Source organism: Varroa destructor, unplaced genomic scaffold, assembly GCF_002443255.2.
Source record: "Varroa destructor unplaced genomic scaffold, Vdes_3.0 BEIS01000531.1, whole genome shotgun sequence".
In the NCBI taxonomy this organism is placed as follows: Eukaryota; Metazoa; Arthropoda; class Arachnida; order Mesostigmata; family Varroidae; genus Varroa; species Varroa destructor.
In genome coordinates this window covers 1-63,118 of record NW_019211984.1, presented here as the reverse complement: position 1 = coordinate 63,118, position 63,118 = coordinate 1, and the positions used below count along the sequence as shown (strand labels likewise).

The 63,118-nt window shown below is 39.0% G+C and overlaps 2 long non-coding RNA genes across 2 annotated transcripts; one reads left to right on the top strand and one right to left on the bottom strand.

Moving 5' to 3' along the window:
* Positions 1–5,486: 5,486 nt before the first annotated feature.
* LOC147754125 (uncharacterized) lies at positions 5,487–62,513 on the bottom strand. Its single transcript, XR_015318166.1, has 3 exons — positions 62,211–62,513; positions 7,437–7,739; positions 5,487–6,530 (listed from the first exon to the last, which is right to left on the bottom strand). It is a non-coding gene; the product is annotated as an uncharacterized LOC147754125 (long non-coding RNA).
* LOC147754126 (uncharacterized) lies at positions 5,550–22,908 on the top strand. The gene is made up of 2 exons (XR_015318167.1): positions 5,550–5,687; positions 22,347–22,908. It is a non-coding gene; the product is annotated as an uncharacterized LOC147754126 (long non-coding RNA).
* Positions 62,514–63,118: the final 605 nt, after the last annotated feature.

Here is a 63,118-nt window from a genome sequence, read left to right as displayed (position 1 = left end):
TATAAATAAAATCAGTTTTTTTCTTTTCTTTTAAACAACAGAGCGTACCGTACAAACAATTGTGCTGTAGGCTCTATTATTCATGATGCCCAAGTAAATATTTAATGGGAGAAAATTGTTAGCAATTTTCACTACATATAACCATCCATGAAAAGTTAGTTTGAACGTACCGTAAGCGCCGTATAATTATGCCATTCGAATTTATGATCACGTTCTCCGCTCAAGCGAACATGACCCATTAATTGGGGACGGCAGCGCTTTCCAACCCTCAAGAGCGCCATGTTTATTTTTGCTTGTATACTGCTGTAAAATAAAGTTGCTTAAAATAAGTGGGGTGCGTTGGAACAGCTAGCTAAATTCTTATCTCATCTTATTTTACCTTTGACCGTTGAACTGCTTCCGCCAGAAACAGTTGTCCTTTAGGTTAACTTATGGCATTTCCCGTTTCTTCTTTTGATAAAATATGTGCATATTTATAGGCCATTATTCTGCTATATTGCGTATAGTTATAGCGTTGTTGTACTGAGTAGCATATATTTAAACGACTAGGAATGGCTATAACTTAGCGCGATGGGGCTAGTGAGTGGCGGTGAACCGTGATTCCACATGCGTGGTATTGGTTCTGCTCAACACATCTCGAATTATTTCTACTACCTGTACACGCCACCGGGACCGAGCGCACAATTCAAATCTTCAGCGATTGTCTTTTGAATTAGGACATAAATATAGGTCCTTCCAGGCATAAGCGTCTACTCATAAAGCGAACCTAGTCTAGAACAAGCAATCAAAATATTTATAGCCGTGTTTGAAATTACTTGGAAAATATTGCAATATTCTCATTATAGCATTAACTGTAAAGCTCGAGCAAGGAATCTACAATTTTTTCGTATATAGCTTTCGTATTGTACGGGGATCATTTCGGTGTATTTTGAAGACAGACAAACAGACAGCGACGTACTTCGGCGCAGGTAGCTCATTTTTGACAATTCTCTAAACATTTGAAAAAAAACGTCTACGTACAACCAAAAGCCTTTCAGGGCAAATTCTCGAACATACTACCGATAGTTATATTCCATAGTTCGAACGTAATAGAAAAAAAAATGAAGATACTGTTCGCACGGCACGCAATACGAGGAATATGTCTTCAAACGACAAGTGAATTGCGGACATATCTCCATACATGGTCGCTAGAAATTTCTTCTAGATGATATCATCCGTATGCGTGACTGCCGCTTTATGTGTAACCCTTCGTGGTAGCTCATGACAAATTGAAACGCCATTAGCGAAATGTGAAACGCTAGTTGCACAAGCAGTACTCGAGGTTCTCTAGTCACAGCTATTCATCGCTTGATGAAGCATAATGAGGTAGCTTTAAGGCCAATTTGAATCCCAAAATGTCTATTTTGAATTCCGTCTGCCGATCATGCACACGTGTTAAATCACGCATCAAATATATGAACACAATTCGCATTTAATTTTGTCTGCTACCCTAAGAATTTCATCGCTTGTCCTATGTCGCTTTCGGAAGCGTCAAGGGTTTGTTAACAGATGGTTGTTTCACTTAAGGTACTGAGTCATTTGAAAAATAGCTCGTCCATTATTTTGTCGAACTCATACTCATGAGTAAATTATTTAGTATCTCGCTATACTTAAACTTGCAAATGGCGGGGGTTGCAATAATAGCACGAGCATGTCGTTGCGTATCGCTCCGTTGAGAAGAGTGGAGAACCTTTCCTTTGTTAGCAATCTATTAAACGCTATTAAACAGAGCAAATTATTTTTCCATTTATGCTTCTGTGATCGGCAGACTCTCACAGGGAGAGGGGCGATCTGATGAGATGTATTTGACGTTGCTTTTGTCAAATCTTATTAGACCAAAAATTTTATGTCTGTTTCAGGCTTGTTCTGCTCTTCTCTCCGCAGCTCAAAAGCAGAGCCCAATATCTCCCTCATTCGCCGCGGTTTCTGTCTAGTTCGAAATCCAGCGATTTCTGACTCTGACATGGTCACGTCACCAATATCCAGCTGGGTGACGTATACAAGTTCACATGAGGAGACAGTACGAAATTCTGTGAATTTGTCGTTTTATCCGTCGGCTTGTCGGCCGAAGTGAAGGACCTTGAAGCTTATGCAAGGAACCAGAGGTCGGAGCTCTAGTTTAGTCTTCGTGTTGGTCGAAGTGTGCCGGTTACGTAGTCGCTAAATAATAGGTCCTTAAATCTAGCCTTGACTACGATAAGACCAGTGCACATATGAACAAAAGTACGTGAAAGGGTAAAGCTAGTTAGACAGGATTCCTGAAGGCATGTCCTACACGAATTGAGTTTATAACATGTTTATCGTCTTAAAGATGGATTTTTATGTCTTTTTCTAAAAACTACATTTGAAGAGTACTGCAGCGCCCTGATTCGTGCAGTTATTCTTGTATTTCGTAGCTGTGTTGTACCTATCAAAATTATAATAAATAACATGTTTTGTATGTAACCGCATGACAGTACAATAGTATCAAATAGACAAGCAAAGTACTTGAAGGCCTGATAAAATTTCCCCACTTATTGCATGCTTACAATTGAATCTTGAAAGGCTCCTTAGACACAAACACCTACACACGATAAAAGAACGCATTCGAAAGGTTTATTAGAACCCCACACGAAGTTTGTTTGAAGAGGATATCTACGATATGCTTAAGTAATATGGGTTTAGGAAATAAGTTTTCGTCGTCTTGTTAATTTCTTCCTGTTCCTAATTTTTCGTCGTCAAGCATTATAAACCGCTAGCGAGCTCAATATAATAATAGTGGTAATGATAATAACAATAATTTTTTTTCTATATTTTGAATTTGGTTTGGTTCCAACTATTAGTATTTTTAGGGGGCACTTTTCAAAACCGCCTCTCGGCAGAGGTGTAAAAAGCTGCGAAAAAAACCCAGCTATTCCGCATTAAAAAGAACCTTTATTATTGCTGTAACACAATTATATAGTCCAGCCTTTATGTTTCCTAATGGCTTTTACTCAATAAACACCAATATCTTACACTTCTATATCGAAAACACTTTTTGCTAGCTATTGATGTAAAGCGAACCTTAAACTCAAAACCCTAGTAAAGAGCCTTCATGAAGACAATAACCGATTTCAGAACGCTCGATAGCAAGTTTCGAAGCGTTTGTCAAAATGAAATGTCGATATTAATCTAAAACGAAGTGAGACTGTGAAGACGAGAACACCGAAACGGCGATTGTGAAAACCAGATGTTGAAGACTACACGAGAACATCCTGAAATCTGCGTTGTTTCTTCATTAGTTAAACTAAAATTTTATGAGTCTTACACACTAGCTTACTCTAAGGCCTAAAATAGGCAATTTTTTATTGCTCTAAAAAACTGTATGAGCTACCTCGTTTCACGATATATTAAAAGATCTATAAACAATTTTTGAAAATAGAAAATAGAATTTCTGGACATTATGTTTGGCTCATTATGACAATACCAAAAAGTATGCTATTTCTTTCGTGTTGTATAATCTTAAATGAAATGCAATGGGATACCGTAAAAGTGCAGGTCTGCTGGGGTTGGTTAATCTGGAAAGGCGTAGCGCAAATTCGATCTTCCTTTTGCTTCCGGTGCCTGTCCGAGTAGTTTCGAAATAATTTCCTTGGGTTTTTTTTTTTTATTGGACTTTCTTCTACGTGTCTATGGAAAAGCTATCGATCGAAAGTCGGGATAATGTAAATTATATTTTAGTAAGTTTAACTTAAAAGAAGATTTTCTGACAAAATAGCAGGCGAATATTTGTATGGAGCTTTATTTTAGGACGTATTTCTAGGCACCAATCGAAAGCCCTTATCTAGCTAGATCGAAACTCTACATACATTCCTATACCCAAAATGCCATTTAAAAATCAAAAACTTGATATGGTGTTCTATGTAGAACGTACGTTTTTTTCTTACCGATCAATAAATCTCGATGAACTGAGTAAAAATGTAAAACCCATATCCCTATATATGAAATGGACAACCAGCCTGAAAATGGCGAAAGACTGAATGCAACATCTGCTTTCCCTATGTGGCAGTGAAGTGGAGATCAGTTAAGAGGAAACTTTCAACGATGTTTTAAGCGAATTTCTAATACCTGTCACCTGGAAAATTCAAACGGTTGATATAATAAACATTGCTAAAGTATTTTTCGGAGAGATTTTTTGAGAAGAACATCAGTATATCGAAAGCATTTGTTCTACATAAAGCACCACTTCCTTGACGCCAGACGATAGGCCTTGACGAGCCGAAAAAGCTACCGTAAAAATGCGCTATATTTTTTGTAGTTAGAATGAATGTTTCGGCGTGAAAGGGGCGAAATGTTCAATTGGTCATTTCAGTTTTTCTATGCAACAATAGGATAAAAACGAAATGCTACATTGTTTTAAACGGTCTTTTGAGCAATTTTCTAACGAATGTCTATTAAAAAAAAGTTAACCTACGTCTAATGTGAACTAGACGCGTTCGCATAGGAACAGATGAAACAAATAGTTGCCAGAGTTAGGTGAGCAGGGCAACAGAAATGGAATACCCGTTAATGCATGCTGTCCTTTAAGCAAGGCCGGATGATATAGCAGTGACTAGCAAACTAGTTAAACTAACGCTGGATAGGCGCGAGACGAAAACCGAAGGTTCATCGAGTGATCCATAAAATTAGTATGATGATCGTGTAACTAAAATTTTTCATACCTTTAGATACTTTAGCATTTCGCAAATTTTATTACTATAAATTGTTTCAAACGGTCAACACCGGAAGCTTTACGTACCTATACTATATCGGCTAAGAAACTTCTTTTCCCTTATGCGTTCAGTTTACGCGAGCGTCTTTGTCCCTTTCGTTTAGTAGTTGGCCATGTCACACGCGCTGACGAAGGTGCGGTCACCTACATGATAGTGTCCATCTATTTTTGTTACCTATTCTAGAAAGGACTATGGAAACGATTAGAAATACTACGAAATGCACCTAGTGGGCCTCTTTCATTAAGTGGTTAGACAGACAATATGGCTTCTCATTTACGGGCAGATATAGCTTTTTGTCACAGCGAACTCAAGCGTTATAGCGTATAGCCGGGCGTCTTAGAGTACTTACGCCTGCCAGTTGTAAAACTGAATAAGCTGTTATTACACAAAAAAAAACATTTAAATAAATATATGCCTTTGAATTTATTCCTTTAAATACTACAGCTAGACGTCGACTGAACGTGATCAGATCGTGATCAACTAGGAGGCAAAGATACACTTTAGTTCTAAAAAAAAAAAAAAGCTCTATCCGAAAATGAAGACGTTGGTAAAACACATTGCAGACTAGTGAAAACACTGGTAGAAAAAACCCTCAGGGAAACAACAAATAACAGTTCATTAGTGCTCTCCCCATTGTAGCACGGAAATGGTACCGCTGAGGAACGTATAAAAGATGAGTATATGTTATGACTTCCAACAAAAGAACGGTACGTGGTGTAACTAAGAGGTAATTTGCGCATCTTTTACTGTCATAAAAATATGCCTCGAGCATACCAACATCACAGACGGATCTTTAAGTTGTGGCTGATTCTTAGCCTCTACTTTTTGTGTGCTGAACCACCTCGGATCTACTACAGTGGTCATCCAAAAAAGGTCCCATGGCATAACTGGACTTGTTAAATCCCCCGTCGAAACCTGGTAAAAGTTGATTTATGTTCCATAGTGTAGTTACTTCTCATCGTTCGTTTATCTCAGTTTTTCTCTAACCAACTTATGAAATGTTATGGAAACAGAATACCATAATAACCGTTTGTCGACATCAAGATTTGAATTAGCGAGGGCTGCATGTTCATAGTCACTGATGTAACGTACGTCTATGCTGCTCACCGTAGAATGATCAGGCAAGGGAGTGCAGAGTATATTCGAAATGAGGTGATGCCCACGCTTGCAATGCTTGTTATTATTATGAAGTTTTTTTAGAACGAAATAGGTCAACGTTAGCAGATACTTCACATTCCTAAAGAGCTTCATGGATGCATGGCGTGGGAATCGACAGCACAATGGTTAGTCTAGACCTGAATTGAGGAAAACAGAATCGAGCGATGGTTTCAACTGCTCTAGTCTTCAGGTTGATGTCCGTGTGATTTCGATTGCTTCTATCCCTTAAAGAGGGCTTCTATCCCTCAAATAGGCTATCGATAGCGAAGTTATGCATACCTCAGATACTGCAGATCACAAATGCACAGCGGCCAGGAAACTTTTGGAGCGCTGGTTTTAATATATAAGCAATAAAGGGAGAAGTATACGTAGCATATATCAAATACCGTCGAGCCATTTAAATTTAAACTTGAACGTTTAGAGATTGTACAAGCAAATTATATTTAAGACTGAATTGTTTAGTTTTTGGACGACCATAAATCGTATCGAAAGGCCGGGCCTCGAAGAGAAGCTAACGCAGTGGAGTTGTAAAAGCAGTGCAACCTCGGACAGCATAGACGTCCCCGGGTAGTTAGCTCTTTTAGCTCTATTCTATGCACTGCCCTGCAATGAAAAGCAACAGACCAGACTGCTTTAGTGGAGGTATCCGTTTTCTTCTATCATAGAATAAGCCATCTCATGCCGTGCCTAGTGGAGGATAACGTCATTTCCTACCTTTGGCCGGCTGATTCGGAAACCATATACATACTAGTGAAGAAGCTGGTTAATGACTTTAACGCCCCCCTCTAACAGCCAAACTCACACCGCGTCACGGATCTTCAACAACGCGGGCGAATAGCTACGTAGCTAAGTTTACTTCGATACCGACTTAGAGAGCTCAGTTATTACCAGGGGGTGGGGTAATGTTTCATTATCTACTGTTAGAGGGCGCAAGCATTCGTGCTTACATACTGGTGACGATAGATTTCATGTTGTGTTAATTGTTAAGCGCCAACTTTCCTCGCGACGCCACTCATCTGACAATATATATAGCCGCTCCAGATCGTGATGGCTATCATTTTGCATTTCTAGTATGTCCCTCAAATTATAAGTCTTATACATTCAACAGGACTCGTATAACCCATATGAAGAACAGTGCTTAAAATGATCTTCACACTCACTCTGATACTGACATATTATGACTTTGACTAGTAACAACAAAAGTAAATATAATCTATCGGATACTATCAGCCTGTCAAGCTGAGTGAAAAGAATATAAAGATATACAAGGAAAATATAAAAATTAGTACTGCCCCATGAGCATGCTCAAGGGAAGGTGTAAATTTAGTAGGCACTGCAGTTGGACACTGGTAAATACTCTACGATATTGTGGTAGATGCCTAAAGCGCAGCTCGGTGTTTGAAGCTAAAGAACCTTTATTACGTATTAACCTTTTTATCAAATCCAGTAAACTATTTCATATTTTATATCGTGAGAGTGAAAATTTGTATCTTAATTCGTGCATCTCACCCTTATGTAGATTTCATCAGGTGATTCCTTCACCCCTCGTACATTTTCGGCGATGACTCAGTAAACTATACCGGTACGGCTGAAGTGAGTAACCAATTTCCGTTCCCATTTCTCGCAGCTCTCCAAAACATGTATGTTGTATATCTTAAACATGCTCTTGATCCACATCCTTAATTTCCGCTGCGTTCTTTGCCTTGCCTTTTTCCTTCAGTCGGAGATCCTGCCTTAGTTATCTAATTTTGTGGCAGCTATAAGGTCTGTAAGAAGCTGTGTTCTTAATGTTGTAGACTTGATATACATTTTCTGAAAATATCCATAGGTTTTATCTTTAGTTTTCTTTTTTTTCTCAACTCCACATTCACTCCACTTTCAGAATAGCCACGATAACTTTCTATTGACAAGAGTAAAAGCCAAAAAATTCTCCTAACGCCCATATCTACTACTTTCTTTGTAGTAAGAACCTTTGATTTACCTATACTGATTCAGCTTTAATCCCACTTTTGGTCAATTCGGGTTTTCAAAAGCTACTCCACCGGAGCTCCACACTCCTTTTGGGTAGTGTTTAATGATATTAAAACGCACGTTCTTAAGCAATGTAGCAGTTAGAATCTCCTGTGATTTTGCCAAAGCCTTTTGACTGCCTACATTATGGAATTATTCTCATACGGCCATTGTCCTGCTTTCAATTCTATGATGATTTCGTAGATACTTTATGAATTATCTAAAAGTTAGATTTGCCTCAGTTACCATTTCGAGAATTCTATTTTTCCTGTGAAGCTTCTCAAAACCATCGGCCAAGATAATGCACCGAGTCCCATTTTGTACTTGCGTTCCAAAGCTTCCGTCGAAGACACCCATACGTGATAAAATCTGAGAAATCTCTATTATCTCCACACTGGCCAATTATCAGGATTCCCTTATGCTTAATGTGTACTACTTTCTAAAGTTCTGATTTGTAGTGCCAAAAGAGTAGTGCTTCTTTTTAAGCACTACCGACCTGATTTTCATGGCTGGATATCTTTCGTCATAGCTAATCATTTGTTGCGGTTGACCGATTATGCTTTTAAGTAGGCCTTCATTTTCAGTTTCTTTTGACAACCCTAAGTTAATTGACTTCTTTTTTGATGATCCCTAGGCTGTCTTACCTCAACTCTCTTAGACTTTTTCCTAGGTTCCTAGAACGGCATATACCTAGGAACTAGGTATATGTCTCTATATAGGTCGTACTTCTTATTTTAACCCGCATGGTGGTTTACGGCTAGCCATAGCTCAGCATTAAGCACCTCTGACTCCTGTGAACGATGGCCTAAATGATGCCCTACGAGCCATTTCAAATACATCTGGGGCCCCTTTCCTGTTTCTTTTCAGCCCCCAAGACATCAATCGGCCAATTGTATACCTTCTCGATTGATGCCATTAACCTTCAAGCCCCGTCTTAAATAGCTTCGAAAAAGCTCAAACTATGTACGCTTAATGGATTGGAGCTCTTTCCCTAACTAATTGAAAAACCTTGTAAACCAAAGTATTTAAATCTTAGCTGTCCTATATGCTACTGATTTTTAGCTGTTGACCCTTACAGAATAGCATACAGTATTCTTTCTACATATTTACTATAAAGAGCCTAGTCCTTCATAAACTCAATTATAATGACCTTCGGATCGCTGAGATCACTTTTTTTTATATGAAATACAATAGAGTTCACGATAAAAATTTTCAATTAGTTGATAAGCTACTCTTTACTTCATTTGGACATTGTGTAAGGAATTTAAATTTGGGCATTTTCTTAATATATAAGCCTTTGCGACTATTGTTTTTGATATGATTATGTAGCCCCAATATGTAAATTGTTGCGTCAGCTACAAATTCTTTGTTGCTAGGCGATAGTTTTACGTCCCTCGACTCCATATTATATACGATACGATTTTCCTTTTATCGTTTCTGAAATCTTAAACTTGATTACCTAGGTGTTTTTGGTGTTTACCGGCATTTTACTCTCTTGATTGTAGATGGGGTGCGAAACAAGTTCATTTATGTTTGCTGCTGCTATAGAAACATTTTCTTCGTACATGAATACCTCAATTTTAAGACCCTCTAGACCTCACGGAATGCTCCTCAAAAAATATAATAAGCAAGTCTCGTATTATTTTTCATTAGCCTTATGTTGTTTTTCTATAGGTTGCGCTACTTGCTAAACAGCTTTTGTATACAGGGCAAAAGTCACTCCAAGTGCGATTTACTCCGCCTTATATAGAGATTTGGACCGTAGTTACGTAGGAATTATTGCGTACTACTATCTTGATATTCAGCTGCGGTACCGAAGTATGTTTTGAGTTGGCGGACCTTTCCTGTATATAATCTTAAAGTCGTACTTTTGTAAGATCGAGAGCCCAGTGGGATAATTTTGGGCAAAAGTTGGCCTTCCCTTTCAGGTAATTGAGTGAGATGTCGGTAAGAACCTTGAAGTGTTGCTTACATAAGTACGGTCGGAATTTCTCGATGGGCTATGTCACCACCGAGCACGCGGCCTTTATTTCGTAGCACTTAACCTCGAACGACAGCTAGCATAAGCAATAACTTGCTTGCGCCCACTTTGTGCCTGAGCCTTTAGAAGTCAGTGTCCCTACCTTGGTCCGCTGACGTCCGTTTGCAATTTAGTTTCCAGATCCTGACAAAAGCGAGTTCCAGAGCCGAAAAAAGCCGAAAAAAAAGCCGATAGATTCTGTAGAGGTCGGTGTTCCAAACGAAGTTCTTAGCTTTAATCACGGCATGCAGCGGATTTGCGATCGGCGTAAAGGATCCTACGCCCCGCCAGTAGTAGGAGGTTACGTCCAAGGAACCTTTTAACTTCCAGAACAGGACTTCTGCCATCTGACCTTTCTCTGTATTTAAAAAATCTAATGGCTATGATCTTGTGGCCTAGATACGCCATCTCCTTAGCATTTTTTTGTTTTTAGCCGCAAGCCGGCGGAGTCGATTGCCCCGTATTTTTTACACGTGGGACATGTGGGTGTCAAAGCCAATTGAGTGGACTATGATGCCATCGAGCGCCTAAGAATTTTATCGATTAGTTCTAAAACGTCGCGGGCGCGTTGGTGAGACTAAATGGCATCCGCTTGAACTGGTTAAGCCCGCGGCATGCAGAGTGCTGTTTCCTTTTTGTTGCCTGAGTGCTTTCTTATCTATTAGTGTCTGCTGCTCAGGTTTGGTGCTGAAGTAGCAAGTACTGGCATGGATATCGATAGCGTTGTCGATGCGGGACGTCTCCCCACATCGTCTGTGGTAGTCCACGCAGAAATATATCATACCGTCTGTTTTCTTCATCAGCACTATTGGAGATGATCACAGACTGGATGATGCCGTTGCGCAGCATATTTTGAACCTCGATATCTATAACCGGCCTCTTCCCGGGTGCAATTTCTCGCGGTTAGGAATCAATAGCCAGTCCGGATCGTGTACTGAACAAGATCGGTATGAGTGAGTTTCTCTCACATCCTGAAGAGATGGCCATATCGTATTGGCCCATGAATAGCCTTAATAGACGATGGCGATGCTTTGCTGTCAACCTTGCACCTAGCGTCAGAGAAACACTGTCTTCAAGAGAACAATAGAGATCCCGTTCTTTGGTGTCACCTCTGTAAATCTTGTCAGGCTCACTATATCTACCCAGAGCAGTGTAATCTCTGAGTCTTATGGGTAATTTTTTAAGTTCATGAGCAATACCTGTTACTGGCCTTACACATCCGTGCTAATAAGACTACATATACACTTTGGAAAACGGCTGAAAACCTCGCCCACCTGCAGTATAAAGTAGTTTTTACTGCAACACATGTTGCTAGTGGTATAATGAATCCATCAATAATGGCTGTGCAATAGTGATTACAAGGCGGGTAATTGTTTTTCTTCATAAACTGAAACCGCGTCGTAAAAAATGGCTTGCCTAGGACCAGATCTTTCAGGAGGCTGTTGACGACAAACGATTCCTCTAACCCGTCGTCGTTCACGACGTTTACAACTCTAGAACCGTCAACGGCGCGCTGGGTATCATCGTACAAGCACAGGGCATCAATAGCCGTGCGATGTTTGACAACTGTCGCTTATCCGCCAATTGTGGGGAATTTATGTTTTTGTCTATCCTTATATACAGTGTTGCAGCCCGCAGGGGAGCTTAGCCTCGAGCACAAAGGAGTCATCGACGGCCCCTTTTATGCAACCGTGACAAGAAATTGCCCGATCGGACAGCAACCCAGGCAACCGAATGTCGTTGACGCTAGTTGTTAGCGCAATGTATCGTTAGAACAATACAATACTACCGAGATACGCACCGCATTGCGTACAAGCTTGATCGTAGTTCAGAGTTTATTACGAATAACTATTTATATTAGAAGCAGAGATAACCACGATAGTTATATAAGTTTCAGTGCTGTCAAAATGGTCTTCGAGAACATTATACTTACTGTCAGTGCTTCTCCGTATTACGTTCCACATAGATAGGCGCTTTGCTATTCAGACCCTGGCTTTACGTTGCGCAGCAAAACTTGATATGGACCTGTGACAGACATATCATAACCTTTTCCCTGCCTAACTTGGCAGTAAATGATTATAGAGCTTCATATTTTCTAGCTATAATCACAGTTCTCTCTAGGAACAGTATTTAGCCTTCAGATTTGTTTAAGAATTAACTTTTTCGAGGAACTATCTGTCTTCCATTAAAACTTAATTGATTATTTATGTATACGTTTGGGCTACAGGAGTATCTTTAGCAAATATACTCATACTATGTGCTGCTCTCTCGTAGCACCGGTTATTCCTAACGGTATCATAGGGCAAATTATGGCTCGTAGTGCCCCAATATATATATATAAATATATACATATATATTAACACTTCCTATTAACAGTTGAGGTTGAACAATTTTTGAACTAGCGCCGCTGGCACACAAAATTTGGCCGGTAAATTCTTTAGTCGTGTAGAGGCTTATATTTTGAAGGCTGTAGCGCTACGGAAATTCTTTGAAAATTGGCAGACATTAGTCTAGGACATCTCTCAAACAAAAACAACGCGTCGATAATGCAGACATTTCAAAAACGGACATTGAAGCGCTGGAGACCAGCGAGGAGCTGATCAGACGTCGGCACCGTATGGTAAGAACGCGTTGCTTTTTACGGAAATAGAATTTAGGGTCTAAAGCCCCTGTCGGCCAAAACTGGCTTTTTACATGTGACGTGCTACGAAATCATAACCTAAATATCGAAAACGTAAAAACTCAGTAACAAGTGGGCTTTTTGTGAATTATGTCCGTACCAGTCGGAAACGCGTGTGGTTCACATGCAATTCTCGGAACTTTAGCCAACGAAAAGTCGTGCGTGGCATACGGTCACGATAGACGAGATATGGTTCAACCTCTATCGCTAGCTAGAGAGAAACCACACAAAAGAATGACGATACCCTAGAAAGAACTCGAATTCAATCGCAGTATAGAGTAGTTTCGAATTTAAATTGATACGAGTACTCGCAGTAGACATCAGAGGCTCTGTTACTATGAAGTACTTGCCGTGAATGGAACAATGAATGCAGCCGGCTATCTCTAATCCTTCAAGAGACTCATGGACCGTTGGCACGACAATCGAAACACGATCTGGTTATTTGATGATAATGCTAGTAAACCTTACCGCCGTACCTCAATTACTTCTTAGATTTAATAAAGAAATATCTAACGCTGGCTTCGTTATGCTCATTCGCTCTATCTGCGTCCGTGTAGTCACGAAGCTTTTTATGCCCTGAAAAGGGCAACTGGTAGGCAAGCATATCCCACTATGGATTTACTTGTGGAAATTAGAGATATAGAAATTACACATAAGAACGGAAATGATAATTATATGGTTGTTTAAAAGTTGCTAGAGCGCTGGAACTAGTGTCTAAAAATAATGGGGGACATTCTTTACATATTAACAAATGCGGCATATATATATATATGGAGAATACATTTAACACCAGTACATTGCCATATACCTCTGAAACATATAAAGAATAATCCCAATGAGCAGATGGTATAGAAGAAATATTGTGCACTATCCTACCTAGATAGCATAGCTCCTAGTTCTGACTTGATTAGCCGATAATCTTCAATGAACGACCAAGCCACCTTCGTTGCGATTGTTAGTTCCTGTAACGGCATTGGCTCGTAACGTGGTTCTTTGAGCTGACAAAAGGGTGACTGAGCCGCAGAGGACTCGCGTCGTCGAAGGAGCCTCGACAGGCGAGGAAAATAGACGTGTGCCGTTCGGAAAGCAAGATAGCGTCCGACCTTAGTACATGTGGACTCTAATAAGAAAAATTGCCTGGGGCAAAACACGAGATGGGCGACGATGCAAGATTGCCGGGACCAGTGGAGGGCTGTGGAGAAAGCGATGCCCGTTTGTTACATAGATTGACGAGCAGCAGCAACGTCGGCCCAGCTTTGCATCGATAATCATCTCGGTTGATTTGCATTTTTACCTGATTGGATGAAGAGAAAAAAAGAACTATCACGTATAAGCATACGAGAGAACGCACACCATGTTCGAACAACCACTTATGAATCTAAAGTAACCGTATGGCGCGTAATTGTTTGCCCTGTAGAGGCGCGATGGAAGTTTTTCTGTAGCCAAAACTGGATGAATTTCAATTTGCCAATACTTGCCACCATGCATTTGAAATGTTAAACTACTGAAGGAGCAGTTCGACTGCTTATTCATTTGCAACTTGGTGCAGCTAGATCTTCCTGTGGCATTTTGAAAAGTAATCTTAAAGCCGCATTCCGCACAACTGGGCCCTGCATTAGACTTTATCAGTTACTTTTATCGAGAATTGTTTCGTTTAAAGCTTTTATCTCTGAAGCTTTAAAGCCGAATATCCTCTAGGTCGGCGGTGACACACCATTGCCGTGGCCCACTACATGCACTGCGAAATTCGCTTTTCAACACCATCCTGTCACAAACCTGATGCGCGGCTTCTATGATGTATGAAAGTGCTTGTCCGCGAGACATACAAGGACATATTTCTAGAGCGAAGGTGACCGGCGCAGAAGGCTTCAGGGATAGGTTTCTTCTGACAAAATTGAGTATGGAATATTACCTAGGTATCAAATGGGTAGACTTTTAGGCTACAACTCTAGCAACTTTTCGTGTAGCACGAGTTTTAAGTCAAGTGGCGTCTTATCTAAGGCCTAGCTGAACGGTACTGTTTGCTGCGAAAGAGACCGCTAAAATCATTCAGGAGGCAGAGGGACCAGGCCCTTTCAGCAGACGCGTGAAATTTCACTCCTTTCCACCACCGTGTTCACCTGTTGGTAAACTATGGCGCTCCTTACATGGCGAATATTAAAACGCGCTAGATATTGTCCTCCCCGAAATCAGTCTATGTTATCCGTTACGACTACGTTTGGAGTCCTGTATAGTTCCTAAAGGGCGGACAGGGCTCTTAGCATAACCTGGCTTATAACTTTTAGGGTCAAAAAAATATGAGCAAAACGGATGCAGAAGTCTATTCATTAGCGCGAACAAAAGCGCCTTCCCTGGCATGCATAGCGGCCCCATACTAATAAAATAAAAACCCATTGGCGGTTTGCAGGTGCTTAAAACAGGCGCCGCTCATGTTTCGGTTTTGACGTCTGACAAATGCTGCCACTGCGATCGTACACTCAAGTTTAAAAGCCCTGCTACTGGAAGGAACGGGGTACGAGCCGGCGGACGGTCTTTGTTAAGCAAGAATGGCCCGGCTAGTAAAAACGTAGTATCGTCAGCTCAGCCAACTGCGGAAATACTGGTCGAAAACCCTGTAATCCAAAATGATACTGTGTGATTTCCTGTAGCAGAAATCCACCGAACCTTTCAACCCTCGACGACAAAATGGCTTGACCATTTTTGTTGAATATGAACCATGACTCAGTGTGGACTCGCCAGCTAATGCAACGCAAGCGATCCAGGGCAATATCGTCACTTATGAACCTTTATCGCTCTTTTCCGGGGTGTCGCTAGTTTGATGGCTTTGGGGGAATCAACTACCCTTTCTTAGTTGTCACGGTAAAAGAACGACTTAACACATACCAATGCACCTTGTTTATTATTCACAACAAAAGGCTTGGTATTCGACGATCATATAGGGCGGTCCTCTGGCGTATAACGCTGGGCAGTATAAGTTTAGGGCACTATACGAGAGCGAACTGACACACGAAGCAAAGTTCGCATAAGGATAGACTTCGGCCTTTGGTTCTTCTACTGAATAGAAACATACTACCGTAGTAAACGAAAGTTAGATCGTTCCCGAGAGTTTACAAAACTCCTTTTCGTGATTTCTTCGAGGAAAATATTCGTTTAATTTCTATTTAAAGGCTGCTGTCAGCTCTAGCTAAAACCTTTAGATTATAATATATTAAAGTCGAACTTTGGTTGGAGGTTGAGAGCAAATGCATTGTGCAGACCAGACATCACCAAATTGTGCTTTGTCTGGTACTGTGGGACCCTCATCCACTAAACCCTGGACCTGTTCATCAGGGATATATTTGATATTACTTCGAAAGGTAGATACGACCTCTGCTTGCTATAGCCACTGTCGGTATGGCTCGCTAGGATACACTCTTTATCAAATACCGCTGCGGCCTAAGCTGCCTCTCAGGGAACATAGCGGCAAGACGGCGCCGCCGATATTATACACCTTTATTTGTTTTGATACGTTATTTAGCAACCCCTCTATATTTCGAGTTGTACCAGACGGCAAAGTCCGGGTTCGAACCTAGCCAGGTATGTCACCTACTAAGCTATTACGAGAAGTTATCCCATTGATACGTTAATTGCTAAATATCGTTATTAACCACTGTGTGCTTGCACTATGACATTAGTAATGTCTTAAAATATTCAAGCAGGTTAAATATACATCCAGAACACTTTTGGTCGCGGTCAAGGGAACTAATTCATAAACCAAACTGATACACAGCCCATGATAACACAGACTAACAGAGAATTGGCTCAAAACATTAAAAGCCTGTATAACTAGAATTTAAACACATGTAAATTGGGTGTTTAGTATTTACCGACCTCAAAAAGATCGTACTGTGGGGTTATTCCCATATAGCAGCAGTAAGAAAGATAAAAGGTTGGGGAGACATCTGTTTTTTACGTAACTTCTTTACAATCTGTAAAACTGCCGCAATTGTAGTATTCAAGCTGGAGCTGTTTAGTTGATCAGTTATATTAAATCAGTATTATTTGAATAAAGATCAATAGTTATAGCTAATTGAAATCGTTGACTTCAAAGGTACACATAGTTATCCTATTGTAGTTGTTGCACACTTTTGCCACTTTGCCAGTGATAATTTCTGATAGTAAAGCAGACTTGTAAGGTGACTATGAAAAGCTTAACTTTGTGGATCATTATCATGAGTACCAGTAGTTACGTCGGTGAGGTGAGTGATTTCGGTTCAACCGCATGGTGGCCTTCGATTTTAGTACACAACGAGATACGGCATTTGTATCAAAGTGGAATCATAATATAAACGATCTATGCTCTTCGACATTTAAGACTTATATAGTAACAATCTCCGATGTTGTGCATTTCAACGCGGGCCACCGCTCGTGGTAGTTAGCAATAATTAGCATTTTGTTTAAAAGCATTAGGTTAAGTATTTCTTCACAGTCCGTAACATGAAATTACCCAGCGTAGCCGTATGAAGACCATAGGGCAAGGTTGCTCGACGATTAAGGTCGCACTGCAGTAGAGAACACCTAATCATACCATAGAAGACCGGTTCGTCAGGCAAAAAATTATTTTGGATACCAAGCAGTTTTCTTTCTCAGACGGCGATAGGATCGGAACACTGGTTGCTTGATACCGACCTAAAATTAGTAGTTTTTCTGTCCTGAGGCCTTATTATAGATGTTTAGCGAGATGCTTGCGTACGAAGCCGTCCTCAAAACTAGATACAGTGTGTGTACCGATTACGCTAAGATAATCGACGCAATTCAGACTAGACTGGAGGTTTATGGATGATATCATAAGCCAACGGATATGTCCTGCAAAAGCAACAATAAAACAACAACAGAAGAGAGGATGGTTCGGCTAGCCGAAGTGTAGGAGACCTCTTTAAGGATAGCATCAACACCAATCTGGGAATAACAGCAAACCGGGAAGCAGTGGACAAAAGGTAGACATTTTGCTCACTTCTAACGCGGAAGCAATCGCGGAACTGACGTCGGAGAACGAATTACTAGTCTAGCGGCATGATCATAACACCGACTGGCAAACGGCACCGGCAACTCTGCCCGAAGAAAACAATTCTGAAGGCGTACGGTACACGTCTAGCAACATCTCGGTAAACGGACACGGCAGAACAACCACTAGTGCCGATCGATCCTAGGATTCTAAGCGTGGGCCATTACGTTATGCTTGTTAGTATACATTAAGTTAGCACGCGGTCGATGGGTCGTGACATTCCACTGACTAAGAAAGGACAGTTACGATAAATACTACCCCACACTACAATATAAGGGTAAGCCTGACGCTAAACGGCGGCCGTAGCGAATCGGTGTTTATTTTGAAAGCGCCTAAAGGCGACGGAAGCGACAGCGGCTCCCGGGATAGAGACCTTGACAAATCGACATCAGAAATAAACAAAATAAGAGCGACGATTGCTCACTCTACAATTAGTCTGGTCGACTCTCTTATACGATATCGATGTTGGCTACCTGCTAAAATGCGTCAGGCCCGAATCTCGTATGTGCCATCAGGTGTCCTGATTTTTCATTTTGAACTCAAGGATAATTATGTGAAATAAAATTAGAACATTGTGAAGTGTAAAGATTTAAAATAAAAATTAAAAAATCTGCATTATCAAGGTATTGTTAAATGTAAGTCAATTTGTAATTATACGAATTTGCAAAATATGTCACCCTGACCAGTCCCAATAGTATAAAGGCGGGTATTATCTAGTGTCAAAAGGCTATTCGTTGTGAAAGACAAGATCTTAAATATTAACACGTGTACATCTAGCCCACACAGACCAATAAATCTATATATTCATAAGAGATATCATGAGAGAGAATGTCGCCTCAAATTTACAATCTTACATAGTGTATCCGATGTTTGCATTTACATTCAAACACAATTGTACACTCGTGTTCCACTAAACACGGTGTTCTCCTATCTTATTTAGCATTTTACCTATAGTTATATACCTTCAGTTCCCCCTGAACGCGCTCAATAGGCCCGCATGTACCCATTGAGCACCGGTCAAACACCTTCCATTTTGGATTTAGCCGATATGATCTTCATTTCTACCCGAATGGTTGTTTTTTGACCATCTATTTTATCTATACTATCGTATTATTAATATATTCTTGTTTTTGAGTCTAATAAAGCTAAAACTCTAGTTACAACTGCGATTTTTGCTCATCCTCAGCTCTCTGTTTTTACTCTGTAACTTTTATTTTTTTTCCCGGTTCTCCCCGCCTTCGACTACGAGACTATGAAATCGCCAGGTTAGACGATAATCCCTTCCATTAGAATACAGTACCCACTTGTGCAGCGGTAAATAGTATTCACGAAGATTCAGATGACGGAAAACGAGATGTTTTTTTCGATTTCGTTTGCAGTTTCTATACAAAAAGACTAAAGTCCACGTTCCATATAGACTGGCGCCTTTTTGCACCGAAAGTACAACTTTTAATAAAAACGTTTACGTAAATTTTGCCAAAACAGCTTCTTAGATTATCAAGAGCACTAAGACAAATCAAAAATATACATAACCTAAAAAGTGAAATGAGGCCACCTCTGGTATATATACCCAATACTACCTTTATGTACACCTTCAGAAGAAGCACGAAATGAAGTGTGGCCGTGGCTAGATTCAAGCCTAAATTAGCCCTGTGTTTTTCCTGTTGTAGGCAAATAGGTTACCACTGCCGTAAGAGTATCTGTTATAGCATTTCATACGGAAATTCATTATGACCATTGTCTAAGAACGTAATGTCTGCTTTATTGATTGTCTTCTTACACAAGTTAAATAGAAAACCAGATATTTATAGCTCTTTATCTCACAGGAGCATATCTTGAAGTGGGCTTAAGCGTGGGAAAGTTCCTTTCAGTACATGCCGTTGTCAGCAAAACTACAATCTTTGGAAATTCACTAATTGTTCTAGCTGAAAATATAATAACCAACGTCATGGAGAGTATTGCCCGCAAGCCATACACCAATAAGAAGAAAAATGCTCGATCGGTGATTTCAATTAACAACGCTATTTCCGTTGCCAATGGCACAAAGCTCAAGTGCATTCGGCTTCTCGAGTATGCGAACGTATTCACAGATACAGCTATAGGCATAATGTCTCAGGTGCAGACGACACATAGAGGCACAAGTTGCTCAACGTCAATGACCGGCTCGATCAGAGTGCCAGCGCTTATATCTAGCTGGGTCTATTTGCTGATTATCGCCACCATCATCATCATCACATGGTGCCAAACCTGTGTCGACCTTCCATCTTCTGTGGCTTCTGTTCCTGTCCAGCACCCTCCGGCTGAAGCGCCGCTGCTAAACCGTTAAACGATGGTCCTTTAGCTCAACAACTCCGCTCTTTGTTTCGATTAACAATGCATAATTTTCCAGTCACTAAAAGCTAATAGTTTCTCATGCAAACGGATTGGTTTTGGTGGAAATGGATGCCTTAGTGCCTTTGCGGAGGGACAACTCGGTTTTCTTTCACAGAGCTCTCAATCTTTAATAGAGTGACAGTTGCTTTTAAAACACCCGGCAAAAATTACAGAAACCTAGCTGTTGGTGCCGAAAGCAAATTCTTCATTTATATTCATAGTTATAATCTTATATCTTATATATAATAATAATAATATATCACACTTTCTTGACGGTGGAATTGGTCTATGAACCGATCCTTGAGAAGAGCCGTCGGATATGAAGGCATCCTACGCTAGTTCCACAACAACTAAAATGAGAGAATTTCGTTAAGTGAGGCATTCCAAATTAACTTAATGTTTCATGGATAGCTTCAACATAGTTTTTTTTTTTTTTTTTTTTTCAATATCTCCGAAAAGCGTATTACGGATATGTGTTCATAAACGTTATGCACACTGTTGAGGCCTATTACCTAATACCGAAATCGTAATTGACATTCAAATATTGATACTTTAGTAAACGTCCGACTAATGGGTGGGTCCAACTCTTTGTTCTAAATATAAAACGAGTCCTAATCGATATTGTGCAATATTACTTCTAGAAAGTCTTCTCGACTTCTATAATCTGAGAATTAACAAGCTGAAACAGGCCTGAACAATGGTGCTTCAAAAGATTCTGGGGAAATTTGGTCTATGGTCTGCCTCTGACTCGAAAATGACGATTTTCGTAGGCTCAATAATATCTTCGGTCATAGATATGTTGGCAAGCAACGATTGCAGGGAGTATGTGCCATACGTCGGATTGTAAAGGTCGCTTAGTGAAGGCAAAATTACTAAAATGACATGTTCCTGACATGTCAAGGAAGAAATCACACCCCTTTTTTTACGGAGAAGCACCAACTAGGAACCACTAAGTCAGTAGTTCCCAAGCTTCAAGAAGTGGCCGCTACGACCCTCCCATACATGGATAACCCTGGTGTGAAGAATGTGCTTCTGATTATTATGTTCAAGAAATACGTGATTCCAAACAAAGGCCCACCCGCTTGATCATGGTAGAGCACCGAATCTTCCAGGACGAAGCACATTTCACTTCAAGCGAAGGAACAAAACAAATTTCAGTTGTACTTCGGCCCACTCGTTGCGAAGGGAAGAACAATCAATGAAGATTGCCTTAGACGTGCGAAGTTGAAGCTCGAAGAGAAACAAGAATTTCTAGAAGCAACTAGTCGGTGCGCTAAGGGATATTTTTCCAAAAATAATTCATAATAATTGAAGACTAATAAAGGAAAAAATTGAAATTCAACAAACAATCGTTTCGGGGACAATTTAATCCTGTCTCTTCCTCATCAGTTCTCACTCAGTTATTTCCATAAATCAAGTGACAACACTATTTCTTGAAAATGTTTCTTTACGCCGACGATATCGTAATGCTCTGCAAGGGGAGATTCTATCTACAACAAGTATTAGGGACCCTGTACAAAAATTCTGGAGGATCAGGGCCTTCGAATAAATAAAACGGGGAACAACGTGATAACGTATAAAAGAGCAACCCCTGATTCGTTTTATCTGAATGAGGCAAGTCTGAAACAACGTAACCCTTTTACATATCTTGGCTTAATCTTAAAAATATCTGATATTTAATAACACATGTTGAGGAAAGAGTAGAGGAAGTCGTGCCGCAACACTCTCTATCGAGAATCGTTAAAAGCTATTTGCGAACACTACAGTCAAACCGTTCAATTTGACAGTGCCACCGACTGATATTTAATATACAAATAATCTAACAATGATAGACCTGTGTGTGAGTCTTAACGTCTCAGCCCGGAACCGCCTAGATGTATATGCTGGCTGATATTTCATTGCTTGTCTGAACACCTGCATATAATTACCTGGTCTTCGAGACATACCGCACCGTAGAAGCTGTGCTTCTTAATATAGTTCTCTTAATATAAAATAGTAAAATAGATTCTCCAGTTCTCATTGCGAGCAACGAAATCAAAATAAAAAATAGCTCGTTAGGTTAAATATCTCTATTTTGTTTTAGGTATATGAAATGCTTTTCGCAATGTTATCACTTATTTTATAAATATCATATGTATTTTGTATTTTATCTATGTGTCGACTAGCTATGTGACAATAAACATAATCCATATTTCTAAAAAGCATCCTCTAGATATAATTAATTTTAATAATTAATAATTAAAAAACCTAGCGGAATAGCGCAACCTAATATTTTTTTCTGTGTAATTACAGACGAGCTCCACAGTTGGATGTGTTGGATAGCTGGGAATATGTAAACGGCAGTGAGTCCCAAAACTGGTTCAGATCTGGTCTAAATTCCGTAAACCAGCTTGAAAACTATGATCAGAAAATTGGAAATATTTCGAACACATAATACAGTCTGTGGGTGTATCGCGCAGAAAAAACATTCCGTGAAACAGAAGAAAATAAGGAGTTGAAAAAGTGCCGTATTGAACTGCTAGACGCTTTTGTCGAAGAAATGGATGAAAAGACGTATGTTATTACTGGTAGTGGTCAAATGATCCCTGACTTTAAACGATGCGGAGGTTGCATGTGTTCAACTTTTGGGAATCAACGCCTTGAAAAAATGCCCACGCTCTCCGGATATCTTTTCTGTGAAAATAGGTTTTTAGAATTACGATTTCTGGATAGCATCAAGGATTCGCCACGCTAAGTAAGGTAGCTGGAGTGTGTCTCGCTCGACTTATCTGGATTTCCTCCAACAAACCTATGATGCGGCATAGTAATCAGCCAAACAGTTCTTGTTGCAGCTAAATAATACATTTTCTTTTAACCCAATTTGTTTTCCTTTGTGGCAATAGCTTCTGGTATTTCGTGATTTTTTTAATAATGACTTTTGCCGACCTTAAGATTTACAGAAGCGTGACTGCATGCTTGTTCCATATGATCGCTATGGAGACTACACCGTCTCTTGGAATCGATGCATGTGTAGAGATAACAACGGCACGTCTGGTACTGCATGCAGAGCGTATAACAGTAGTGTGTTTCTATTTTAGCCTAATAAGCTCAGCACAATATTCAAAATAACAAACGTCGTTATTGGTTTAGAAGCTTTTTGTCAAGCTGATTATGCAGTATAATTATCGTTGGCTTCCTAAAGGGCGAGATGATCTGAAATGGCCGGAATCTACAGAGCAGCAGCAGCAGCAGCAGCAATAGTTCCAATGACGCTCACACGTCCATCTATCCCTTCAGTACAAGGGAATGTTCTTCAACGTTTGCAGTAAATGAGACCAAAACAATCTGCCACTGATCCAACGAACGTTCTTATCAATGATGACTGATTAGTAATGGGCCGCCGCTGAAAATGCGATGGTCACATGCACACTCACGATCCCACGTAGTTTCAAACCTACGCATCTATCACTGCCGTTCCTGGATATTAAAGTGAAGCGGCTACAGTGGCATTATATTTGATCCGCCAACCATAGACTTTTTCTGTACTTGGCGCAATACAAATACCAGCTATGAATACCTTATTTGGTGCGCCACATTTCTTTTGGAGCACCTCATTCCAACAAATGCCTGCAAAAGAAAGGACAGGTCTTTGCTGCCTAGTTTGACGTAACCTGCGTTGTGAACCATAATTGTCCCGTCGCAATTCGTGAAACGCCAACAAAGTTCAAAGACTTTTCTCTGCTTCACTTTTTCTATGTTAGTCAATATCTACATATATTTATCTTCGAAAATGAATTTCGCCATTTATTTCATTATTAGAATCAACTCCGTATCAGCCGCTCCAACTCTCTAATGAAAACTAACCCGAAGTTCGATAAAAAAAAGCGATGGAAATTTTCCAGGGACAGATTTCCACTTTATACCATGGCGAAGCAGATACTGTTTTCAGTGTTTCGCCCTTTCCACGCTAAAATGCCCAGTTCAGTTATTTATATTTCTAGTCAGCGTGTAAATATTTATCACTTGTAAGTAAAAATTTATCTCTACACGGTACGCCATGTCAGACTTTTAATACTTTAAATTTCTAAACAACGACTAAGATTCGACTAACAGACAGCTTTCGAACAGTACCTAAAAAATATCTCTTGCATAAATTTCTAGGTAAAAAAAAGTCGTTTCAATCTCGCCTAAGCAAAGGCCACCGTGCTGGGTTTTTTGCCTGTTCCATTATGAAAAATTATCCTATTTTGCTACAATAAGATGTACGGCATTAGTACTGAACTAGTCGAGGTCTATGGATTGGTGTAGAGAATTGGCGTCAACAAAGTGGTCGCAGAAAATATGTTTGGCAATTTCTCTCAGAGTATATTTTGAAAAAAAATTGTTTGTCATATCAGCGGCTTTTCAACTGACAATTAACAGAAATTCACTCAAAAGTACTCAAGGACACCTGGAAACGTGCTTTAGCTCTATTATCGCGTGAGTGAGTGAGTCAAAACCTTTGATGAGTTTTTGACCATTTCCACGCCGAAATAACTATATTACATGTAGGAACATGCATATTACATTTCTACTCGAATCGTCGAAATCTATTGGTTTCTTTAAGCAGAAAATCGTTTCTATGTCGACGTACCTCTGGTATCGGACTGCCACTTTAACAACTAATTTTTTTTTTAAAACAACACGATACAATTTGATTTGTCCCTTACAACTCTCTCATAGGCACGTGTAAGAGACTCGATACGAAAAAAAACACCTCAAAAGAGGCCATATGAACAACGGCCCTCGTTGTCGGACAAACGGCACCAGCGAAAGGATCGTTTGATTTACCGTTTAGCCAAGTAGTGACTATAGTTCGATCGCTGGCCCCCATCTTTACAGTTACCTTGTTGCAATTAGTTTGAGATTTTGTAGAGCTAATTCTCGCTCGTTCGACTTCTCTGATTCAATCAATCTATTAGCGATCTTCATTCCGTTGCGGTTAACCTACCCTACGTCTCTAATTCTTCCATTGGAATACTCAATAGTCAGGCTGCCGCGTGGCAGTTATCTCATCAGCCTATTATGATATTTGCTCAATATCCTGTCGCACTAATTCTGTTTTCCTATTCCAGTAAATCCTATTGCCCGGAAAAGTATGAATCTAGCCATACTACCAAATTGTGCCTATTTATGGCACAGACAAACCGCCACTCAGAAAAAAAGCTATACGCATACTGGAAGAAATTATCTAGGATGGTTATTACCGCACATTTTAAACCATCCAAACACAGATCACGGCTTTAGCACTAAATGGCAAAATGACGAAAAATCAGAATTTTTTTCTCGGAATATAATGTTGTATTCAGTTTGCAAAGCTTAATAATCTTTTTTTTTTTTCTTTTTCGATGTAGACGTTTTACAAATTCCCAACGATTGGTTTGATTAAAAGTTACGCTCTATAGAACAAGCAGGATTTTTTTTATAAGAAAATCATTTTGCTAATCGGCTTTTCGCGTAGATTTTCCTAGGACGAAGCTTTAGCTACCCGCCACTTTGAGGGCTTACTCTCGGTAAAACAAACCCGTTATTCGACGCTTAATATAATAGATACACGTAGATAGATGGACTAGAATGGAATGGCGGAGTTCGCTGCGCGCCTGAAGCATTTTATGCTTTAAACAAGAAACTAACTATTCTTATAAAAGCGACAGCGTCCAATACCAACTGGCTACCTCTTAATAGTTTCTTCCGCACACATCAAGATATGAACACGTCTGTTCACGCAACACGATTTTCACACGTGCAATTGAAAACAGATCCAGGGCCGACGATGCCCTATTTTTTTTTGGGGTTTTTAAACGGATGTGTAACATTTTTCCTTCAGATTTGTTACGACCAACCGGATGAACATTACACTCTATGGCGTTTCTATTTGCAGAGAAGCATATTTTCCGGAAAGGAAACCAAAAGAACATTACCTAGCTTTCAGGACTTAGTAGTATAGGTAAACAGTCAGAGTCGATACAGACCTCCTCTTACATCTGTTGTAATATCGCGACCATTAGCGTTATCGACATTGACCTATATATAAAGCTTATAGTATGTTCGTATCGAAAATTGGCGTCGGCTTAGCGGGGTATCAACGTCTTGCGAAAAAAATTAGAGTCATTTTTGGAAGCAAGATGATATGGTTCAGGCCATTGCGGCAGCAACCATGTGATAATCAGGTAAGTAATGCATGGCTATCCTAGTTTCGTCGGAGGATTTAAGAGGGTCTACGTTCACACATTTTATAATGATCAGTAATCTTTTCTTAAATTACGAAGTGGAGTCCAGAGAACTTGGTGATTTAGGAATTCTGTTATAAAGTGTGTCGCGTTTGCATCATTTATTATTATTTAATCGAACGACCAGTATACCTTAACATTTCCAGGGAATCCTTCAACATAAGTAGTGTCAATATCTCGGGACGTTCCATGAATGAGGTTTAAGATGCATTTCTTGATAAACGTGATTTACACATAAACAAGATAAACAGGAATTTCAAGTGAAATGTACATTCTGCAATTGAATTCCACCATAATACAATGCTATTGGACACTGTAATAGCATTACCGGGGATTTTGGGATCCTAATAGTAGAGGTAGTTGGCGCAAATCAATGGGGTACACCATTAAGATCCCCCTGAACGGTTCTGCATATGTCAGCGAGAATTCTAAAATGGCCTTTAATCATGAGATATGTATCTTGCGAGATACGTGTTGTTGTGCGAACTAGATCTGCTATTTCCGAGTTATTTCTTATCTTGCATACTGTATCTTCTTTGATTTAGATGGGTTTTAAATCGAGACTGCGCAGTGCTTTCTCTCTAGGTAGTAATGCCGTTCCTCAACGCGCTATCCTTACGGTGATAATCTTCAGCCGTTGCATCGCTATAGAAGGTTCATACGCTCAGTGGACCGGTAGGAGTCATCAAGATGATTATAAACAGATCTCGAAGTGCTTGTGTCATCTGTTTCAATTCAGTATTGTCTACTACCAATGGACATCGTTGGGAAAGAATCCTTTCTATCTCTAGTTGTTACGAATGCGGGAAGATATGCTCGTGTGTGTGTGTTTTTAATGTATCAGACGTTCTTAGTTGCATGATGGACTAGGAGTCGTAAACGATAGACTTCGCTTCAAAGTGGGTTTGTTGTGTCGATCCTTGCCTAAAACATTGCTAAATTGGATACTATACGATCCTATACATTTCTCTGACTTTCTGCCCACTTATCGTGTTTCCAGATGAATAACTTTGGTATATAGGCATCCAGCAATATCTAGCGAAATCATCGTGATCGCAAAGAGCCATGAATGCTGTTAACTTCGCTAATAACAGAGTGGTTTGTCATTTCCATGTGTGGACGTTTTTCTTACAGAATAAAACTTATTGCTCTTAGAGTAAGTAGAGGTGGAATCGTCTGAATGACGATAAATTATATTTGTGGATTAAAAAGCTAGCTCAGCATTTGTGTGACCCGCTGTCTCACAGGCCAAAAGGCTATCAAAATTGGTTTTTGCCCCTTTTCACACCGAAATATCAGTTTTAGCGTGGAGAAAATGCATCGTTTTTTTGACTTAGTTCGCCGGAATCTACCGACTGATGTTAACATTTGGCTTCAGCTAAGAGGCGCCTTACACAAAAAATGTTTTCGATACATGAGCATTTTTCTAGGAAAATTATTTAGAGAATATTTTCAAAACTTTAGCGGAACATTGGCACATGGAAGAACAAATGCCATGTTCAATTATTTTTTTGCCCTTTTTGCGCCTAAATACCTAATTTAAGTACTCGGCTTGTAAAGATTTATCTATAAGTCTTTACATTTAATAATATAATGACAAGTATAAAAATTAGCTTCAGTAAAGTGGTACTTCGCGTAGAATCGTGTTTCAGCATTCTAATATTTTTTTTTCAAAAAATATTTTATAGAATAAAATGTTAAAAATAGATAAAATATAATGTTAACAATTATTCAACCTGCGCTGCAGGTTTCCAACTAATGGTTACTAAAAATTCGCTTAAAAGAGCACTCAAAAGTAGTCCGAATCGCATTTTTATCTCACTACTACATGCGCAAAACGAACCGCTCGGTTATCTTTACACCGAAATGTCTATTGCAGATTCACAGAAATATGTTGAATTTTTACTTAGCTAGCCAAAATCTATAGGGACATTAATAAACTTCTTTTTTATTCAGATAGGGGATCATGACAAATTTTCATCCCTCAGGAGCATTTTTTTGACCTTAAGATAGAGATGTGGGCATAGCGTATGTATCGCATTATAACTGAGCTCGGCAGGGACCTCGGATTGGTATCAAGAACGAAGAAATATCTAGCTAGTATTTTGTTAGTACAAAGGATGTTTCAAGAAAAACCCATTAAGGTATAGCTCAATTTAGCTCTTAATGCTCTCTCATAGACATTGACTTAAAGTGCGTGCAAAACAAAAAGTGTTGACATATTGACATAAAATTTATAAATTCAAAAATCAAAGAGTTGTTGTGCTTGTCAATAGTCATGATCGTACATTATTTTCTCGTCCAATTCACGAATCGTTTACGGGCAATCTTCCGTTAAAAGTGTCTTCAGTCGATCCTCATCGACCTCGAATAGCCGACTGGGGTCGGTTTTAAATGCCATTCTTAAACCAGCTTCGAATAGTTTTCCCAGTTACAGAGTTCAACAACACAAGTGTTCTGTGCTACTTCGATCTCTGTTTGATCTTAGCAAAAAGGCATTAGAAATGCATTTTTTTAAACCTGGAACTTTTATCCTTAGAGTCTGAACTCGTCATAAGGTTCTGTTCATTCCACATTGAGATTACAACAAACTCACAAAGCGAAAAGAGCACTTTTTAATATTATATAAAAGTAAACAAATAGTAAAGGGTAAAAGGAAATGAGTATATTAAAAGCAAATGAGATACGAAAAACTACAGCAAATCTCTTAGGGCGCTTTCAAGATGAGATATATTTGTGGCATTAGGACTCAATGGGTATCTTTACTCGATCTGTGGGCATGGACAACCTGAACTGCAGCAATCTACTCGTTTAATCGCTTCGAGTCAACTACGAGTATCTGGGATATGTTTTTTGAATTTTTAGACATGGAGATGACGTTTTCCAAATGTGGATTTTACATTGTAGGGTTTTCTAGTCAGACTAAACACACCCATAAAAAAAACAATGGGATTTATAGATGCCACTTGCGAGAATCTCTGAGATGTACATATACACACTTACTTAAGTAAAAGATGATAATTGCAAATTTGTCATTTTTAGGACATTATTCAAAATTGACAGCTATGAAAGAAGATTATCTAAATAATCTATTATCAGTTCAGCTTGGTTTATAATGGACAAGTGTTTTGAGATATTCCTTAAACAAAGACTTGGCAACACTCGACGTGATGTTCAGACTGGTATGTATACCGCCTTCACTTTATAGTTCACTGTAGTTGGGCGTGCTAGTAATAGTATCGCTTATATCTTCGCTACTGGAGACTTCGTTTGCGAGTGAGCTGCTGCTATAAATGGTTTTCGAAAGCCCGAAGCCGTGATCCGTCAACTTTTAGTAAGCATCGTCCGCTCTCCATCTAAACGCTTCGCTTGCAGACTTCCTTCCAGTGCATCCAAGAACATTCACTAAGAACAAGCTAAATCAAAGGCATATACGACGCGGGTATTACCCTTCATATTCCTTCGAGATAAACGCGGGGAATCTTATTTTATACAAACAAGACGTTAACGATTTTGTGTGTTGCTTGGAGTAGGATAGTAGTCCCGTTCATCTCAACCTAACCCTCGAAAGATAGAGGTCCTAATTATAACGAAAGATTGCTTTGGGTGGTATAAGACTTAATTGTATTTCGTCAGATCTTACATTTCATTTTAAAAGGGGCCTCCAATTACATGAGACATCAAATCGGTGGTGTTAGTATGAGACGACTTGAAAACGAATTCTTACAGAATTTGTATTACGGTAGTATAATACACGTATTCTTCGCTTGATAATATGTTATATACATAGCGTTTCCTACACCTATAAATATGTTTTCATCATAGCGTGCATGCCAAGCAAGAGTCTGTGTTATAACAAAGGTCGTTTTCCACGTATTATTAGGGTCGTTCATATGGATAAATTTCAGAGCATATGGGAAAAGCTATAATAGTTAATTTTGCTAACTACGCTGATCTGAAAATCCCAATTTCAGACTCTACCGGACACTTAAAATGTTTGCAAATTTTTATTGCTTTTTATAAATGGAACTCATATCATTTATATAGAAATTAAGTGAATAACTTAAATTGGTATGGTTTTCCGAACTTGCAAGTAAATACAACTATACCATAGACAGCTGGCGTGTACACGCTTTTAAACAAATTAAGCAACACTCCAGTGTAATTCTTTAAGATTACGAAGATACTTTAGTGGGTACGGCAGAGTTAGTGGCTAAAAACGTTGTGACTGCTCTGCTGACCATGTGGACTCTAACATCTTGACAAGAATGGCACTACTAAATAACGCTACAATTTCTTTCACGCAGTTAAAAGCAAGTTCAGTACGATCAAACCTGTCTCTTGTAACCTGATTGTGTATTTAGTCATTGTAATCTTGTTTTTTTTTTTTGAGTTTAGAGGGATTCGGGGCCCTTTCGCGTATTTGAGTGAACCTTCTTTTGTTATAAATTAACTTCTCAATTTTGACCCTTAAAACCACCCTTGATATTATCTCATACGGTAACAAATTAATCAAGGCAGTATACGCGGAACCACTATTTGTTTGATTGGATCATATGGGGATCACTTCTGACATAAACAACGACAGGAAACACTTCCCAGAACGCCGTTCCAAAAAAGGTCATTGCAAATAAAGGTTACCGCATTTTTGAACTCAGTCAAAATGTATATCTCTATATATAAGGTAAGATAATAATAATATTATTGGACTTCTTAGTGTAAACCGTCCCATATCAGTCCGATAGCTACGTTAAAAGCTAATGCACAATGACGACACTTTACAGGGACTCGTTACTTTTGATTCAAGGATCGGCTTATGAAATGTAATATAAAGAGCAACGAAGATCTTCGAGAAATAATAGACTAATACCTTCGTATATAAGGAGGTACACGTATATAGGGGGTACATAAGGAGGAACGCAGGTACGTTCGGTATACTACTGCCATTACCAACTCACCAGTTGTTGAGGTTATGGAAAACGAGCTTTCATCACCTGAACTCGTACACCTAGAAACACCCTTGAGGAGAATAATGGTTAACTTAACGGAAGTCCGGTAAAAAGTTTACATATATACAATAAGTTTCAAAGATCCTATAACTTATTTTTTGCAAATTGACGGTGAACTTCTCAGTGTGTTTAAGAGTGCAATCATTTTTCAGATGTGTAGTGTCTGATCTCGAGTTGTCGATCAGGTAATTCTGTCGTTTCGAATTTTTGAAATACAGCTCGAAAATACTTGCGAAAAAATAATTGAAGTACCACCGAAATACACGTGCAATCACAGTTTATGCGTACTCACGGAAAACAATTCTCGGTCTACTGATGCAAGAGATGGCAGTGCTTTAAAGATCCGGCACTATATAAAGCACCATTTTTTCTTCTGATAAAGATCTTAAAATGAATGCTACATAAATTTCTATTGTAACTTACGTTGATTCATTTTACCATTTATTTTAATAAAAAAGTTTATGAAACCAAGTATTTTTTTTTAATATTATTGAACATTTGCTGGAATAGGGAAGGTGTCCAGTTAATTTTTCTATAGTTTTGCGTGTCCTGGAACCATATTTTCCAAAATAAACTGAAAGCAAATTACGTTTTACTATGTTGAGCTACGTTTATTTACCTTTATTTACCATCTACCACCTCAAGAGTGATATGGGCTTGGGAGGTAAGCAAGTCTACTGGGGGGAATGTATTTCGAAGATCTATGAAACGGTATGCCATTGATTGCTAATACGGTAGACAAGTGAGAAGAAGTAACTTCCGTCAGAGTTCAATATAAGCTAGCGGGAGTATTAAAATGTGTATTTATGTCAAGGTAAAATGAAAATGTGTATATTGCTGTGTCCCATAGAGAGTTGTAATCAATAACACGCCACGCGTAGTTCTTCAAAAAATGCTTTGCCGGTCGTATTAACAAAGTTCAGCCTAAAAATGGAGCTATAATTGCTTATGGATAATTATAGTCATCCATTATTTACCACTAACAGTTTTTCATATCAAAACTATGGATAATCATGATAGGGACGCATGCATTGGCCTAGCAGTACGGTGCTACAGTTTATTCTCATTTGTCAAACGAAATGTAACTTCTGTAAACTCTGCTCATACTTATAAAACTCTACCGTAGACGAACTAGCTAGCATGATAATAAGTAATTATGAAACGTCGTCAATTCTTAGAAAATTAACATTTATTCTCTAACTTTGCCTAACCTAACCTAACCTAACCCACTTTTTTGTACAAAGCAATTAGCAGCCCTATTCCTAATCCTTATGAAGCGACTTTGTAGGCTATATAGGCACCGACATAAATATCTTTAATTTATATACTTTTTCAGCCACGAAATATATACGTTTCTAGCTAACTTATTAGTATTTTTTTTTCTGCAAAGATTGTTCCCAACAACTGATCTGAATATGTAAACCCGCTATTATATAAATTTTATACACAAACTGATTTCTGAAAGTTCTTAGAACGTACAGATTATGATTTAGTTGTTAGTCATTGGCAAACAACCATCGTTAATTCTACCGTGGATTGAATGTCTCTGTCGATGTACAAATGCACGGTGTTTTATTCCGGGCACAGATGTCTAAAAAAATTATCTTATCAATGACCAGATGATGGCGATCTGCGTCAGGCATCAACGATCATCAAAGGTTATATATAGTGTCTAAACGAAAGACTGAGTGCCACATATTAAATCCAGTGGATGTAACTCGAGTCGTTTTTGTGATGATGCCGGAAGGCGTCGGTCTGTGTCCCGCGGTGTGAAGTCTGTTCGTCATTGATGAAACGGTAATTGCTTACACGGACTAATATTGTTCACACGGAACGTAACATATGTGGACTACCACCAGCGCATAGAAGGACATAACTGTGTCTATATTTTTAACAATCCGGAAGAAAGCTCGTCGTATTTGAAAACCGTCAATGAACTGAGCCAAACAACTATACCAAATCCATATGTTCTCTAAAAGCGCGCTTTCTTCAAGTAAGGATTTTAGTAAACTAACCGTTCAAATAAAAAACCTATTAAGTCGTTCGTGATCATATAAATAATAGTACAAGTACAACGATGGCCAAAACAGGATTTTTTTGTCGAGAAAAATACGTGTATATATCGGCTACGAAGGTATCACATCTATATTTGTCCTGCTCATTGCCATTGAGTAGGAGAACAGTGAAAAATCGTTAACGTCAAATTTTATTGCTATAGATCTCTGTGAGGTTTTCAAGAACAGCCCTAATTGCGTAGCAGTTGCTCTTGTGTTATAGTAATATAGAACAAGCTGCTTGTAGCTTTGTTTCCATTTCACTATGAAAACGGTTCGGTGCCAGGTAAAAATGGCCGCTGCGATGTATCAGGATAATCACAGAAGTTATAATCACAGGGTGGTCGCAAGAGTTCCAAGGTTTATATTAAACGTTACATCAGATCGACTGCTTATCCAACGGATGGTCAATGAGCAGCGAACGGTACTCAGGCGTTGACCCGAGAGCACTTGATAAAATGCGGTTAGAAACTTAGAAGGTTTCCCGTACCTTCGCCAGTCTGCACAGTCACTCCAGATGATCTGTCCTCCCGTCTTTCATGCTCTCGGTTGCAACAGTGGCTTTGGCAGTAGTTAACCTCTCTAGATCAGCTCATTAATGACCAGCCAGTTACGCTCAAATCACCCTTAGGGGTTTTACTTCTGCTTCTTTACGTATAGTCAACTTCGCATAGTATCCGAATTTCAAGTAGTTAAATAAAAAATGCTTGCGAAGACAAGCTGCTCTGCTAAGACCGTACTCTTGAGCTTGTTTTTTAGACTGGGTTGGGCCCCGGCTAAACGATTAAAACGATCATTTTGTTCACAGCGTTAGGCACTTTGCGAAAATCTATAGCAATGAACAGACATTCTATTTTTAGCAATCTCTAAATGCTCACTTTCTCAAGTGGTTTTGCTCTAGGTACCCCGAGTCTTTTATCGAAATGTTTTTAGAAGTCTCGTAATCACGCTCCACTTGTCTTGCCAGCTTGTTAGAATATTCTATGTAAGTTTTCACTCACATAAGCTATTTTTTGATGAGAGACTATTAATTCGGTTATTCCGTTGCAATTATCCGGTCACAGCAATTGTATTTCACTGATTTATTACTTTAATGTACATATCATGCTCCAGTGACTGCTAAATCCTGATGAAATGATTTCGCTCCTCTTTTGGACTGTTTCAGTAACCTGCTTACGTTTCTATAGTTAATCCGTTAGCGTTCTACATGATTCCTACTACTTGTTGCATCTATCCTATCTATTCTCAACAGTTTCGACTGAAAATTTTCTCCACGCCCGACCACTTTATATATAGAGTGATGCATTGTGAGCCATAAGTAAAAGAAACTACTTCCTAGTTCCAAGTGCAGCTTATTCTAAGAAGAAATTTCACCAGTCCTAAAGGAAGCAATTCAAAATGATGACGGTAGAAAAACAATCTGACAGTTAGACACACGCAAACATTCCCTTTTTGATGGTATAGTAGATTTAGAATTTCCAAGTAAATCAAACATAAACACTGAATAAAACGTATACAGATAGGGCATCATTTAGCAATAACTTCTAAGGATTTTCAAACGAGCGGGGTTATGTGGACCGTATTACCGAGTATAGCGCTCGTTATCCGCTTCGCTATACTTCTGATGAGTACTCTGAGAATTTTTATTTACTCATATAAGTTCCTGGTTTTTAAAGCTTCAATAGTTTTAAGCTAGCACATTGTTTCTCGGTTTCTATTTCAAAGTACATTAGCAGTGCGTACGGTTCCGATGATTAAACTGCTAGTTAATAAGAGTTACAAAAAAGAGTAGGTTTGACACTGAAACAAATGCAGGTTACTACGTAAGTCTACTTCTTTCCGATTCTCAAGTAATTTTTAGCCATTTAAGCTGCTGTAAATAAGCCTAATCTAATGACAAAGAATGCTCAATTTTGCCATGTACTACTGAAAGAAACTGCGTTCTCAAGCGCCCACGGATGCTTACCGTTTCAGTTTTCTGTAACACACAGATGTCTCTATCCTCTTTTGTAATGCACAAGCCGTTTCCCATTCATGCAAGGTTAGATAATTGTAGTCATATGGCCTGCTTATAACAATGGCCTACATGTACAAAGAGAAATACTCGACGAAAAGGTAGCGTGACAGAGGCCACTACAGAACTGCGCGAACTAGATAACTAAGAGTAATCTAATAGGCCCGTTAAGGCCCTAACCTTTATTCAAGTGGCAACATATTAGGTACTTGTCGAGCTACCTACTAAGCCGGGTGTCAGTGTTTCTACTCAAACGGTCGAGGATAAAATTGTGCTATACACCGATACATATACACACACAGCCTTGTAATACTTCTGCCTGGAAGATGAGTAGCATTTATTATAGTTTCAGTGGACAGCTCACTGAATGTCACCGCCTCGCTTCACACATGAAGCCTTGACTATGAATTGTGTATCGTAGCGTCCTGCTTTCAGCGTTAAAAAAGCAACAGAGATCGTGTAAGTTGTGCATAATTTATTCATTTCTAAATATATTTTCCGTTACAAAAGTTAAACATTTGTGACGCATGCATCGTCTGCTTTTGAACGCATGAGATATGTATGCGAAAATAACCAACAAATGCTAAATATCCAATTACAGAAGCACATAACTGACACCTATCTATAACCTGCCCGCCACTCTTCTAATTTACAATTATTTTCGCACCTGTAGATGTTTTTCTTTTCATTTCTTATTACATGTTTTTTTCTATGCATTTTTATCACTGTTGTCGTCGTAATTTCTCTAACCTGCTGCCATCCGAATAACATCCCTACGAGAGGGATGATGCACCAACGGCGGTCTGCTACTACTGCTGCTTTTATCATTGTGTTATTTTAGCATGCGAAGCGTAAACAAAGAAATAGCCAAGTCGGAAAGGTAGGCCATCGGATCACCGTCGACGACAAGAAAACGACTTGCTTGACGTTTCATCGCAAAAAGCCGCAACGAAGGAAGGTATCTTGTTTCTACTTTTTTGCACCCGACGCACGTCCCGACAACCATCACTCCGCATTTCTTCATTCGTGCCGAAGAGGGTCGCACGGAAAGTTCGTTCTGTTCGTTCAGTGATGGTGCGGACAATGTCTAGCCAATACGCTACAAAGCAGTTGGGTATTGGACCTGAATTACATTGAATTCAGCCTTGTTTTTTTGCCTGTAATTGTCGTTGCTGCTGCCGCTGCTGCTGTCGTTGTTGTTGTGTTATGGCAACAAGCGATAGGCTCATTACTTTGCTGGACACTCAGGCCTAAATGACCTCTTTTTCGCGAAAAGCAAACTTTCGGGCTACTTCACTGGCCTCTTTTGTACTTATCGTACTCAAATGTGACACTAACGTTTATGTCCTAGGTGAACTAGATAGCGCTTATACGGACCAGCTTGTCTGGACCAACCATAGCTCGCGAATATCTCTGTGAGCTCAAGGCCCTCGTGCTATAGAATCTTGGGAGAATCGTGGGAGATTCTTTTCGTTTACCTTTTTTGCAGTCGTTTTTTCGTCGAAAGAAATTCGTTATGCCCAGGACGAAATAAACAACGTAGATGAAACGCAATATGCGTTTTTTTTCAAACAAAACCATAGTAGCTACATGTAGACGCTCGAAAAAGGTACGCTTTTTATGAAGGAGGAAGTAAGCTAATGCATAGTGCAAATCAGACTTTACTACTAAGGCTTTATAAGTGCTGTTAAACTTTAACTCGCTAAATTCTGGGCCTCATATGCTTGAGCTTTGGCTTAAAACTGATTTAAATACTATTTTAAACCAAAACTTGCGGGGACACCTGCTATATTTAGTCGCGTCCCGTTCCATCCTTCTATAGAGTTCCCCGTTTCACCGGCCACGGCAACTCCTTAGGGTTCTTACTTTGTCTTTTAACATGCCTGGCTGTGTAATAGTGTCCCGTGTATTTTTGTTTCATGCCCCTAAGGTGCAAGTTAAGTTGCGAGGGGTCACCTGCATCTAGCGTCATTACTTTGTGTAATTAGTTAGTGTTACACCCCTTCTTTTCTCCAGTGTTTCTTTATTAATCAACAGTTGTTGTCTTAAGTAGCATTGCTAGACCGTCTAGCAGATATGTCAAACGAAACCGTTGAAACTGGCGCGCATTGCTCCTGTGGATTTCCGCAATCGGATCTGCACTAGTTACAGTACAAAACATGCTTGTCTTCGTTTTCGGCTACATGTACTTAACAGTGTACGCATATTGGCAAACATGTCTTGCTTACTCTGTATAGGTAGTTGCTGTGTCCCTATAGAGTCGTGTCCACTTTGCTTGCATGGCAACCATAATTGTGTCTTTCAGTTAGTCCTCCCTTACCTTCGCCGCTTGTCAATGTGTAAATGCAAAGGAATCGTTTTTGTTAGGGTCGGTGAGTTTCGATGCCGATGTTAGTGGAAACTAAACTAGAGTTCCAAATATAGTCGTGTATTTGGCGATAGACAAACGCTCTCCCTTCGCCTATCCTTAGCTCCATTTATTAGGAATTTTTCAAACGAGTTTTCGTGCCACTTTAGTCGCTCTAGTTGCCACCAACTGTGGGGTATGGGGGCGCCTCTCAGTCCCATATTTGAGTGTATTCCGAAGCATCTAGCTGTTTTTACTGTTTTAGTTTTGTCGCCGTCCATGAAAAGCTTAACAATTTGTACTTCATTCTGCCAACTAGTAAGAGTACTTTGCTCTCGACTGGGTGCAGCGTTAGGCTGTTATCTGTCATTCATTCATAAAATTTCGTCAACACTTTTTTGGTCTGGGTTTTAAGCAGTTTCAATCTGCGTACTTTTACTATTATAGCTCGGTTGTCAATTTGTGCAATTATGTCTACATCTAGAGACTTAAAGCCCTGGACTTAAAGTCATCGTCGTAGGCAAAATTACAAAATAGCGGATCCAAAATAAGAGTCCACAGCACTTCAGTAGTTATGGAAAAACTCAACCTTTTTGTCTGAGCAGTTTGATCCTAAAGATATCCGGAAACGGCTTCGAGTAGATGCAGTAAAGCTTTCAGACACCCTACTGAGCAGGTGATGTAACGCAGAGCTTTTCAGTAAAGTTTCGGGTTCGTTTCTCTTTGGTAAACTCATTTTTTAAAGAAGAGTCCCCAGGAGATAAACGGGTCGGTAAAAGCTCTCTCTTTTAAAAATTTGTACCACTTTTGTTTTTCAAAGCTCGGGGAAACTTTTTTTGCTAAAGGCCTTCGTAGCAACTTTGGTCACAACAGCAAAAGGAATTCATTAGTAAGTAGCTTCACTATTGTTACCAGAGTACCGTCAAGGCCTAGTATATTGCCTGGCTTGATTCCTTCGCCCGTAACGATAAATTAATATACCAAAACAGTCAGAATGTTTTCGAGCTGTGCTGGTTCCTCTTGACTGATGAACAAGTCCCGATGGGTCGTAGATTTGGTTATTAGGGAACAGCTTCCTCATCAGTTTCTGTTTCATCATGAAAGAAGCCTGCCTTTTGGGATCTACTACAACTTCCATACAATTCCCTAACACACGACACCAAAGACCAAAAATACTCTCTGCATGTTCCTTTTCAGAGCAGATTCATAAGAGATTTCCTGACTGCGCTGGCATATCGTACCTTAAGCCGCAACGGTCGTTTGGGCACACTTGGCTTCGTCTGCGTGTTAATGCTCAGTTCGTACTCAATAAGGTGATAATCGCTGAGGTTCTTTTTCTCGTCGAGAACTTGCCATCCTGTTACACCGTTACCCATAAAAGCAAGTTATCTAGGGAAGATTTATGCCAGCTTTGCTTTAAGGTAGTACTTTACCTGTTGTGGGTTACAAATTGATTAGTGGCCATTCATTCCGTTAATACCTGACCCCTTTTATTAGACCTTTAGTCCCGTACCTCCAAGATACATAGCGTAAAAATTGCCCGAAAAAATTACCAACAGTGCAGAAGCTATTTAACAGAACCAGGAGATCTACTCTAAATAAAAAGGTCCAATAGTTTCCATATAATATCTATGAAAAGCCCACACCTGTCTGTAGCACTCCAGTCGGCTTACTATCTGTCAGTCACTTTGTCATCTTTCATACATTAGCTTTTTCTTTTGACTAGTGCCACATTTGGTTCATATAAAGCAAAGCGCCGCTTGCCATGGCATCAAGCTGTGCATGGGCAGCTCTGCTCCCACTGTAGTTCATCAGAATAGTTGTGGAATTGGTTGAGTTGCTAGCTTGTCTCGTTGGCTGCTCTGCGGGAGGAGACGCGCTTCCACGCCTCCTTCTAGTAAGGCCAAGTACTATGGTGCATCCTTTTAAGGTTTCACGCAGTAGCCTTCCAGTCGCGTTTCTCTCCAGTAGTCCTGCAGAAGCGACCTATACTCTTTCTGAAAGGACACTCGGCATGGGTACTAAGCGACACATCGCACTAATTTAACGCATAACCTAGAATCTCTTCCCTTCTACCGCTTTGTTTTTACAATTTCTAGCGTCTCATTTTAGGCGATATGGGACTGAAACGCACTTCGAGGCTAAAATTCAGCTTATGAGTAGCTGCCTTGGATTCACGAACCATTTGCTTGTGGCCAGATCAGCACCAATAATTTACTTGGTTATATAAGCAGATGTACCTTATGGCGACCCACTTTTGTCGAAGTATCACTTTCCACCAATTTAGCTTGTAGTCTAAATTTTAGCTGAATGATGTACTTTATTCGCAGTGAAGTGAATTAAATATTAGCGCTAAACGACGTGAATTTGGCCAACATTGCATTAAGACCGCAACTAAATATTCGCGGGTAAACCACTAACCGACAAGGTTTTTACCTAGGCTGTTAGTGTCATGTGACAAATGTGCGACAACTTAGGTGTTCGGGCGTGGGAAACGCAACGCCACTATCTGCTAAAGCTGCTCGTTTCAATGCTCCCTTTTGCATTGAGCTCAAGTTACGAATTTTTGTATAGTCGGAATGGTCTTCTTATCGTAGAGAAGGCCAGCCACCGTTACTGGCACGCAAATCGGTACGACAATTACGTACCAGTCCCATAGTATGATCGTCTTTATTTCGTTACCTGTGCCTCCATTTCAGGCAATGTCATGTGCGCTTTTGGCAAGAAATTAGAGATCTAACCGCAGTTTGTATAGTAATTCCCCGCGCAGAACACGACCTGTCATCAAGCGGGTCACGTTGACGACGGCAAGGAAGCCCCTCCTCTTTGGCAGATGACGTTCGTTTAGCTATTACATTCGAACAGTCGTAGCTAATACCTTAGGATGTGTGAACCGTCACAAGAGGTTCTTTTATCACTTCGTGTACCGTTGACCTATAGCTGTTTCTATAAACTTAGGCAAAATATCTGAAAGAAAAATTATCTAAGTTTACGCTTTGCAAATATAAAGCCCCCTTATTTATTGAAAACGCTTTAAATTTTTTCGTGAGGAGCAAACGACACAATTTTTTTTTTATTCCTTTCTAAATTTGTTATACTATTTCTTATTTAATTTTACTGCATTATATCTTTAGGACGTTTATTAAAATTGATTTAAACATGCAGCTTGATCACACCGCAAACTATATGTAATGAAATTTATCTTGGATTGTCGTTGATTGTTGAAGAACAATTTTGTGTGTCAAGATTTTAATCTGGCAGTATTTATTTGAGAAAATACTATAGCCTCGTGCTAAAGTTTTTGTTTATCTACTAAAAAAACCTTAACTATGTCATGAGATCCTCTTGTCAGAATTACACGATACAAAATTAATTGCGTTTAGCATGACTATTCAATAGCAGACATTTGATGCATGTAAACACTAAGTACTTGAAGTAAATAGAGATTGTTTTTCCCTATTGAGCCGTTGTTTTTGCCACTGTGTCAAGATTTCTGGCCACAATTTGAATTTTGCGCTGTTTTTTTTTCTCTCTGCTTAGGAAATATGTGCACGCACATCTATGCCTAAATAGAGACCCCATATTTAGAGGCCGTATATATCGGTAGCGGGCCACTGGTTCAGAGTGGGCTCTATATCTTGACCCGACGGCTTGTCTTTGAGGTTAAATAATAATTCAGTGGAATTTCAGATTCATTTGAATTTTAGGTTCACCTTCCGTTATGATGGCCTCATCGAATGAGATCGGGCCTTCAGTGCCTTGCTCCACCACTGTCGACTGCACGTCTCTGTCTGTTTTTAAGCTGTTAGACCTTTTTCACTCTGTTATTGTGTTTGGTAAAATTAATCTTTTATTCTAACCTTCTTATTTACTAAATGATATTATTGTTGCTGATTATAAAAAAAAAAGGTAATATTTTAATCAGAATAACATTATCGTTATGGTCTAAAAGTTGCACAGAAGACAAGCAAAAATGATGTGCAACGTGAAAAAGCTATAGGTGAAGAGTTTTCCGAAAAATAGGTATTATCTATGGTCTGTCCAATAATGTAATAACAATGTGATAGTAGCATATTCTATACATGTATGGCCCAGTTCATATTAATTACCTCTGGAAATATTATTCTCAACGATACTTTAATACATAGCAATGATAGCTAAAGTCGTTATGTCCGATCAGGTCAACCTAGATAAGAGTTGGTAATTTAGCTCTATTCTTTCTAAATGGTTTCTTCAGACGCGATGCAAAAACGAAAATAGATTAATTGACGTGAGGCCTGTTATTACTGTTTTCTCACTTAATTTACTATATTTCGATCCGTAAAGTAGTTGTAGATTTGAGGAAAAAGTGTCTACCAGAATAATTCCTAAGCCAACAAACCACAGGAGCCCGTTCTAGTGTTAATGTACCCAAGGCCATGTTTGTTATTACACGAAAAATAATTAGCCATATATCAAAAATGCTTCAGTGACAGTTTATCATCTTAAATTTCTGGTGGGTCACAGAAACCCAGTAGGCCTACAACCAGGTTGTAGTGCATACTAGGTTGAACCTAATGTCGATCAAATTTGTTCATGTGGCTATAAGATTACTGAAATGAAACGATTGATATTATGTATTTCAGAGTTACGATAGACTGAATGTGGCATTCATGAATTAAGATAGTTGACGCAACAGCATAAGCCAAAGCTCACGTATTGTAATATACTACCAAAGCCTCTGTTTTTCGGTTTTTGTATTTGCTTTTCATATTTTTACAATTTAAAGCTAAATAGTTAATTGTTGATAAATTGATTACCAATTTATGTATCGATGCAAAAACTGAGAAACATATGAATTTTTTGACTAGCTGGCGGATTTGAACCGGCGATCCTTACTCTTTTGCCTTGTAGCGCGGAATGCTTAATGTTTGCATAGAACCTTGAAATTGTACTTTTATTTTAGCGTGATATGGTAGAAGAGATGGGATATCCTTAATGAGATAATGGAATAAGAGCAGCAGAAACCGAAAATGATTGCAACCAAAGGACGAAGCAATTAGTGGAAAAGAATGAAGACAATTTGTGCAGGACGATGGAATGGTTATAAGAAAGATATTTTAAGATTAAGCGAATTAACGGTTTATTAAAAGGCATTAAAATCCAACTCGATTTACAGCTCGGTTTTATTTACCTGGTAATCAACCTTAGCGGGCTCAAAACTGCCACATTACCGCAAATCCATACTACCTATGGTATATCGTCATAATACCCTTCTGGTTATTCAACTTGATTTCGAAAACTCAAATTAGTTATAATAGGTGAACCGAGCAAGAACCCCACATTTATGAGTACATCGCCACCTCTACCCAACAACTGTAACATCCAAAAAAAACATGAACAAAAAATTAGCACCTTATTTATGTTACATCGTAAAAAAAAGAAGATAATAGTAGCGGTAGTCAGTAATAAAAATCCGTGAAAACTATTGGTAGACTTCTCAAATTTTCACAACGAGTCGAACTTCTCAATTTAAACATCGCACCAATTGTCTCCTTGGCATCAATTTTTTTACGATATAAGGGTTGACGCCTATATAAATAAGTGGCTTATCCAGTGGAGACCGAACTGGCATTCTAGACTTCTGCGCCTACTAAAACTACCTTCCCTCTTCAAATTTACCCTCTGCAGGCCCAGGTCTAAAGTTAACAATACTACAAATCGACAGCAAACGTAGCAGACGCTTACCTAACCAAATAGTTGGAATCACATCGTCAAGCGCTCTAAATCTTAATACCTGTAAGTTCAGTCTAATTGTGGTGTCCTTTGTTTGCAGCCATCTGCCCCCCTTAGGCAATTTTTCCTTTTATTTTTTGAGATCCTTTGAGACCATTGAAACCTCAATAGGCCCTCCACTTGTCGCGTCGCATATGAATTCGAGAAGTCCTTTCAGGCTGTCTGCTATGATAGGAGGAAGAGCTTGCTTTAGGGTGGCCGCCACCTCATCCAAGTTTGCGTTCCGCCATTGTGCCGTGCATCATCCAACCTTTGACATATCAGCAAGGTGTCGGTAGCACGTTCCTCTAATCCCTAGTCGCAGTAAACACAAAGGTGAAACGGGGCCAAGCCAAGGCTGTGTAGATGTGATTGAGAACCGTCATATTCTGTGAGAACTTGGGTTAGAAAGTAGTCCACCGCACCCTCTGAGTGATTCCTGATACCTAATCTCTAATTTGGACCACATGTTCGTTTGCTTGAGTAACGGACCACCCTCTTGACATTCTGTTTGAGTTGTGTTTTGCTCTGCCCACTTTGTGTGGCCCTGTTTTCGTTTCTTCCTGGTTTTGAGGCCCCACGAGAGAACTCCAATCAGGACTAGGGACGCTGACGTGCTTACTGTTCTATAGGTCTAGAGGGCTCACGTAGCCATTGTTCGCTGCGTTTTGTTTATCTTGTCCACGCTACTACTCTAGTTCAAAGTGGGCTCGGATCATACGTGTCACGGAAAGGTCGCATGGACTCAGCCATTGACATGATAAATCGCCTGCGTTCAGTAATGGAAGAGTATCTTCCCATTGCATCATCACGAATACAATAATAATTAAGAGGAGAATGCACAAACCGGGAAAAAGATCTCACTAGAGATAGGCGCCCCTTCGTTCTGGACGCGTCATACCCCCAGAATACCCGTAACAAAGTGAAAAAATGTGCGACACTTTTGGAAGACATGCACAAGTCATTCTAAACAGATTACCCTGCAGAGGTGAAATCACTAATTTTGTACAAGCACAACCCACGAAGAATATTGCCGTAGGCAGACCTGAGACCCGGGCTGCGTAGAGAACTACAAATTACTCGTCTCTATTTCCTTGAAGTGCGTTTTCAGCTAAAGTCGGCCCGCAGGTACCCTCACCTAGTAAAAGAAGAATATATGATTCTATGTGTGTCTTACTTCGTGTAGAAATTAGAGTTGTCTGAGAGGTTTCCAGCAAGTGCTGTAGCTTGAATACGTCTTAGGGATACATCTCCTTTTTGGATGGAAATATCGCGTGCGTGTTTTCGTATCGCAGATTGTGTATATAGTAGTTCTTTACGGAAGCCTTGATCATTAGCGGGTTTGCGCAAAATAGGCAAGAGCAAGATAGGCTTTATCAGTAAATCCTCTTTCGTCGGCTCGTTGAAATGCACTCTGAGAAATATCGCACCCTAAGTTATATCTGACCACCCCCAAGTGCAAGCCAATGCTGTCCGTTCGGGCGATGGACCGTTTGACTGTAGGACTGTTAGTTCAGACCGCAGCCCCGGATTATGTGTCTTGCCATCTGGAAATTGCCTATGGTTATTGCTATATGCACGTTGCGAACCCACTGCTCCACTCTTTAAAGTAGACCGGCAGCATCAATATCTTTTAATACGAAAACACAGCAAACTGCGTACTGCCAGTAGCTTGTGTGCAGGAGCCATAACCTTGCACGTTTTCCGTATAGACATGACCCCAGAAATATTCTTTTTGATGATAATAAGAAGCTTTCTTTGAAAATGTCTTTGCTGGTTGTGACGGGGTTTATGTAGTAAAATGGCTTTTACGTCGTACAGAGGGAAGATAAGCAAGGAGTTTGTTTAAATCGCCTGCAGTATCAGTATATCGGCATCGCGTCTCGCAATAAACCCTGTCAGTTCTATCTCTTAACTCGCCGATCCCCGTATGTTCAATTTCGCAATTTTTGACAGAGCCGCAGACAAAAAGTTGTAAGCTTAGAAAAAAAAACAATAAATAAATAGCAAGGACGTTAAGTTTTATGAGATTTTGTGACAGGTGGAATCTTTGGCGAACAGAGTCTGTTTCTAGCTTTTCAGGTTACATCCGAGCTGGTGAGGCATACCTGCTCTAAAGGAGATTCGCCCATAAGTGTCCATTTTGTCCGCATCACGTAAAGCACAAGCTGCCGCGTTTGTCTAGGTAGCGACTGCTAATTTTCTAACTGCGTTTCGATCTTGCCTAAAGTAGCAGCTAGCCCATCCAGCACATAAAGGACGGAGATCAAGTTTGGATTACTACTATACCTCAGGGCCTTTGCATGGAATATGTTTTCGTAGTTGGCATTCCTCTGTGAATTTAAGACGCACGGATTAATCTACTTGACGTTTAAACTAAGCTGTTCAGAATGCTAGAGGAATTTTGGGTCCTATGCAAAATAGATTAACCAAAATAATTAGCAGAATCTTAGAAGAGAAAATGAAAACTCTATCGACTTCCGATGGAGCAGTGTAGATGACAAAAACATTCTTTTAACGGATTGCAAGACGCCACTTTAAGATTCAAGATTATGCGCAGTCTCGACCACCGATATCTTTTTATTACCAGCATGCTTCAGAAGTATTTGATAATCTCTAAATCAGGAGCGTTGGCGACTCATGAACCCCATTGAGTTGTTTTAACTTTAATATCTTGAAGGTAAGGACAAAGTAAGCTTATTTCGATTTGTCTTCCTTTACAGCTAAATATTCTTCATAACTGCAAGCGTTTTCATTCTCCTGTATGTATACTCGATAGATTTTTCTGTGCTTATTGGACGAATCCCTCTCATTTCTTATCTATATTTCTGTGGCACCGCGATGGATTCGTTTAAAGGGAACTTCTCATTTATGTGATATGCCATGCATTTGCAGCGTCCTATTGAACGTCTATAAATTGCGTACTATTACAATCCTTTTCACGTAGTTGTGCCTTGGGTAAATTAGGTAGACGGTGAGCAAGAGTTCACTTAAATATAGTGTAATGGTCACATAGCAACAAAATTCGTAAGGTTTCGCTTTTGCTGGTAACCTATTTTTATCTTGTCGTCCTTTGTCTATGATCTATCATTTGGTTCCGCGCACAAACCCTAGTTAGAACTTACACGGACAAATATGGTTGCTTAACTTTGCGATAGATAAGAATAAACACACAGTAAAAATGCCCAAAGATATATCATAAAGACTACTTACCAGGCTAAACAAAAAGGCCTTGCTAGATCCTTTTCTTGAGTAACTAGCTTTCCCAGTAGCTTGTGAATGACGAGTTTGGCCAGCAGATTTCTAGTACCGAAATTTCAAAGTTGAATCGAAATATCAGTCATTGTCTGTTCTTTTTATGGCCTATTATTTATGCATCCATGTGTAATGTGTAATCTAATGTGTAAATTTTCTATTTTTGTGGGAGTTATTCACTGAATCCAAAAAATGCACAGCTTATCACTGAAATACCTGAAGTTTGAATAACGGTGACATATGCATTGGTTTGGGCTCCATTTGTTCCACCCTGCGCTCCAACATAATTTTTTGTTCCTATGGCTTTGCATGCTCTATTCTTGGTATTTACCAAATTAAGAGTCGTGATATCGTAATTAACTACGGTGATTCATTTAGATTAAGCCTAGTATATAAATGACAATAATAACGCGCGGTGTTCAAAAGAGTTAAAAGTTATCCATAACACTCTATTCTATCCCCTGAATATACGCGATACTGTATACACAGTATAGGGAACGTTCTCGAATAGCTAAATCCGATGTGACAATTAGCAAAAAGATTTCACTGTTCAAGGTTTCAATTTTAGAATTCAGGTGCATTTTTTGGATGCTTGTTACGGCCCGTTAAGTATAATGTAGGTTTCTTGTGGTACGTCCATGATAATACTTGCTTTTCCGTTTGTAGCAAGCTGGGCCGCATTTGCAGCTAAGAACATTTAGAAACACAAAAAGAGATAGTGACTCCAGGCCTGTCTAGTCGATTGTTCCCTCATTTCGACTACAGCATAAAATCCCAAGTAATGTACTGCTTTACAAAACTACTCTACTACAATTTCTCTACTTAAAACTTTCTCTATAAGGTAAACAATTTGACCGGCTGCAAACACGCGGCAACGTCTCACTTCGTATACTTTATCCAACGCGGTCGTATTCTGTTACTTTTCACGGGTAGAGAGAATGTGTATATCTATATATAGGTCGTTAACATTTTCAAAATTTTATCGAAAACAATAAAAAAAAAAGGTTTTAAAAAAGTATAAAGCAAAATGCATAGGTATTCAAGGCAAATGCTGCTAGGGTTAGATTTATGGAAGATATTACTGTTTCGAGATTTTAAGATTGAAGTCAGTTTTCTGTGATCAGGAATCTGTTTAATCCATGGTCCACCAGCAATAGACAATGTGAGCGGTCCATTTTAACTGTGAACGGGTTTTGCTAAGTAGATGGGATAGATATTAAGTTCTTGTCCCCGTGAAGTTAATCATTTTCTAGAATTCATGGTAGATTCGAAAACTGGTAAAATTATTATGATTATATGGTTGGGGTTCAGAAAGCTCTTTAATTATCTAAGGTTTGCGTCCTAGCTAGGTATTTGTTAGGTAAATGCACCTACTGTGGGTAATATAACCAGACCAGTGAGAACTTTAAAATTTTTACTCATTTGATGACAATCTAAAATCGCACAGAGGATCTAAAGTTACGCCTAGAATCGAGTGGCAAGATATAGTGAGCAACTGCCGTATTTGACAGATTTTAACTATGTAATTTCGTTTCTTCTAGATAGCGTACATCACGAAAGCATCGATTTACTCAAAGAAGCAAGAGATTTAGGTGCGATAAGACCAATAATAGTTACACAATCCTTAAAAGGTCGTTGGAGCACTCGCTTTAATCTGCAAGGAATAAAGCAATACATTTGAATATCCTAAATTATTCTGATTTTTTTTATTGGTTTTGCGCCTTTATATAGAGTGGTATATAGAGATGGATATGGGAAGGCGAATTGAGACAGCTTAGGAATCTCAAATTGCAAGAAAAAATAGCGTATCACATAAATCAATCTTTTGAACAATGACGCCGGAAAGGCGGTAAATCTGCATGTAATTCAGCTTCAAAACGGCGTTCTATGAGGGCACACAAGGGCCCAACCGGTAAAAAGGTCCGATAGTCCAACAGAAATGTACCCGTGGTAACCTAGTGAGTCGCTCGAAACATAAAGAGCCCGCTAAATACAGCTGGTCTCGGGATGGAAAATATTGGGGTCAAGCGTTACCCGGTGTCTGGCGACCATATAAAAAATTCACGTCTAGGCAATGAATTGTATACACAGTTAATTCATGCAGGGTGTATCTATCACGTAAAGATTAATTTTACCTTTGCTGTCAGTTGCCATAAATGGATATGGGACTCCATAATAACTGTAAAACTACAAATGTCAAGAACAAAGAAAATCATAGGGATGGGCAAGCAATATCGGCAGATAGTTTTGAAAAATAGGAACAATTTTTAAGAATCTTCTTTCACTTGCTAGAAAGCAATTCCAATAGTTGTCTGATGTAAAACTTCTTAAAGCTGAGATTACTTTATTTAGTTAGTATGAATCGGCAGTAGGAAGTTTAAAATTACTGTAATTAAAAGTTATATTCAAATAATGGTAAAAAATAATAAGTAATCATAATCTGGCAGAAGGCGCTTCTTTGACTTTATGAGTTTTAATAGCTCAGACGTCCAGACTTCCCAGCGAAAATTTTTATCTCGACAACCGACGGGTCAGCATTAGTTGCTAATGTTCATTTTTCTGGAAGAAAACTTTTAATTCTATTTCAGAGATCCTGCAGTAAAAGACACAGAATCGTTTACTTTGGTAAAGGCATATTCGCCATCTCAGTTACACTCTGTGACGCATAACATTGCGAAAGAATATCGTCCGTACTGCAGCCTTTCATGGAAATGGTGACTAGAGTGCTAGTGTCATGCTATCTAGTAGATTTAGGCCTAGCTGGGATGTGCCTAAGTCCTGTTGCCTGATCAGCCACATCGCTAACACCACCGTTTCATAGATGTCACCCTTTGTTCTTTTAGCCGCTGAGTGTACGACTCCCAGTGGCGATGTCCTCTGCTGGACAGCGTGGCCTCCGCTTAGGTTTTAACTTGAGCACAGCTCTTAGTTGCGAACAGAATAGCATCGAGCTGTTTATATATTTACAGATCGAATGCCGCGAGCGTCTTTTTTTAATTTCGAAAAAGTATGTCGTTGTCGTAAGTCTGCTAAATGGTCGATCAATTTATAAAACTTTGCCGAATATAGTCCTGCTTCGTGGACATTCTCGACAGTTTCGGCACCAAATCTTGCAAGATATTTACGGTGATAACTGCAGACTCAACGTATGGGAAGTGCTGAGATGATGGTACAAACAAGAGGGAACAATTCTGATGTGGCCATATTGAAAGTGTGGCGCAGCGATAACTTGTGTTCAAACGTTGGTTAGCATCTAAACAGTTAAGACAGCCGCTGTATTCAGTAGTCCAGGCTGCATTTCGGAAAAACAGTTCCGTTAATGTATATAAAGTTCAGTTAAAATAGCGGAAGTTAAAAAGGTTCAGGCGGCTGCGATAGAACAGAAGCCGATTCTTCACACCTTCGCGGTGTAGAATAATAACGTTAATAAAAAGGTTTAGCGCTATCACTGGAACGCTTTCCGTTTGATCCAGACATGGTAAGCAATCTACAGTTGAACTCGTTGACTCATACCATATTCGCCTCGATGTTACGAAATTTTCATATGCCTAAGGATCACATGTAAGATTTACGCTAAGATGCCGTAGTCTAAGCGCCAAGGCCATACTTTGGATTATGAGACTTTCAAGAGCCCTTGTAGCTCCAACTAAAAGAGCGTTGATATACAACGATCATTATGTTATATTCTGCATGTGACGCTACCAATAATATTAAATCATAGTGATACGTTTAATAAAACGTATAGGTGCCGCATCCGGCCTTCACAGCACTGAGGTAAGAGTCGCTTAGAATGGTGCTGAATATAATATAGTGGTTTAATTTGATTACTGCCGTGTATGTTTTCATTAGCATTAAAATAAAAATGAAAAACACGAGCCATGGCCTCTTTGCCACTTTTGTGTGACATTATAACCTGAGTAATAGTCAGAATTGTCTCTACATGTTTCTTTATCATTACTTTACTAATCTTATAAATTAAGGCTTACCGCTATTGGCTTGACATATCAGTCCTCTTTGAGTAAACGCTTAGGGTTTCCCTTGAAAATGGTGGCAACTCAGGATACCATTCGCTACTGTGATCCAAAAGGTTGTCAGCGCTAACTTACTCTGTGACGTTAAACCCTACGACATAAGTTACATATATTATATGATCCTATCGATTCGCAGGTAGCGTCTATAATACTTCATCTCTTGGGCTTTCGTTTAGGACTAATGCGGTACTATGTTAAGCTGATTAAGAAATTACTTAAAATAAGTTTATTGTATGCAAAGCAAAATTTGGTATAAAAGCAACGCTTGCCCACAGTCTTCATAAATTTTTTCAGAAATAATTAAGTGTTCTGAGAGTACCAAATCAACGATCTGTGAGACTAGGTCTAAAAGGATTTGATATCTCAGAAAAACGCGAAAAACACATTTTCTAATGATGATAAAATATCGAATTTTTGTAAATTATGTAAATTAAAAAATATGCTACGTACAGTGCTAGTTGCATGTATGACATTTTCATGTTCGTAGGTTATAGATATTGTATGTAAAGTTAAATACAAGTTAAAAAAATGGATAATAACAAACTGATGCAAACCGTCAAAATCAAAAAGACACAATTTGTTGCTCAATGACAGGAGAATCGAAATATTCTAAAGTAATAAAAGATGTTATAACAACTATTTTGGTTATCTAGTTCATTTAGAGATTTTTTTTATAATCTTGTGCCAGTTTCATTGAATAACGGGGCGCAAATTTAATAGTTCACGTTTTGTCTTGTCATGGATGACGATACATGTTTCATACAAGTGACTTGTCTATTATCTCTTTATGATCCAACAAATTATATAAAGTGTGCATAAAATTCCAGCGATTTTATAATAAATGACAAAGTTGTTACGAACCCACGTAACTGACTAGCCGAAATTGACTAAATAATTCCGAAAAAAAACATTGTGCTTTTTGAACATTTCAAGTCTTTTGGCTACTTTACGCTCTTGGTCTACAAAATATTTAGCTTACTAATAACTGAAGTCTAATATTGGTTTTCCTTTAAGATATTTTAAAGATTGTAAGTCTCTGTGTGGCAGTTAGCACGGCCGTTAGATATGTTCTGCGCTAATTTAAAGACGCATCTCACAACCGCATAAAATGCTTATTTTTGAAAACGTAGTAACCACAATGAACAGTTGTCGGATGTTGGGCAAAGCAGTGTCAGCATTGCCAGAGTTCTTTCGTTCGTAGCGAATTTAATGGCTACAATCTGAATATATCGGGTTTTATTGCTTTTGTTGGTATTAAAAAGTTAAATATAAAATGGTGTAGTAAGGAACGTATTAAATGTATGATTCTCGATACACATGTGCTGCTGTTATTCTGCATGATGTGCATATAGCCAAAGTTCTTCCGCTTGTTTGAAATTCCAGATCAGAGCACTATGGTGGACGTCTTGTCAAATATACGTTTCCCTTACCTATATTTGTTTACGAAATCAAGCTCTTTAAAACAGTTAACAAACTCCATTATATGTGACAGTGATGTCGAGCTCATGCTTTATCCCTCTTCCTTTTTATGCAAACTATTGCTGTACACTAAATAATAGAGGCAATTGACATCCATTTTTAGGAGGCTATCCGCGTGGAGTCGCATATGCCTGCCTCCCTCTAATTGGAGAGGTGTCTAGAGAATACAAAATCAGTATTCTGTTCTGTGCTCATTTAAGCTAGCAGTGCCGAAACATTTGCTGCGTTATACATGAGTTTGCTTTCCTGTCAGACTCCCGTGCCCTATGCCCTTATAAAAACGTTAAATTGATCTTGCCGATCATTAAAGGGGCTGCACCATTTTAGCTTCATTTATCTTAAGGTATCGTATGCTAAATTGCGAATGTGACCAACGACTCCAATACCAATTGGCCAAATATTATATGATGTGAATACCTCATTGTTTCCGCTGTACACTCTAACCATGGATAGAGAAGAACACACCCGAGTACATTAAATTTAACTGTTAATAATTACGCCACATCTGACCTTAAACCATGCAATTAGATAGTAATATTAATACCAAAGTTTTATAATTGGCATTCTCGAAAGACGCATCGTAGTACGATTATTAGAGAAGCTACCGTAGGTTCTCTCAACTTAATTGGCAAACTTTACGTAGAAATAATAATTCTAAAGCTTATAAGAGTCAACGCACAAATGTTAGCATACATGGAATTAGGATGCATGCAAAAACAAACATAAATTAGCATCTCCGTACTTGAATGGTCAATCGACTCAAATATTAAGGAGTAACATCAGATAGAATGATACTTCGTACGTGCTTTGAGTGAGGTTGAGATTTGAGCGCGTATTGAAAGGTAAGGAAAACGAGAAGTAAACTGGTCTCCAGCTGTGGTTGACATTTTCAAGAGCTCCAGAGAAGTATTCGAGCATTTTGAGACAGATGAGCGTTCTGCTTTTTAGGGATTCACCAGACAACGCTTAATGTTTATGGAAGACTTTAAACTGCACTTGTGTCCCTTGAGCGCATTTATCAATTTGCATTGACTTCTCGTTCTTGCAGCATTGCTTTCCGCTGCTGTTAAAACTCGTTCTGACGCCACAAGAAAACGTTTTCACTATCAACAGCCTTAGTCAAGCGGCAGAATTGGCAACAAATTGACGACAAACGACCCTGTTTGAAATTTCAAATCAAATAGCGCCATAGCACTCGCACAAGGCGAAACGCTCACGCACCGCGCCAGACAAAAAAGCCGTGTCCCAAGTAGCACCAACAAGCACACGAGGAGTGTCGCGATTTGTAGCGGTCTCCATACACGGCCATAGACAGTAAATTGAGCTTCTGTAATGCCTTTTCCGCACACATTTTTAGAGGCCACTAGAATATCCTTAAGCGAAACAGTAAACTGACTTCGACACCTCGTTTATAAGGCGGGGTTGTCGACAAGAAAGGATAAAATACGTTTTGAAAGGGTGACAGAAGTTAATGCTCGAAAACGGGAAATGTGAAATTTTAACGCAGTTATTTCCTTCGGCAAATTAATAGTTTCTATACTGTTCCGGAAAACACTGAACAATTACCGGCAATTTAATTTGCAGTGCAAGACTAGCAACTTGCGTTTATCTGCTAGCGAGTTTTCCTTCGAAGTTGAAGTTCACCGACCGGGTCTCAATGTATTTTTTTATACGTTACTTTGGTGTATAGTATAGTAATTCTATAGTAGCGAAATTTGGAAACAGCAGCTTTGTTAGACATAAAACACGTGAGATAAGTATTTAGCACCGGTATAAATCAGCAAAGGCTTAGAAGAAGCATTTTTCACTCTTCTGTCAGTAGGTGGGTTGTGCGTCTGAATATAATTAATTCCTTTAAAGTGTGTACATATATAGGTAAGGGGTAACAAACTTATAGCTGGCAAGACTTAGATCTGTACTTAGGACCGACGTCGCATTGAACTAATATCGGTTCATAAAAATTAATTGTTTAAAAAACTTTAAAAAACAAACAAAAACCTGCCAAGATTAACCAGTATTTTCAATATATTTCGAAGAATTGTTTTCTACAGGTTCACTATCTAGATGTTTACCTGAACACGTCGAAAAGCCAACAAGATACGATCTTGACTCGTCGCTCTACTTAAGCAGACATTTATGTCACTTTGGATATAAATATCTTATAATGGTTATTTCTATTAATGTGCCTATGTGCTCCAATGCATTATTCTACAGCTAAATCTTAAAGTTTACATGTAGAAATGATGTAGCAAATAACTTTGAAAATGTATCAATTGTATAAAGCGACTATTTTGATTGCCAACTTGGAAACGTGTACATTTATAAACGGGTCTACTATTCCGTTTAAAAGTAATTTTGGATCGTAGTAATACGTGAAGTTAAATTGACCTTGAATTTCTCATGCTTAATTTTAGGGTTGAATTTCTTCAAATCGTTCTATTACATACTGAGAGCATATGAATACGTAAGTGTCAACCTAAAAATCCATTCTTCCATTTGATGCGATCCAAACGTCAACGAAGATAACTAAAGAAAAATATCGTACGCCGCCCTTGAAAGTGCCTTTCCATATTTAGGGAAGCTATCACGCTTGCAGTACAGCTATTTGATAATATCACGCCAAGTATTATTTACAAGAAGTGCGGAGAGTTACGCAGTTCTATGGGAATGACCAAAGTATCGAAGGTTCTGCGCAACTTATCTTCGCTCATTATTTTGTGAGTACAGGTTCTTACAGTAACTTCCATTTTCAAACATAAAGAGTAAAACATATCTTAAAGAACGACATTTTTTCCAAATTGACCGACGAATTTCAACAAAAGTTCAAAGTTCTGTGAGATATAATTTTTGTTTCAGAATAAACGCTGTTATCCAAACACTTATTTATATAAAATTGCACAGAAGATTACCTTGTAAAACCGCTAAAATATGTGAGTCAAGGACTGCAAACTATGAACAGATTATGCCCAAATAAAGCGCTAATTCAATAATTTTATAAACGTGTACATATTTTTCTATAAAGCAGCCACAGGTTATGTTGCAAGTTGTTCAAAAAGTCAATTTCTATATTTGCAACAAACGTTGTTTTCTTTTTTCTCCAATACAAAAGTTTTATAACACAATACTCTTGCTAATACAAACATTTCATGAACTACAGATTAAAGCTTACGATTACACATTTCTCCGACTCCAGATAAACTCTTTTAGTTCTCGGATCTTCCTCATTCCCGCGGCGGATTTCCACTACTTATCGAAGTGATTCCTATTTCGCTGTGTACGTTCACCTTCCTTTTCTTTAACTCAGATTCGTAGCGCTCTTGTCAAAACTGGCCGGTAAAGGATAGTAACTCTATCTATAGGACGACGTCCCTATGGATTCTGTCCGTCTAACTATATTTTCTGATTCTCTACATTGACCGCACTTCGGCACTTGTTAGCACGACTACAAACTCTATGTGTGCATGACAAGTGACGAAGGACGACAAAAGAACGATAGAATACGACAGCAACAGCAGAGTAAAAGCGGAATAAAATTAATGGTGCCGAAGTGCTGTCTGTAGGAGCTGCCATTAAAAGAAGCTACATAATTATATATTAGAAAGAAATCAAGCTAATCAAACGTGTATATTATGACGGTCAAAAATGTAAATAAGCTGTCTTGCTGGTTCAGACGTGGTTAGCGTATAAAAGCCCCAGGGCCTTGCCGACATGTCCTCGGTGTGCGACCAACGGCTTCGTCCTTCACCAAAATGGTAGTAGTGACGAAGACCACGCCCGACAAAACTTGCGGAAGCAGCAGAACCACGTGGGGTCGACCAGTAACCCACTTTATGTATTACATATACTAGCGGGTTTCTAAGTTATATATCCAACATATATGTATATGTCGGACTAAACCAACGTAAAGGACTGTTTGATTCGTCTTTGTGTGGATTAAAGCAAATTAGATCGGTAATGTAGAAAGGAGACAGATAGAAGGGTTAACGATGATCTCGACGCGTTGAGAGGCTGAGTGTTTTCCATCTAGGGCCTGACGAGTGGCTGTTAGCAGATTTACATGGCACCCGGTGAATGAGGAAAAAAACTGTTGTCTTGGCCTATTTTAGTTACATCATAATATTCACTTCGAGGTCATAGGATCATCTGCAATAGAGGCACCTAACTGGAGAGTGGCTACTGGAATGTCTTCGATACGCGCCACTGGAACGACAAGGCAGGACGCTTGACGCAGATGCAATGTCGCATCCGTAATGACACTTCGGAAAGTGGCGATAAGCAACGGTGCTAACCTCGGATATCGTATTTGCTACTAAGCCCGTATATAGTGACCATGCTTTAGAGAAACGACTAGGTCATCTTACCAGTATCGATTTCTGCCACCAAAAAGGCACACAACACCACTCCGGGCTGCGGAGTTTCTCATACCGCAATCCCGCAGTAATTGTTCTTTGCCACCAAAGCTATTCGAGGTAAACAAAGACTGCCTACCGATTGATGGCTGGTTACGTGTCGGAAAGCATCGTCTGGACAAGGATCCGAGAGCATCTCCGTAGTTGTGGCATTTCACAGCTAACAAAACAGAATTACCGGCGTAGATTCACCCTCTGCGCTCTTTCCCAAGGATAGGCCTAGATTTTATGAGGCCGCTGCGCGTACAAGGAAAGGCACTTCTGTTCGTATGCTTGTTCGCTTTTTGCGGCTCGCCGCGTAACAGCCCGGGCCATGGTTGTGGAAGCTCTTTTTCCTTTAAAGGCAGTACGACGCCATGGACGTGGTGGTCACGATAATGCTAGCTATGTCCGGGGCTGGTGCGTATGACAGTGTCTGGCACGCTCCAACATTCGTTACATCAACGACCGCCGTTGTCTATCCGCAAACGAACAGACTGCTCTTCGTGTATCTACTGAAATTGCCGGTCCCTTCCGTTCTGGAGATTGTATTACTGCATTTAGTAAAGCCCTGGGCAAAACGCCATGCGAATCAATTCATGGGTCTAAAACCGTGATGTCAGAGGTACCGTTGAGGTCACGGCTAACTCAAAAGCTCAGCCGTTTGATATCCAAGCAATGGAGAAGGCCCATGCAGCGGAGGCGGGCCCTAAGAGACAAATCCCGCACTGAGCTTTAGCCCGGAAAATCCGTTCCCTGAGTTCCTCGTGCCAGCACAATTACATGTCACGAAAACCCTTTCTCGGGTCTGAGCCAGCGTGGAGTGTCGCTAAGCAAGTAGCGAAGAAAGTCCCGCGGTATACGTATCGTTCAGGCGAGCGACGGCAGCGGTGTGTAATTGCTAACTACTAGAGTATTCGGAAAGGTTGGACTAGGTATCGAAAGGAAGGAGCAGAAAGACATTTCTATGGTGAAATGGGTAAACGAAACGCACGTGTAACCGGAAATGGTAATTATATAATTACCATTTCCGGTTTCGACCAACTGGGGGTATATAACACTCTCCCGCCGGCCTGTCAGCCGCCATTCTGCAGCTGTTGAACCTCTTGAAGTAAGTGTAAGTAAAATCTCGTCCACCAAATATACCGCCGGGTAGTAGGATGCCTGTTCAAGTCCCACTAACTACACCTTATTATATTCGTGTAAATTTGTTAATTTTATTAATTGGTCAGTTAGTCACTTCAGCTACTTTCAGCTATATTACCTCCACATTTTGCCTGAGTCTCAACAGTATCTTGCCTTACACTGTTATGTAGTATAATCTCGTTACGATCAGTTATCACCATTATTAGTTATAACTGTACACAGTTAAATAACTACTAGAACTAAGAAGCTCAGATGCCGTTCAGTGCATACTTTTAAGCATTATTGGCAGCACCAACACTTCTTAGAGGCGTCTACATGAGAAAATCTTGGTAGAGAAGTAGGTCCCGTTGTCATGATCAATGTGTATCTTTATTTGCATGATAGAAAGTGAATTCTGTGTTACACTGGTACTGGGAGTAAAAAACAGATTCCAAATGGCAGCTATTTTAAAAATAATCCCAGACATTTTTATTTGCATTGACTCCTGATACTGACTGAAGAAACTGACAACAAAAACAGTACGAAATACCGAATATTGCATTTTATTGCATATTAATAGTATACTAGAACCTCGCAGCTTCGACTGATAATAAAAGTCAAAAAATTTTTCTTTAACTTATGCTCTCCAAACTTTGCAAGAAGGTCGAGCCAAAAAATATATTGCGGTTGGTCAGTATTCGAAGTAAGTGAAAAATGACCTACCGACTTTTTGGGCGGCCCATTATAGAAATCCTCCTTGACTAAACTGCGGTATTTACCAGCACGCGCTGTCTTGATGCAATTAAATTTGAGTGGAAGCCTGGCTTCAACTATACATCAAGTACACACCATCGAAAACTGTTCCCATGTTTAACTGTGCCTTAAGTAAATACTACTTCCAATGACCGTCTCTGTTGGAAGCGTCATTTGAGCTCCTAGGCCAGGTACAATCTACCGCACACAGTTGCCCTATCTGTTGTTCCTACATCATTCTTCACACAACATGTTCCGCCAACTATGCTGCTCTGCCGCAGTGATTCGTATCCTAGTGACAAACTATATCTATGCTTTTACAGTTACCTTGACGTAATTTTTCCCGCTATCCTATTTCACTAATTTCATTACCGCGTTACAGTTCCGCAGTCACAGTAATTTCTCTTTCAATCAATCACCTATAAGTGATCTTGTTACTTTTGTGCTGTTGTCCCATTGTCCTATCCCAGTAACTGGCTATAGTATGAAGTACATTCCAGTAACAGTTCTACCGTAACTTCCTTATCTATTTGGTAGCGATTGAGATGTTGTTTAAAACCATTTTAAAACGTATCAACGCGTGCAGCTTAAAAATGCCACCATTGTCCAACATTATCAAAAAAAATAATTTCTTAGAAAAATAGTAACTGTCCGGTTCCAGCTATGCGTTTGTAGCCTCAAAATGTAGTGACATTTCCACTGCATCGAAGTAATTTCGTCAGTCTATTCCATTAATTAATCTGATTAGTTCTCCAACCGATCCATTATAATATGCAATTAGAGTCATTCATTTACAGGAATTATGTCTTCTGATTAAGGTAGTTAGCTATTTTGTTTCAATAATTTCGCTATCTTAAGGGCGGTTATTCCTATTCCAGTCATTGATCATTCCTACTGCTTTTGCTGTACTAAAATGTTTCAGTAACCTGGTAATTCGGCCTCAACTAGCTCATTCGTACCAACAATTGGATTGCAATTTCTGCAAAACCTACCATTTCACACCAGAAGCATAAATAAAGGAGACTTTTTTTCGGAATTTCTCTTCGGTGTCCATTATCGTAAGCCTACCGAAAGTGTTCAAGCCTTATAAAAAAATTAGCCCCTGAAAACATAGTCAAACGATAGTCATGATTTCACGCACAAATTACTTGAAAATAAAACTCCAATAGCCCAGAAGGAAACTCAATCAAAGGTGGCTACTCTACGTAGACGATTCCAGCAACAGAAACACAAATGCACAGACACTCAATTTCAGAAAAAAAAGAAAAACGTTTATATAATTCAACATTGGATACACGAAAGGATCACGTGCAGACCGACCCTTCCACTATAGAAATGAATGCCTTGTTGGAGTGTAATGCATGTCGCGGTTACTGATGGCGGTTGTTACCATGTGTTCAGTGGGTACTGATATAAATCGACTCTCCCGACAATGACGTTGATTGGGTCATACAAAATCTTAGGCTTATTTAAAATATATAAATATGGATATTTTCAGCTGTTCTAATTGTAAAATCGATGTTTATGCGCAGCTTTGAGGTAGGAAACGTGCAGCTAAAATACTAGGTCTTTTCAAGCGAACGCGACGGACTTTGAAACTAAATAGCTATCGAACTGTGCACCGCTAGCAGACGAATTTGATTGGTAGATTCTCCAGTTTTCCAGAAACTTCTAGGTAAAAACCGGTTGTGTTTACTCCCGAAGATATTAATTCAAAATGAAATGTATTTTTTTACTTCGAAAATTGCAATGATTAAATTTTTCTCCCTCGAAGGCCACAGCGCTGCGGAAGTTTATTGAAATATGCGAAAACACCAGGCAAGAAAGCATTACGCGAATGCGCGATACGTGAATGATGCTAACATTCTAAGGACGAAGGCTGATGTTGGAGGTCACCAAGAAGGTCATATGATGTCGGAACCCAAAGAATAAGAAGGCATTCGACAAAGCTTTTCAAGAAAAATTGCTTGGAGTCAAAATTGGCATTTCATATGTAACGTCTTACCGAATTATGCTCCAGTGGCTAAAAGTCTGAAAACAGTGAAGAATGGGCCAGCCGTGTACTCCAGGCCAATTGGAAATGCGTCTGATATATTTCAAACGCAAGTTACAAGATTTTAACTAACAAAAAAGTTTTCTAGAGAACCTGTTACGTCAAAATACTAGTCGAAAGTCCGCTATCTGAAGTTTTTCAAGAGGCTTGTGGACTATTCACATGGCTATTGATAGCGCGCTGTCTGGTTAATGATAACTGGATCACAATGCCGAACCTTGTCACCTGTGCCTCAATTACAACTTAGATTGAGCAAAAGATTATCAAATATTGGCTCCGATATGCTTGTTCTCCCTATCTAAGCCAAAGATAACAACTACATTTACTTCGGAAAGTTATGTGTACAGAAACACATATGGGAATGCAAAGGGCAGGCATAAAATCATCTTTTTAGTCTAATATATTTAAAAGCTGTTGGATCTTGATGTTTGCGGGGTACACTTAACAATAATTAACTTATAACAAATATATACTTAGTATGTTTCATTATATATATACACACAGTACACGTACAGGCAGTGTCTCTCTTTACTAAGACATTTACCATGTATATTTACGTTACACAATGGCGTTTTGTAATAAGTAATTAAAAAGAAATACGTAGCGAAAGATGTTGTCTTTTTATCATTAGGGCGAAGCATGTCAGCTAAAGTTTACAGTGTTGTTTACCTTGGTCAGAAGCCAGCTTGACCATTTTGTGCTAATTTAAAAATTATTTCAAATATTGTTTTAATATGGTTTCGTTACCTCGTTTCCATTTTATTTATATAACACAATCTTCTGGACCATATTATCAAATATAAGCATAAAATGTGAACAATTATTTTACATAATGTTGTAAATAAAGTGTCAGAATCGTCTGCTGGTAAGGATATTATAATTTTCATACTAAAATGTGTCCACTGCTAACCTTGTTGTGAGCCCCGTATATACGCAATAAATGGAAAATTAATACTAATTAGAAACCAGAACGCCGTACATCTATTCTCGCGATAATTAATACAAACTTTGTCTTATTGTGAAAAGAAATAAGTTCTGTATAAACTTGTACAAAAGCCTTGCAATACCGAAATTTGCGCGCTGTTCTGGAATATAGAGGACACACTTTAATTAAACTATCAGCGATATAAACACCAAACAAACAAGAAATTTACTTTATATTTCGGTTTATCTTAGTTTGTACGATAAGGCTGACAGTCAGATTGAATTGACGCATTTTTCGATTTATCTCGTGGTGATCCAGCGCTAGTAATACTTGAATTAAGAAATTTGTTTGGTGTGTGTTGAAAAAATTTAAAAGAGTATCCCATTTTTTGCTTGGTATTAGGATATACCTCCTAAGAACGATTGCGCATGTCTGCCCCTTAACGTATAAGGTGAAGTGAAAAAGATTCGACCACTATGAGCGTTTTCAGGAAGCATGTCAACTCTTTCATTTTTTTAAAATTAAAGACTATTAGAATTTTGTGTTATGTTGTATAAAGCAATTTTATGACATATATATACCAACTCCTCAAATATTGAGAATATTTCCTCCTTCATATGCCAGATGTTTGAGCTGAATTGTCTTTACAATGCAAATATTGCGATTGCCGAATAATGTAGTAACTCTCAAAGTTAGTAACGTGAAAGCAACAAGAACTTACTTGCAGTAATGAAGCAGCAGATTGTAGAAAATTCATAGTTATGGGTGCTGTTGGGGTGACAACGTCTTGATTGTACGATATTGTTGTAGTGGTATACATCGTAAACTCCATTCCTTAGGACAAGAAGAGGGGGGCTAAGCGAGAAAGCCATTGCCCTTGACCAGAGAAGTTAGATGCAAAATATGACCTGAAAAACGAACCGAAGAATTTTAGGATGAACACGCAGCTGCAAAGTATCGACAAACGTTGGAAAAATCAAGAAAACGCCCTTTTTAATTGCACTGTTGAAAAAATGAGCTATGTTCGTGTAGAGGATGTCGATCGTTCTTGACTTTATACAGATTACGTTGTACATATATCCGGAAACACAAAAGGAATAAATACCTCTTACATTTATTTCTTTAATATATATATATACATATGTATAGCAATATCAATGGTATATTGCTATACAGCTTCATACTATCAAGGCAACTCTCGCATAAATCCACATTTACTAGTTCCTGTTTTACGGCGGAATGCTGCAGAAGGTATATGTTAATATATAGAGAATATATATAAATATATTGATGCATATATTTTTGGCAGACCCTATATAGACATACATATCTTAAAAAAATATATACACTATTTAACATTTATATAACCTTCTATTTTTTCGAGGTATAATTAATTGAAAAATTTTAGTAAATATGACAAATTTTTTTCTACTGTGCATTACTATCATCGTGATGCAAGAACATATCTTAGTGAAAATTTCCTACGGATATTTTTCTTGTGCAGATTTTAAAGATAAACTACAGAGATACATAAGCCACCACTGAAGCTGCAGGAATGTATCACAACACCAAATGTAATGTTTGTAGAAGGTTTTACATTATTGACTAATTTTCAATTTATCAAAAAAT